The sequence below is a fragment of the Pseudonaja textilis genome, chromosome 15 (genome assembly GCF_049901715.1).
Source record: "Pseudonaja textilis isolate UNSWEBS1 chromosome 15, rPseTex1.2, whole genome shotgun sequence".
Taxonomy (NCBI): Eukaryota; Metazoa; Chordata; class Lepidosauria; order Squamata; family Elapidae; genus Pseudonaja; species Pseudonaja textilis.
This window is the reverse complement of record NC_142004.1, coordinates 6,391,413-6,461,364: the sequence shown is the minus strand read 5'-3', so window position 1 is coordinate 6,461,364 and position 69,952 is coordinate 6,391,413. Positions and strand designations below refer to the sequence as shown.

Sequence of the window (69,952 nt, the reverse complement as noted above, 5' to 3'; positions counted from 1 at the left end):
AGGATTACCTGTATGCATGTTTTATAATAAACGAAGAGGTTTTGCATTCATTTGTGTGTGTCTTGGGTGTGTACGTGTTTGCGTGTGTGAAGGAATTTTCACTAAAATGCCTAAGCCAACATGTCTCCATCTCCCACGGAGGCAGGTTGGAAAACACCCGTAGGAGTGATAATATCTCTTTTATATATACCTATTTTCACACCCACGGGGGCAAACAAGATTTGTATAACGCCCTCATTTTAAACCAAAGTACTAACCAGGAAAAAACGGTCATAAGTCACATTTTTCAGTGCTGTTGTAATTTTGAGCAGTCACTAAAGGAAACGCCATAAGGCAAGGACTCCCTGTATGTTTGAGTGATAACTGGCCTATTGGGAAAGGAATTAATTTAACCTATCTGGGTGCCCTTGCTTTAACCACGCTTTTAAGGAGGTGATAAAAGTTTATATTATTTATTTGACTGCAAAGGCATTTCTCTCCCCCAATTGGGGGTGTGGGGGGGAAGATTGCCAGCCAGAAGATGATACCATGTCCCATCTTGGTACCTTACATTCTGCTAAACCCTCATGCGTGGTCTGTTAGGTTTTTTTTTTTATCTAGGAAAAGCTGGCTAATTGTGTGTGTGGGGGTGTTGTACAAGCTATGGTTCTACAAGCCATAGTTTACAGCAAGGGTCTTCCAACTTGGCAAGTTTAAGACTTGTGGACTTCAACTCCCAGAATTCCTGAGCTAACATGTCTGGAGGAGGAATTCTGGGAGTTGAAGTCCCCAAGTCTTAAACTTGCCAAGTTGGAAGACCCTTGTTTGAAAACCAAGTTTGAAGACTGCTGACAACAGCCAACCAAACACGCCAGCTTTAAGACTTGGGGACTTTAACTCCCAGAATTCCTCCTCGAGTCACGTTAGCTCAGGAATTCTGGGAGTTGGGAGTCCACAAGTCTTAAAGCTGCCAAGTTTGAAGACCTCTGGTTGGCAGTCATATTTCAGTATGAATCCAGCTGTGGCTGGGGATAAGGCTTGTAACCCTGGAGAGACAGAAGGTGTGATGTAATGGTGTGTTTTATTATATAACTATTTATACAGGTAGACCTCGAATTATGACCGCGATGGAGCCTAAAATATCTGTTGTTGGAGTGAAGACAGTAGCAAAGTGGGTTTTGTCCCATTTTATGATACTTCTTGCCACAAGTTGTTAAGTGAATCCCTGAAGTTGACAAGTTAGGAACATGGTTTTTAAGTGAATCTGGCTTTGCTTGTCGAAAGAAGATCCCATGTCCCCAGGACGTTGCGACTGTCGTAAATATGAACCAATTGCCGAGCGTCTGAATTTTTGGGGAGGCCACAACAATTGTAAGTGTGAAAGACAGTCATAAGTCCCTGTTTTCAGGGCTGATGTAACTTTGAACCATACCTGAATGACCTGTTGTAAGTCAAAGGCTACCTGTAACTAAGTTGGGTTCTCTCCGTGTGCTTACTGGATCCAAGTCAGGTTTTCATAGTTGTATCCACACAATATGCTGGCTCAAATTTTATCTTGGGGTTGTTTTGGGTAGCCATGTGTCTTTTGCAAATCCAGGCTGTTTGATGGCAAACCTTTTGGCACAGAGTGCCCAAACCGGAATGCGCAGCATGCGCATGGATGTGTGGAGTGTGAGGGATGTGTGCTTGTGTTTATTTTCATAGTCATAAATTTTACACTGAAGATGGTATTTAATTTTGTTGGACAAGGTTCAATGACAGTAAAATAAACTAAGTATACACCTGCATGTGCGCTGGAAATCCAAAAACAAGCTGGCCGGTGCACGCATGCCTGGTTTTTTGGCTGTTTTTCAGGTCATTTTTGGCTGTTTTTTGGGCCATTTTGGGGCACTCCGATGCCCATGAAGACCAGCTGGCCGGTGCATGCCAAAAAACCAGAAGAACATCTGGCAAACGGCATGCATGCCCAGAGAGACAGCTCTGCGTATCACCTCTGACAGGCAAGCCATAAAGTTCGCCATCACGGGCTTTAATTCATTTATTTATTCTGAATTCGTGTGTTGTGCAAATACAGAAAAGAAAAAAAAAGGCAAATTCAGTTCTCGTTTCTTGTTTCCCAAAGCAGCTGTGGTCTACCGCTTGGTTATGGTTTAGGCCTGGTAATTAAGGTTCCATAAAAACTTTTTAAAAAAGCCTTTGAATATTTCGTAACTTCAGCTAATCCACAAAATGGGATTGTGCTTGGTACAGTGGGGGAAATATCATGGCTTGCGGCAAAATATTGTTTTTTTTTCTCTCTTCTTTCCCATCTTTAGTGAGGTTTGACTTCTAAAACCTTGATCTGGCCATGTTGGTCTCTCTCTCCAGAATGTTTGACTTGGTGACTCCCACTGCACAACTGTAGGCAGCGTTTGCTCGGAACAAATTTGCCATCTCTATTGAGAAGCATTCTTTGTTTCAGTCGCTCTACCGTTCAACAGAAGAGAATCCAGGTAAATCCTTGAGTAACGATTTAGGTTGCTAAGTGAGACGCTTGTTAAGCGAGTCGGCCTCATTTTACAATCTTCCTCGCCACCGTTGTTAAGCGAAGCGTTGCATGTCTGAAATTAGTAACGTGGTTGCTAAGTGGATCTTTGACTTTGCAAAAGGGGGAATTGCATGCAACCTTCATAAATAGGAACCACGTGCCAAAGCCTCTGGATTTTGATCACCTTGGGGATTCTGCAACGGTCATTAAGTGTAGAAAAACGGTCCTAAGTCGCTTTTTTCCAGTGCCGTTGTAGCTTTGAGTGGTCAGCAAATGAACTGTTGTAAGTCGAGGACTCTACCTGTCTTTGTAGCTCAAAGTTGAACTGTAAGGCCTTTGGTGCTTCTCTGAGTTTGCTTGTTTTGAACTCAGCCCTCAAAAGACCCGAGTTCTTTTATCACTTAGGGTCCCAAATCAAAAGCTGGTTATTGCTTGTAGAAGGAGTGTTTGGGGGTGTTTGTTGACTTTCTGAGGAAATGGAAAGTGACTTCTGAGTACCCTGAAGGTATATCAAAGCAGCCCAGCCTTAAGACTCCCCAGTTTTCGATCCAATGGGTCGAATCCTAAACAGATTCTAATTTGATAAAGGAGAATATTGGTTGAAATGAAGGGTCCTTGGTGCTCTCTGAGCTGGGTTGTTTTCTTGCAGATGTTTCATGACCCAACTAGGTAACATCATCAGGGCTAGAAGGGAGTGGACTTTGTGGGGAGGAGGAAAAGGAAGGAGGACAAAGAGAGAGAAAGAAAGAAAGAAAGAAAGAAAGAAAGAAAGAAAGAAAGAAAGAAAGAAAGAAAGAAAGAAAGAAAGAAAGAAAGAAAGAAAGAAAGAAAGAAAGAAAGAAAGAAAGACAGCAACAACAACAACAAGATGATGACTATGAGGTCCTTGGTGCTCTCTGAGCTTGGTTGCTTTCGTGCAGGCATTTCATGACCCAACTAGGTAACATCATCAATACTAGAAGGAACTGGGGTTTGATGGGAGGAGGAGGAGGAGAAGGAGCAGGAGAACTGTGGGGTCTTTGGTGCTCTCTGAGCTTGGAGGTTTTCTTGAAGGCATTTCATGACCCAACTATGTAACATCATCAGTGCTACAAGGGATTGGAGTTTGCGGAGTGGAGGAGAAGGAGGACTGTGGGGTCTTTGATGCTCTCTGAGCTTAGATTTCTTGAGGACATTTCACCACCCAACTAGGTAACATCATAAGTGCTATTAGCTGACAGTGATGTTACCTAGTTGAGTCATGGAAGGTCTGCAAGAAAATAACCAAGCTCAGAGAGAACCAAGGACCCCACAGTCATCATCTCTGTTGTCATCTCCTCCTCCTCCTCCTCCTCCTCCTCCTCCTCCTCCTCCTCCTCCTCCTCCTCCTCCTCCTCCTCCTCCTCCTCTCCCTTTTAGTCCTGATGATGTTACCTAGTTGGGTCATGGAACAAACAACCAAGCTCAGAGAGCACTAAGGATCCCAATATTTTGAGGGGCTGCCCCAAAGAAGAGGGGGTCAAACTATTTTCCAAAGCACCTGAAGGCAGGACAAGAAGCAACGGGTGGAAACTAATCAAGGAGAGAAGCAACTTAGAACTAAGGAGGAATTTCCTGAACAATTAATCAGTGGTACAATTTGCCTCCAGAAGTTGTGAATGCTCCAACATTGGAAGTTTTTAAGAAGAGATTGGATAACCATTTGTCTGAAGTGGTGTAGGGTTTCCTGCCTAAGCAGAAGGGTTGGACTAGAAGACTTCCAAAGTCCCTTCTGTTATTCTATTATTTTATGGCTACATGGGGGTATCCATGTGATAAGCTCAAAAACTTCAAGACAATCCCTGCAATTGTGTGATCCCCTTTTTGTGTACCACATGTGTGGTGCATGTTACAAGAAGCAGGACCTTTGATCTTTTCTGCTGCCATCTTGAATTTCTGGACTATGTGGATGTCCCTGAGAAAGTTTTTTAATATATTCCGGGCTATGCCCAGGCAGAAAACCCTCACGTTAATTTGCAGCAATGAGGATTCACTCCTGGTTATAAACCATCTTACTGATAGACTGGACTGCCATCTGTCAGAAATGGTTTAGGGTGTCCTGCTTGGGCAGGGGGAGGTTGGACTAGATGACCTACAAGGTCCCTTCCATCTCTGTTAATCTATCTAAGATAGACACTAGGGTGGTGTTTTATCCAGAGTTTTAACCATGGCTGACTGAAGAAGCCATCGTTGGCCAGATATACTAACATGCTAAGCCAGTCTCAAACTAACCATCCTGAAGCTTAGTGTGAATGCTGATTTGTTGGACTTTCTGACAGGTATATAGATAAAGCAACTACATCTTGGCTGCAAAAATGTGCACAACCACAAGGTGGCAGGACAGAGGTAACTTTGATATCTCTTTGTCTCTTGGCTATCCTCTGGTGGGCATACACATCCTTGCAGCCAAGATATGGAGATCGCATAACACTTGAATAAATACACCAGAGTTTGCACAATACACTATCCCCCAATAGCGCAGCTAACTAAGTTGTGCTTGTTGGTAAGTGTTGTTGGAACTTCCCTGCCTTGCTTAACCATACTGGGCGCGGATGAAAGCTTGAGACTTACGGCTTCAGCTAGATTCATATCGAAGTAAGTACTTTTGAGTACTATATGTGGTTAATTTGACATAAGTACTGTGTCAAATTGGGTTTTTTTGTGTGTGACAGGAATGAAGAAAACTGATTTTTTTTCAGGCAGTGAGAAGCATGTCTATCCAAAGACGTCACATCTGTTGCTGATATGACATGTCCAACATACCTGAGAAGGGTTTACCTTTGAAAGATTTTTTTTTTAAAAAAAGGAGAGGAGCAAAGGGGAAGAAAATGCTATAAAGCAGATTTAAGAGTTGACAAACAGGTCTGGGTGAGTAACAATTCCATCAAGGAAGCAGCTGAAAGGGAAGGAGAACAGAACTCTTAGAAGAACCCATAAGGACATGTTTTTCTATGGGTCACCCACCTGGTCTTATTTTGGCTCTCTTACCCCCTTCTCCACCCACTTCTGTACACAAACACAACCCCCCCCATCCCACAACGTCTTCACACAACGTCCAAGAAAGAGTTGTCAAGATTGGATAACCGCTCAAAAAAAAAAACAAAAAAAAAACAAAACCTCACACACCCTTGTCGGGTCACAGTTGAAAAGACAGCCTCATTTGGGAATGGCTTCCCTCCTTAGCTAAAAAGAAAGTCTGTTCTATTATGGGCACAAAAGACAGTAGAAGGGATATGCTTTCTTTCATCGAAGCTATGGTGAGGGGGGCGGCACCCTTTGTGGTGGCCGCTTTCATGCTACTGATGATGTTACCTTGTTGGATCATGAAATGTCCGCCAGAAAACAACCCAGCTCAGAGAGCACCTGGGAGCCCTGTTCTCTTCCTTTTCCTCATTCCCTTCTAGCACTGATGATGTTACCTAGTTGGGTAGTGAAACGTCTGCAAGCAAACAACCAAGCTCAGAGAGCACTAAGGACTCCAAAGAAGTCATTGTCTTCCTCTTCCTCCTCTTCCTCCTCTCTGCATACCCTATTTTCCCTTCTAGTACTGATGATGTTACCTAGTTGGGTAGTGAAACGTCTGCAAGCAAACAACCAAGCTCAGAGAGCACAAAGGACTCCAAAGAAGTCATTGTCTTCCTCCTCCTCCTCCTCCTCCTCCTCCTCTTCTCTGCATACCCTATTCCCTTCTAGCACTGATGATGTGGTGGGTCTCTCTCTCTCTCTCTTTCTCTGCCTAAATGATTGATCGAAAATAGCCTTTTCTGAAAAGCCGATTTGGGAGAGATGGGGTAATGGGGAAGAGTTGAAATAGTTGGGGATGGAGAAGGGGAAGAAGGAAGAACCTTCTGAGAAATAGTCGGGGGGCGGGGGGAGAAATACTGAAAAGGAATTGGAGCTGCTTTGGGGAGGGGAGGGGTTGGGGGGGGAATAGGAAGGTTTTTGAATCCCGCTAACAGATTGCACATTCCAAAGGTGCTTTACAGCTGACCCCGGACGGGTCTGAGGAATTTGAGAGAGAGAGAAAGGAAGGAAGACTTGAAACCTCTCCTGGAGCAGCCTGGTGTGTGTGTGTGTGTGTGTGTGTGTGTGTGTGTGCACGTGTGTGCGTGTGTGTGTGTGTTACAAAGGAAATTGCAGATGTGTGTGTAAAACATTCCAGTTTCTGTGTGCATTTGGGCCCCTGGAGGGAAGAAGCCGGGATTGCAGGAATGCAGAGAATCAAAATGTTGAAAGAACCGGCCTCTTTCTCTCTCTCTTGCATAAATCATAGAAGGAATTCCCTCTAATTTGGGGGGTTTATTTATTTATTTTTTCGTGGGGAACGGAAATAGAAGATTACTACTTCTTGGGTCGGCTTTGGTGGGTGTGTGGGGGAGAAAGCTTCCCTGCCTATTGGTGGAGGGGGTGGGTGGGTTGAGCTTTTAAATGGAACAGAGCCGTTCTGGGAAGAGGGGATTTTTTTTTCTGTTGATGCAGATGCCAGATTTTTCTTTTCTTTCTTTTTCTTTCTTTCTTTTTCTTCCTTCCTTCCCATCTTTCTTTCTTTCCCTTCCTTCCCCTCTATATCTCTCTCCTTCCTTCCTTCCTATCTCCCTTTCTTCCTTTCCTTCTTACCTCTTTATTTCTCCTCTTCCTTCCTTCCTTCCTTCCTTCCTTCCCATCTCTTTTTCTCTTCCTACCTTTTATCTCTCCTTTCCCTTCCTTCCATCCTTCCCATCTCCCCCTTTTCCCTTCATTCCTCTCTATATCTCTCCTCTTCGTCCTTCCTTCCTTCCTTCCTTCCTTCCTTCCTTCCTTCCTTTTTATCTCTCCTTTTCCTTCCTTCCATCCTTCCCATCTCCCCCTTTTCCCTTCCTTCCTCTCTCTATCTCTCCTCTTCCTTCCTTCCTTCCTTCCTTCCTTCCTTCCTTCCTTCCTTCCTTCCTTCCTTCCTTCCCATCTCTCTTTTTTCCCTTCCTTCCTACCTCTATATCTCTCCTTTTCCTTCCTTCCTTCCCATCTCCCTTTTTCCCTCCTCCCTCCATACCTCTCCTTTTCCTTCCTTTCTTTTTTCCTTCCTCCCTTCCCATCTCCCTCATCCATCCATCCCTCCATGCATCAGGTGTGATGACACCTGAGCTGTCTTGAGCATGGCCAGAGCAAAGGTTTAATGGTGAGTTTTTGATCTGGAGGCTTAGCGCCTTGTATTTAACTCGCGCATGTGCTTTCTTCGTGATTCAAAAGGTATCGGGGAAAGTACATTGTGTAAACCCCGGTGCAAAGTACATCCTGCAGGTAACAGTCCAGTTAGAAGGGCTACAAAGGGTGATCTCTCCTTTTGACTGATTGATTGGAAGAAATATGTACTTTTTAAAAGAAAAGAGGGGCATGTGGATCACTGAGCAATGAGGTGGATCTTTCAGGGATCTGCTCTGGAAGGTAGCTGAGGTTGGAGACTCTTTCCCCAACCCATCTCGACAGGTTGGCTCTTGCAGGTCTTTTTTTTTTTTAAAAAAGAAAAGCTTCCATTTTTAGGCAGGATCTGTACCAGCTTGCTAAATAGTTTGAAAAGCCAGAAATGGAATGTCAAGAATGCAAGGCTAGGAAAGAAAGGGAAAGAAAGAAAGAAAGAAAGAAAGAAAGAAAGAAAGAAAGAAAGAAAGAAAGAAAGAAAGAAAGAAAGAAAGAAAGAAAGAAAGAAAAAGAAAGTTGGAGGGAGGGAGGAAAGAAGGAGGGAAGAAAGAAAGGAAGGAAAGGAAAGAAAGAATGAAAGGAAAGGAGAGAAAAAGAAAGAAAAACCCAACAGAGAGAAAGAAGGGGAAAACCCAACAGAGTGAGGGGGGAGGAAAAGAAAGAAAGAAAGAAAGAGAAAGAAAGAAAGAAAGAAAGAAAGAAAGAAAGAAAGAAAGAAAGAAAGAAAGAAAGAAAGGAGGATGTAAGGGAAGAAAAGGAGGGAAGAAAGAAAGGGAGCAAGGAAAGGAATGAAGGAAAGGAAGAAAAGAAAGAAAAAGAAAGAAAGTGGGAGGGAGGAAGGAAAGAGGGAAGGAAAGAAGAAAAAGAAAAAAGGAAGGAAGGAGAGGAAAGAAAGAAAAACCCAACAGAGAGAAAGAAGGGGAAAAAAACAGAAAGAGAGAGAGAGAGAGAGACCCAACAGTGAGGGAGGGGGAGAGAAAGAAAGAAAGAAAGAAAGAAGGAGGATCTAAGGAAAAAAAGGGAGGGAAGAAAGAAAGGGAGCAAGGAAAGGAATGAAGGAAAGAGGAAGAAAAGAAAGGGAGAGGAATCAAGGAAGAGGGAGGAAAGAAGAAAGAAAGTGGAAGGAAGGAAGGAAAGAGGGAGGGGGAAAGAAAGAAAATGTTTAGAAAGAAATGAAAATGACAATGGCAGCTACAAAATTCTTGCCAATGGCGACTGTGGGGTTTGGGGTTTTTTTTGCCTTCTGGAATGCATGCACCTCTTAACCAAAAACGGATACAGGAAAGGCAGAAATATAACTTTCAACCCGGAACCCGCAGCCTTTGAAATCTCTAGTTTTTACCTCATTGTAGCCAGCAGAGTCGCAGTCTGTAACCAAATACGCACTTAGATTAGCGTTTTCTTAAAACAAACAAACAAACAAATAAGCAATCCAAAGGTGTCGCCTTTTCCAACGGATCCGATCCCCCAAATGCCGGATAGTGGGATACATTTTATTGAGGTAGTTTAGACAAGAGCCCTGGCATTTTTTAAAGGGACTGCAAAGCCATTTTTTGTTTTTTTTCTTCCTCCCTCAAGGTTTCGTTTCCTAATGATAAGGCCTTACTAAAAGCCCTGGAAATATTGTATACAGAGGCTTGGGAGAGAAGATAAAAAGTTTCTGGGGCCAAAACAAAACTTTTCAGTCTGTTTTTTTAAATTTGCAAATGAATGGAGGAGAGGAATCTCGTGCTGGGGAGTCTGAGCATCTATTCTAGTTGGCTGCAAAACCTACCGAGGTTGGCTTAGTTCACTTTCTGTAGATGGCCCATGGCTTAGTACAGCTTTTTTACTTCCGATTCCTCTTCTCCGTCCCCCGTCTTTCCACCAACGGGCTGGGTTTCCTCCATCGGAATTCTGAAATTCTGGGGCTTTGTAGTCCCAAAACATCTGAAAAATTAAGGAGTTTTTGGGGGTGTGGGTGGGTGGGACACCCAGTTGAGTGGTTAATTTTAATTTTTAAGCTTGCCTTCAGAAATTGTGGGCGCTTCGTCACTGGAAGTTTTTAAAAAGAGACTGGACAAAAAAAAACTGAAATGGGATAGGGTCTCCTGCTTCAGCTGGGGGCTGGACTAGAAGACCTCCAAGGTCCCTTCCAGCTTCAATTCTATTCCTATTCCTATTGTTTTCTACTCTGCTATTCTATTCTATTATTTATATTTCTATATTTCTATTCCATTCTATCTTTATTCTTCCCTCCTCCTTTTCCTCTCTATCCTATCCTATCCTATCCTATCCTATCCTATCCTATCCTATTCTATTCTATTCTATTCCTATGGTATTCTACTCTGTTATTCTATTCTATTATTTATATTTCTATATTTCTATTCTATTCTCCTTCTTCCCTCTTCCTCCTCCTTATCCTATCCTATCCTATCCTTGCTGTTGAATACAGTCCTATCAATTCATTTGGTGGTGGTTTTTTTTCAGCGTGTGCTTCTATCAGCCATAACTTGCTTATTACATGATCTTTTTTTTTTTGTAATGTCAGACTGATTTTTAATGTGTTAATCCAAAGAGAGAGCGGTTGTTTTGTCATTCAAAAGAATTAATAAAAAAAACCAACAGATGACAAAAACAGCCGGAAGAGGACCGTTTCTGCCAGCAGTGGCCTTTTCCTAGTGGTGTAAACACAGATAAATAAGTGTGTGTGTGTGTGTGTGTGTGCCATTGCTGTTTGAGTAACCTGATCTTCACAACCCTGTACCTGAATGTAACTTGTGCAGGCAATCCTTGACTTGTCACTTGTCTGGAATAGTATAGGGTTTCCAGGCTATGCAGGGGGTTGGACTAGAAGACCTCCAAGGTCCCTTTACAGCTCTAGCCTGATTGATATTGATTGATCCCTAAGGCAGGACTAGAACTCACTGTCTCCTGGTGATTAGTTCCAAGTCACCCAGCCGACTTTCATGGCTAAGGCAGGACTAAAACTCTTAGTTCCTCGCCAGGTGCCTTCACCACCATTTCTTCTCCCGTGAGAAAAGCTCTGGCAAGTGACAGATTGTCATGTTTCCAATCCCATCGAATATTGCTTTATCAATCTTGATGGGAAAGATTAGGTGGTAGGAAGTTTACGTTAGGCCAGAGTTTAACTTTGGATGTGTGGACTTCAACCCCCAGAATTCCCCAGCCAGCGTGGGAGTTGATGGATTCTGGGAGTTGAAGTTCACACATCTTAAAGTTGGCCAGGTTGAGAAAGTCTGTGTTAGATCATCGGACAATTGGTATTCTCTTCCCCATGTCTTCAGAATCGCCTTTGCTAAAAACCTCTGACGTCTTCCAGGAGTTCAACAAAAAAAAACCTCAGAATTAACTTCTCAAATATCCCAGAAGATCCATTTCTTAAAACTGGATTCAATGGGTCGTGTGTGTGTGTGTGTGTGTTTGTGTGTGTGTGTGTGTGTGTCAGCAAAATCCACAAGAGTTCTGTTGCCTCGTTTAGCTAACTTCCTCGGGGATCTGGTATTGTCCCAAACAGTTCCGCTAACACAGCTCAGAAAGTTTGTGGCAGAGAAAACGTGTAATTCAGGCAATTGATCATTTTGCTTGCTAATCGTTGAAAATATGCTCGTAGGGAAAGATGAGAGGGCTTGATTGGTCTAGTGGTTAGGGAGCTGGATTAGCTGCAAGGAAGACTAAATTCTGATCCTGATTGAGGCACAAATTCAGAGGGCTGGTTTTCTGGCCAGCCTTTCCCTCTCAGCCCTCAAAAGAAGATATCGGTGGATTATTTCTGGAATACGTTGTCAGGGACCTGTTTTGAGGTTGACTTGATGGACCATAAACAGGGTCCATGTCTAGAATACTCTACCTGACTCTGGGGTTTCTTCCCCAAACCCCAAAAACTTTAATCTTGGACTGTCTACTGTTGACCTCACCCCTTTCCTAAGAGGTCTGTAGGGAGCGTGCATAAGCGCACCAACGTGCCTACGTCCCTGTCCTATTGTTTCTTTTATTTTTCTTATATGTACCCATGTATTCATAACTATGTTTTTACTTATACCTATGATCTTGTAAGCAATTGATATACGTACGTACATACATACATATATACATAAATAAAAATAAATCCACTTTGGGAAGCCACAAGGAGACCACCCTATGTTGCTTAGCTGGTATTTATAGAAGAAACCGCCATTGGCTGAGTTTGCGACCCAACACAAAGCCCCCCCCCCAATTTCCAACCATTGTTTCCAAATCAGAACAGCTGGCTTCGAAAATGAAACAAACCACATTGTGGTCCAGAACCGTGTGTGTGAGCTGGGCCTGCCTTGAAAATTGGTGCATTGGCTCTGCTGGCTTGAATCGTGAAAATCATAGTTCCCGAGACATCTGGTATCTGGACAGGGTGGGGCCGTGCCATAAAGTTTGCACAAGCCAGGAATGATGGATTGATTTTAAATCGGCAAGGGGAAAAAAAATGCAGGCTTCAAATGCAGGTCTCGAACATTGTTGGCGTTGATCCGGTATTTGAGGGGCTGTCACGGAGAAGAGGGGGTGTCAACCTAGTCTACAAACGCGTGAGGGCAGGACAAGAAGTAATGGGCGGAAACCTATCAAGGAGAGATCCAATCTTGAATTAAAGAGATTTCCCGAAAGTGAGAATAATTAATCCTTGGAACGCCTTGCCACCAGAAGTTGTGGGTGCTCCATCACTAGCTATTTTCAAGAGGAGGCTGGACAGCTATTTGCCCAGAATAGTACAAGGTCTCCTGCTTGAGCAGTGGGCTGGGCTGGAAGACCTCTCAGGTCCCCTCCAACTCTTATTCTATGTTCTGTGCCTCCGATGAAACAAGCTTCTGCCTTTTCATAACTCTGTTATTCTGTAAATCCCTTGTGAATAGAATGGAATGGAATAGAAATAAGGACTAGAATAGAAATAAGGACTAGAATAGAATAAAAATAAGGACTAGACTAGACTAGACTAGACTAGAATAGAATAGAATAGAATAGAATAGAATAGAAATAAGGACTAAAATAGAATAGAGTAGAGTAGAGTAGAATAGAGTAGAGTAGAGTAGAGTAGAATAGAATAGAATAGAATAGAATAGAATAGAATAGAAATAAGGACTAAAATAGAATAGAATATAAATAAGGACTAGAATAGAGTAGAATATAATAGAATAAAATTAGAATAGAATAGAAATAAAGAATAGAATAGAATAGAAATAAGGAATAGAATAGAATAGAATAGAATAGAAATAAGGAATAGAATAGAATAGAAATAAGGAATAGAATAGAATAGAAATAAGGAATAGAATAGAAATAAGGACTAAAATAGAATAAAATATAATAGGATTTCTTTATTGGCCAATTGTGATTTGGACTCACAAGGAATCAAGTTCCCATCAGCTGTAGATTCTCTTTGTTCTCCATTGTTTATCTTCTGGTGTCAAGGGAACAGCAAGAAGGTGAAAAAATTACCATTTCACTTGGAGATAAACTAAAATAATTGCTCAACCATACATGAATTCCAAAGATTCCCCAATAACCAGTAGGACTAGATCCCAGGAGAAAATTTTTTCCTTCTTTCAGGATGTGGCTTTTGAGCCCAAACCGGAAGCTACTTTGCAGGAGAAAAGATACTAGCAAAAACTGGGAGAAATTCCGACTGCAATTTTTCTGAGTAATTCATATTACAAAAAGGCAGCCAAGGCTTAAAGCTCGTTTCACCTGAGGCATAGAACATGGAATAACAGAGTTGGAAGGGGCCTTGGAGGTCTTCTAGTCCAACCCCCTGTCTCCAGCAGGAGATCCTATACCTTTCCAGACAAATGGGCGTCCAATCTCTTTGCTTGAAAAGTGTGCGGAGCACCCAAAACTTTTGGAGACAAAGCATTCCAGGGATCGATTGTTCTCGCTGTCTATTCTATTCTCCTCTCCTTGGTTCCAGGTTGGATCTCTCTTTGATAAACTTCTTGTCCTGCCTTCGGGGGTTGTGGAGAATAGGTTGACCCCCCATTCCTCCGTGACAGCCCAAAACAAACAGAGAGACCTGTTTGTTTCCAGAAGCTCTTTGGGGTTTTGTTTTGTTTTAGCGGTAAACCCATTGAGGCAGATCTTCCTTGGAAATACCATCTGTTTCTGGATGACATGTGTTCAGTGGGAGGGGTAACAGTTGACTCAGAAGCACATGGGACTCCCGGTTCAATTTCCAAAAACTTACATAAGCAGCAAGTTCAGATAGGGTTGAAAAGAAGGATTATTGAATGAATCCCCGGTAGAAACATGGTGGGACCCAAACCTTGATTCTATGACGCGCAACAGCGGGACAATAGGAATTGAGATGGCATGGGAACACGGATAAAAGAGATTTGGATGGACCCCTTTGGTTAATGCATTTCAGCACAAAACAGACCTGCAATTCAGAGCGTTAAACTAACTTCACGCAGGCAGCCCCATCGTTGGAATATCCAACAGTCCAGCTGTTTGCCCTCTGATGCCAACTTAGTCCTCCAAGACACAAAGTTAGAAGGAAAGAGTAGTTGACCCAATAAGCCTCTCCGTTATGAGATATCCCTCTGTGTCTCATTCTCTCTCTCTCTCTCTCTCTCTTTCAATCTCATCTTTTCTTTCTTCATTTCTGTCTCTTATTCTCTCTCTTTCAATTCCATCTTTTCTTTTTTCGTTTCTGTCTCGCTCTTATTCTCTTTCTTTCAATCCCATTGTCTCTCTTTCTCTGTCTCTCCGTCTTTTTCTTTCTCTTTCAATCCCGTTTTCTCTGTTTTTCTCTGTCTCGTTCTCTTCCACTCTCTCTTTCAACCCCATTTTTTTCTCCCTCTTTGTCTCTTTCTCTCGCTCTCCCATTCTCTCTCTCTCTCGTTTTCTCTGCCCAATCGACCTCCCAGGGTTGTTGTTGCGGGGCAAATAGGAAGAGAAAGGTGTGCGGGATATTGCTGCCACCTTCAGATGCAGGTTGACCCAGGGCCACAAATTGAACCCTGAATTTCCCTAGCTGGGATGGAGCACCTATACTTTCCGGAGGCAGGCCGTTCCACTGGTTAATTGTTCTCACTGTCAGGAAATTCCTCCTTCGTTCTAAGGAGTTCCTTTCCGTCCCTCCTGGGGCCAGTGTTGAAGTAGAACTTAACAGCTAGCGAGGTTGCCCGCTAGATACAGTATATAATCCACAGGTGTATTTTTTTAAAAAAAAAAATGGCAGAAAAACAAAACCTCAGCTGAAAAGAAAAGAAAAAGTATATATCTCTCTGCTGAGAGTAAGAAAAATATTGAAATGTTATAAGCGATATATAAAAATATACAGGCACAACTTACGACTTACAACTGAGCCCAACATTTCTGTGGCCAAGCGAGACGGTTAATTTTGCCCCGTTCTACGACTTTTCTCGCCACCGTTGCTAAGCGAATCCTTGCAGTTGTTAAGTTAGTAACACCCGAGTCCTGCCGCAGCTTCCCTCTCAGAACAAAGTCCCCCGTCTCTCTCTCTCTCTCTTAAGGCATGTGGGGAGAAGATGGGAGCAGATTGTGTTAAATACCTTCTACGCTCTCTTTGTAAATCATACGGGGCTTTGGGACGGAGCCAAGTGGGTGGCCGCTGCCCAGGGTTTTCAGGAGGTCTGATGGCCGGGCTCTTCTCAGAGGCAGGAGGGGGCCCCCACCCCTCCACCCCCCGCGAGATGGAGGCCTAGCCGATTGCAAAAAAAGGAGAAAAAAAAGCAACGGAGAAAAACGGGGAGCTTCTAAGGATGGAGAGAGGGAGGGAGGGAGGGAGAGAAAGAGACACAGAGAGAGTGGGAGAGAAAGAGGGAGAGAGAGAGAGAGAAGGAAAGAAAGAGAAAGAAAAAGAGAAAGCGTGAAAGAGAAAAAGGAAGGAAGAGAAGAGAGAGGGAGGGAGGGCGGGAAAGAGAGAGAGAGAGAGAGAGATGGGCTAGGTTGGGTTGGGTTGGAAGATTTCCTTTGCTTTTTCTCTCCCCCACCTTCTTTTTCTTTCTTCCCTTTTCTCTTTCTTTCTCTCTTTCCTTCAACCTTTCCTTTTCTTCCTTGCTTCCTCCCTCCCCTTCCTTCGTGTCTTCTCTTTCATTCCTTTCTCTGTCCTTTCTCCTTTCTTCCTTCCTTCCTCGCCTCCCTCCCCTTCTCTCATGTCTTCTCTTTCATTCCTTTCTCTGTTCTTCCTTCCTTCCTTCCTTCCTTCCTTCCTTTCCTCTTTCATTCCTTTCTGTTCTTTCTCTTCCCTCCCTTCCATCCTTCTTCCCTTCCTTCCTTCTTTCCCTCCCTTCATTATCTACAATAATTCTTTATAGAAATATAAAGGCTGATGTGCACGCTCACTCATCACCGGCCCCAGCTTTGTTCACAATCAGCAAGTCAGATGTGATTGTGTGCGTGTGTGTGTGTGTGTGTGTGTGTGTGTGTGTGTGTTGGGAGTGCCAAAAAGCCTGCTCTGGGGCAGTCTGCTACTCTTTCTTTGTTGCGCTCCTGTCCAGCATCACCTCTAGCAGTGCAATAATGAAAGGGCATCAGCCACTCCACAAATCAACAGGGAAAAACGGGGGGAGGGGAGACTGGATTAATTGCTCCTTGGGATCCTGGAAGGGCAGCCTTCCCTCCTGTCGTCCCCCTCCAGCCGCACACCCCTCTTCCACTCCAACCTCAGGACCCTAGCTGAGGATTTGCTTCTGTTTTGGGGGGGGGGGGTCCCCGGTCCTTGGGATAAGGACAGGGGGGCTCCGTCTCCCCAGTGGATCAAATGGGTTGCAAGCCAATTCCTGCTTGCTTGGCTTCGATCGATCAATTGGCCTGCCAATCAAATTTAGGCACCGCCCATCTCCCTATCTGGGTGGACTCTGGGCAGTTCAGAGAGATGCAGTTAACTTGCAACGATTCATTTAGTGACCGTTCAAAGGTGCAACAGCACTGAAGAAAGTGACTTGGGACCTGGGGTTTTTTCACAATTATGACCATTGGACATTCATGTGGTCACGTGATCAAAATTCGGCAGCTTGGCAACTGGCTCATATGTATATGCCAGCTGGGTGATTTGGGGCCAATCGCTAGGAGACATTGAGTTCTAGTCCTGCCTTAACCATGAAAGCCAACTGGGTGACTTTGGGTTAATTGCCAGGAGACAGTGAGTTCTAGTCCCGCCTTGGGGCATGAAAGCCAGCTAGGTGTCTTTTGGCCAATCACCAGGAGACAGTGAGTTCTAGTCCTGCCTTAACCATGAAAGCAAAATGGGTGACTTTGAGCCAATCACCAGGAGGCGGTGAGTTCTAGTCCCACCTTAGCTATGAAAGCCAGCTGGGTGACATTGGGCCAGTCCCTCTCTCTCAGCCCAACCCACCTCACTGGATTGTTGTGGGCAAAAAAAGAGGAGCAGGAAGCGGTGTTAAAACACATTCACCCTCTAGAATGGCATGTAAAATAATAAATGTGTGACCCAATGAAATAAACACATCACAGCAGCATTGCTGCCCCATTCCCACCAGTTCCGCTCCGACCTTCGGAGGTGACCACGAGATGCCCAGGTACCCCAAAGGCTTCAGGGGGAATATTTGGTGGGTCAGATGGAGCCCCCTCCCCTCCGTCCATCGCCCTTCCCTGCTGATCAGCCAGGAACTGGCCAACGTCAGTTTGAACTGGAATAAACTGGGTGAGGAGCTGGCTAGCTAGCCGGTTGGGGCCTCCTTCTGTTTTGTATTTCTCTCGGCTGCTAACCCCCTTCCAGGGCAGGCAGCTGCGTGCAGCCGCAGGGCCTTTGAAGAAACGGGAGGTGGTGACCCCAAGGCCTCCCCTGTCCCCCCCCCTCCCCATCCCAGGAGGTCTTGAGTCAATCAAGAGGAAGGGGACTTGAAAGGAGAGGTGGGGAGGGGGACGAGCGGGGTGGGTTGCTGCACTCCAGCCATTTGTCAAGGGCTGAATGAAACAGGAAAGGACAAGAGGCGAAGGCAAGAAGTAAAAAGAAAGAAGAAAAGAAAAGAAAAGAAAAAGGAATTACTTCCAGTTTGGTGAACTGCTGAATGGCTCCCTCCCTCTGGAAAGGGAGTTGGGGGGGGGAGAGAGAACTTCACCCCCTCATGTTTAAAATACCTCCCCCCCCACCCCTCTGATCCCCTCCTCGCTTCAGATGCCCCCATCACCCTTGCTTGGATTGACAGCCCTCAAAGAGCAGCTTTTTATTTTTCTTTTAAAAAATAAAAATAAAATAAAGACCCATGTGGTAAAGCAATACCGGTAAACGGAGGAGCAAGCAATGGAGAATGGGGTGGGGAAAGAAAGAGAGAATGCAAAATGGGTAAGATATAAAGGAGGGGTAGGGGGAGAGAGAGAGAGAAAATGGGATTGAAAGAGAAAGAGAAAATGGAATTGGAAGAGAATCAGACAGATAGAAAAAGAGGGAAAAAGGGAAAAAGAGAGAAAACGAGATGAGAAAATGGGATTGAGAGAGAATGAGACAGAGAAAAAGAGTGAAAAAAAGAGAGAGAATGGGATTGGAAGAGGAATGCAACAGACGAAGAAAAAGAGGAGAGAGGACAGAAAAAGAATGAGAGAGAGAGAGAGAAAATGGGATTGAAAGAGAAAGAGAAAATGGAATTGGAAGAGAATCAGACAGACAGAGAAAAAGAGAGAAAAGGAGACAAGAGAAAATGGGATTGAGAGAGAATGAGACAGAGAAAAAGAGTGAAAAAGAGAGAAAGAGAGAGAAACCATTACATACAGTATTACTATTACATCTGACAAGGGTCCTTTCGTAAGACTTTTCAGGAGATGAATAAGCCAGAATCTTAGCCCACATTGGAAAAGCCTTAAATCCTCGCCAGGGCATAGTACAGGCTGGGGATTGTGGTTTGTTGCCTCCTGGGGATTAATTTGGAAAAATTGGGGCGGGAGGGAGAGAGCTCACTTTTGTGATGCTTTTCCAAACCTACTCCCCCCGCCCCCTTCTCTCCTGTTGCGAGTGGATCAACAAGAAACACAGGACCAAGAATTTTTGAAAATTCGGAAGGTTGTGAGATCAAGTTGCCCCTCTCTTCCTGTTTCCTTTGCTAATAGATTTGGAGAGATGGGCTCCCTGACAGACAAAAGGGGCAAATGTGGCCATCTGGACCTCGGGAGCATATGGGGTGGTGGTGATGTCACACGCCCCCTAAAGCATAAAGCAAGGTGACCAGTGGCAGTGGCAAAATTCACACCGCACCTTTCCTTAAAAACAATCTCACCACACTCATTTAGAGAAATGGTGGGGTCCCTTCCCTATGTTTGCAATGAACACACACACACACACACACACACACACACACACACACACAAAAAGTGGCATGAAACTTGGACAAACCTTTCCAAACGCCAACATCGGAATGCGCCCACGCCAGTTAAAAGTCAACTCACAACCTCGATGCAGCAAACAAGAGAATTCTTACCGATACGAAACAACTCAGCATTACAAGAAGGAAATAATCCCACTCATATGAAGAAGAGAGGATGCAAATCTCGGTCCCCACACCAGTGATAAGATACCCCCTCCACTCCTCAATGGGGTGACATGGGCTGGCCTAAAGCAGAACCCACCTCACAGGTGTGACATGCTCAGGTTACAGGAGCACACCCCTGTGCCCATGTGCAAATGAAGCCATCATGGGCTTGGCTAAGTTCCTTGCTAGATATGAGCTCATCACCCAAAGGACTTTGGAAGGTTGACGATCGGCCAGAAAGTTACAGAGCCTGGCGAACTTTCTTCCAAAATGCAATAAGGGATCTTGTGCACGGAGGAGGTGTCCAGTGTCTTATTATAGATAAACAAAGTTGGAAGGGGCCTTGTAGGTCACCTAGTCCAACCCCCTGCCCAAACAGGAGACCCTGAACCATTTCTGACAGATGGCAGTCCAGTCTCTTCTTGACAGCTTCCAGTGATGAAGCTTCCACAACTCCTGAAGGCAACTTCTGTTCCATTAGTTGATTGTTCTCACTGTCAGAAAGTTTCTCCTTATTGCCAGAATCTCTCCTTGGTCAGTTTCCATCCATTATTCCTTGTCTGGCTTTCAGATGCCTTGGAAAATAGCACGATCCCTTCCTCCTCCCTGTGGCAGCCCCTCAGATATTGGTGACTGCTATCCTGTCTCCCCTGGTCCTTCTCTTCATTAGACTAGCCAGGCCCAGTTCCTGCAACCGTTCTTCGTATGTGCTAGCCTCCAGTCCCCTAATCATCCTGGTTGCTCTTCTCTGCACACTTTCTAGTCTCAACCTCTTTTTTATAGTGTGGTAACCAAAACTGGATGCAGTATTCCAAGGCTTGATAGAGTGATATTAGTACCCCATGTGATCTTGATTGTATCCCTCTGTTAATGCAATTTGGGACTGCATTGGCTTTTTTGTCTGCCGCCACACACTGCTTGGCTCACAGCCGCTAGTCTGGAATGGTATAGGGTTTCCTGCCTAATCAGGGGGTTGGACTAGAAGACCTCCAAGGTCCCTTCCAGCTCTGTTCTGATTGATATTGATATTTAGCTGGTTGCCCACTAAGACTCCAAGATCCCTCTCCCAGTTACTTCTATTAAGCCTGGTTTCACCCGGTCTATAGCTGTACTTTTTGAGTGGTTGAATCTTTGGAAAGACTCCGCTGAGCACACCAGGAGGATCAGGAATATTAACATAAAAGGTCCAGAAACCAGTTTTAAGAAAATCTGGGATGGATTAGAGGAGGGTTGTAGCTCAGCAAAGGCAATTGAGAGTACCCCCCACCCTCCCCCCGGTTTAAGAGTCTTGAGGATTTTCCTAAAATAACCAGCAGGGGGTACCACAAACTTAGAGAATTAAGTGATTTGTTAAGTATTTTTTATCAAGGCAACCTGGTCTACCCAATTATGGGACAGAGCACACTGCTTCCACCTTTCAGCCCGCAATTCAGGAGCCTTTGCGGGCAGTTGCTTCCATGCCAAACTATTTTTGGGTGTTGAATTTATGTTTACCGGCAAAAGAAATAAAGGGAGACTACTGGTATAGGTCTATTTCAAGCGATTTAGCTCTCAGCAGCTAGCCATAACATGGGTTATGCCATAACCCAGAGCCATGCCCAGGTTCGAATCCCAGAAGGGTATGGCTAGCTGACGAGAGCTCAATAGCTTGAAATAGACCTATACCAGTAGTCGCCTTTTATTTCTTTTGTCGGTAAACATAAATTCAACAGAAGTGATTTGTTGCGAGGACTACAAACTGCCAAAGCAAGGAGTGTCCTGCCAGGCCTCTCTTGAACACTGCCAGGGGGATTAAACCCATAGTTTTGAAGGTTCCTCATGACTTACAACAGAAATGGGTTATGTACGGGTTTGAACGTAAGACGAAACTCAAGCGGCCCTTCCCACTTGTAGACTTTGTCTTAAGAGCAAGCGAAGATTATGAACTATCCCCATTGTACCTTCATACTGCCACACACCACACCTCCCTGCCCCAAACAACACAGGCTGCTGGGTGCCAGGGCATAAAACCACTTGCCCCCGTAAGCAGTGTGCCCTCTACGCAGGGAAATGCATCCTCTCCTGAAATGCAGAACCTTCTAGAAGATCACAAGATCTTCCTTGAAAGAGAATCACATCTGCTTCAGGTGCTGCTCACCCACATCACACTTTGCCAGGGATTGTAAAGTTAGCGTATCGTGCACAGAGTATGACAGCACGGACCACAACACGGTGCTACACTCTGGCTCAGCACCTTGGATCATCCAAGCCAACTGAGGACGTCAACAAGCATAGCGAGGAGCGGAGGAACGCTGGTGTACGGAAGTATATAGAACTCAGTCAGGTGGCAGGCCTTGCCCAAAATCCTGTCTAGTTAAGAGTATCTAAGCTGTAAAGGTGTGTGCAATTCTAGACAATCAAAGCAACAGGGGTCTCTAGCCTGTCTTGGACATGTTTGATAGTAAGAGAACTAGTTCCCCCTTACTCTCTCGAGACCTGTGTGGTAGAGGGGGTTTTCAGCCGGTTCTGACCAGTTCTGGAGAACCGGTAGCGGAAATTTTGAGTAGTTCGGAGAGCTGGCAAATGCCACATCTGACTGGCCCCACCAACCCCATCTCTTCTCTGCCTCCCGAGTCCCAGCTGATCGGCTGGGTCTCCTTTGGTTGCCCTGCACAGGAGAACGGAGCTGGAAAGCAGGTTAGCGAGGTGGGGAGAGAATGGGGGTTTTGCAGTATATCCTTCCCATGTCACGCCCACCAAGCCATGCCCACAGAACCAGTAGGAAAAATTTTTGAATCCCGCCACTGCTGTGTCGCCATTATTGAGAGGGTGGGGAGTAAAGCTACTGCTTTCAACGTAGACTTCATCGATGGCTGTACTTGTCTACTATAATTTGGATGCAACCAGAGTCCAGATGACTGGACGTAAATTCTCACTCCAGATCCAGCAATTCAAGAACCTCAGCTGAAACACACAGCCGATCCAGAACGGTGAGGAGCAGACTCGGATAATACTGCTCCCGGGAAGAGACATCTTAGGGGTCAACAAAGAAAGCAGATTAAGGGTCTCCACAATGCCCCTTCTGCTGAGAGACATGAGACCTTGGGTGGGCCATCATAGGGGAATATTTGTTTAGGAAAAGTGTACAAATCCACGTCCATTAATATGTTCACCAGCACGCTAGACAAAGGAGGTATTTCTCGCTTCCAGCCATGTCACAACCGCTTCTTCATAAAGGAGCTGCCAGGTAGTAGTACTCAAGTGCCCATGAGCTGCGGTGGCACAGGGTTTAGAATGCAGTATTGCAAGCTAATTCTGCCTGCACACCAGCAGTTTGAGCCTGACTGGCTCAAAGCTGCCTTCCATCCTTCCGAAGTCAGTAAAATGAGGACCCAGGATAGTTGGGGGCAAATTTGCTAAGCCACTTAAAGAATTATATACCGATTCACAACCCTCTCTAAGTGCTAGTGCTATTCCTTTTTTCCATCCAAGAATCCATGGGGCATAACGGTTAGAATGCCGTATTGCAGGCTAATTCTGCCCATTGCCAGGGGTTCGATCCTGACCAGCTCAAGGTTGACTCAGCCTTGCAATCTTCCGAGGTGGGTAAAATGAGGATCCAGATTGTTGGAGGCAACAGGCTGACTCTGTAAACTGCTTAGAGAGGGCTGTAAAGCACTATGAAGCGGTATATAAGTCTAAGGGCTATTGCTATTTCTCTGTCCCTTCATAAGCCCGGACAGTGATGAACATGCCTGAGACAGTGAAGAAGACCGTCTCAAATGTCCCATCTTCCCCAGAACAAAGGGAAACCAACAGAAAGATAAGTTGAAGTCAAACCAACTGGGTTGCACTTCCATGTAGACTCCAAAGGCAGCGCCTGCCTAACACCAAGGAGCAGGTCCTTAAACACAATCATTTCGTTAACAAAGCAGCCCAATTTCTACAGCATGCTCAGAAAGCATCTTGCACTTTTGCACAATTGCACAGTGCACAATTTGAGTTGCACCCCCCCGCCTCCCCCCCCCCAGCCTTCCGTTAACCCTCAAGGAGAGCAGTACAAGGAGGTCCATGACTTGCAACCACAATCAAATCTGGAATTTTCATTGCTAAGCAAGACGATTGGGACTCAGGCACAATTTTACAACTTTATTTTGCCATGAAGCAAATCACTGCAGTTGTTAAGTGAAACACCTGGCTGTTAAGCGAATCCAGATTCCCCATTGATCTGGCTTGTTTGGAAGCGGGCTGGGAAAGTCACAAATGGCAATTGTGTGTCACGCTGGAACACTGCAAGCATTATAAATGATCCGTTTGCCAAGTGTCCGAATTTTGCTCATGTGACTATGGGGAGGGTGCAACGGTGAAGTGTGAAAAATGGCCATAAGTCACTTATTTCAGTGCCTTCCCAATACCAGCTGCAGAAGGCCCCTCCCTCACTGGTGGCCCTGGAGTTGCTTTTGAGTAATTGATTCTGAAACGCAGCAAATCAGTAAATATTAACTACACACAAGAAATCAACGGGGGAAGCCAGATTCACTCAACAACCGTGGCAAGAAAAACTTATTTCTTATTGTAGAGCTCAGTGATTGAAATTGGCAGGTCAACTGTGTCCATACGTCAAGCACTTCCTGTAACGGCATAGAGTAATAGCAAATACGCTCGTTAAACCAACATTGAAAAGAAAGTTCAGGCTACTTACAGGCCAGGGTGTAGCAGGTCCATTCGGTCTGGTCCAGAGATCCAAGCCAGGCAGAAGAAGCAGCAAGCAGGTTTCGGAAGGATGAGTGGCCAAGTTGCAGGGCTGCAGAGAATCAGCTACACACAGGCAATTCCGTGAATGAGAGCTCAGCTGGCCCGTATCGGGAACAGTTGCAGAGCTGAATTATTGACTCCCAAGAAGACTGTTCTCCTTCCTGCAGTTTGGCAAACTCTTTCAAGGAACCGTGTTTGTGGGCTATTGACGGGTCCATATGGATGCTCTTGTGGACTTGGGAGCCATTTCCTGACCTCAAAGTTAGAGCACATCAAGGTTGGAAATCTGAACCAACGGACCTCAGTTCTGTCAAGATTGTGGAGCTTTATTTATTTGTATCCTGCCTTTATTATTTTTACAAATAACCCAAGGGTGATGAACATATACAGCACACCTTCCTTGTGTATTTCTAACAACCACCACCATCCTGTGAGGTGGGGTGAGCTGAGAGGGATTGGCTCAAAGTCACCCAGCTGGCTTTCATGGCTAAAGTGGGATTAGAACTCAAGAGTTTCTACACTTACCCAGCCACCTTTCAAAATCACCCAGCTGGTTTAATACCTGGGGTAGAACTAGATATAAGGATCATCTAATGATTGGCCCAAAATCACCCAGCCATCTTTGCCTGTCTTTCATGCCTATAATGGAACTAGAACTCACCATCTCCTGGTGACTGACCCAAAATCACCCAGCTGGCTTTCACACCTACGGTGGGATTAGAACTCATAGTCCCCTGTTTAAAGACTCCTCCTTCAAATTTGTCCAGGCTTCTTTCCACTTCAGTCTCTCTTAAGTAAAGGTAAAGATTCACCTCGCACATATGTGCTAGTCGTTTCTGGCTCTACGGGGTCAGTGCTGATCTCCGTTACAAAGCCGAAGAGCCAGCGCTGTCCGAAGACGTCTCCATGGTCATGTGGCCAGCATGACTAAACGCCGAAGGCATGCGGAATGCTGTTACCTTCCCATCAAAGTTGCCCCTAACTTTCCTACCTGCATTTTTTACATGCTTTCGAACTGTTAGGTTGGCAGAAGCTGGGATAAGGAACGGGAGTTCACTCCGTGACGCAGCGCTAGGGATTCGAACCTCCGAACTGCCGACTCTTCTGATCGACAAGCTCAGTGTTAGCCACTGAGCCACTGTGTCCCCTCAGTCTCTGTTACACGCAGGCAAGACACCTGGAATGGTAACTTTATTACATCTAAGCATTGCTTCATAAGGTGATAGAGATAGGAATAAAAGAGGCGCCGTTCCAGTCTTGCAGTTACGCCTCTGGTTGTGTTTGGTTCCCAGGTCACTCTTGCTAAGACTGGGAGACCCCAGGTTTGGGGTTAACAGCCTGGGTTACGTTGGGGGATGCCACACTGAGTGTTAGCAAACCTTGGTAAGGTTAGGGAGGGTGCAAACAATGGCTAGGATTGTGTATTTGCACAACCACGCACAATCCTTCATTACAGGAATGCTCTGGGAATACTTTGGGGTTATTTCGGGTTGCACTAAACCAAAGGTCTTGGCAACTTTAGGATCTGCGGACTTCAATTCCCAGAATTTCTGGGATTTGAAGTGCACAAGTTTTAAACCGTTGCCAATTTTGCAGACCCCTGCGCTAAGCCGTGGCATTTCCAGCCTGGAGTTATTTATACAAATAATAAAGGCGGGATTTAAAAAATAAATACATTTGCTGCGTTGAATTTACTAAGTCCTCTATGGCTCAGAGTTTGAACAAGTCACAGGCTGCATGACCAAACAGGTGCAGAATTTAAATATTGGAAAGGAGATGTCACAGGGTGCATTTAAGATGGAGGAATGATACTAAGTTTGTTTTGATTGTATACTCAAAAGAAAATTGGGACGATGTGTTTTATAGTTTATTATTTTGCTCCATGTTTGCTAAAACGGATTGAGGTTCTAAAAACTTTTTTTAAAAAACCCCCGAGAAATTTATATTTGAAGTATACAGATAAATCTGTAATTGTCCTTTTGCTTTGTATCATAATTATGATACACTATTGATTAGTTGCAAGGCTGCATCAGGGTATAAAATGCAAGACTGTAACAAGACCTAACAAATTTAGAGTAAAAGGCAAGATTAAAAGAAAAACCAGTTCATATTTCTGTTTTTCTTCTTCTTTGTGTACGTAATAATGTCTTTTAAAGTAGATGATTGTGTATCCAGAGGGGGGGGATAAAAATAAAAAAAACACCGCTGAGCCTGGATCCAGATGTTGTTATCCTTTGCACAGATCCATGGAAATCAGCGAGACTTAAATTAGCGACATGGATTAAGAGGATTAAATTAGCATATTTGCACCCAGATAAAAAACAGCAGGGGGGCGGGGGGCTTAAGTCAGGATTTTTGGAGCTTGTGCCTTCTGCAAAACAGATGGGACATCTGGCTATGGCTGCTAGAGGGGAAAAATGAAAGTGAATTCGGCTAATTTCTGTGGTTATAAAAAACTTCTAGAAGTCAATCCTGTTATAGCGGCTGGGATTATTTCGGTTGTAGAGACGTGGGATTTTCCTGGTTTGCATTTGCACAACAGAAGATAGCATGGTGGGCATGGCAGCATTTCTTAAATAGATTTCATGCCTTGTATTCATTCTTAAAATAAACAAATATTTCCTCCTTCTCCTTCCTTCCTTCCCTGTTCTTCTTCCTCCTCCCTTCTCTTCCCCTTATACATGTCGTCTTCAATTTACAGCCATTCGTTTACTGTTCAAAGTTACAACGGCACTGGAAAAAGTGACTTAGAATCGGTTTTCACACTTATGACTGCTGCCGTATCCCCACGGTCACATGGTCAAAATCCAGGCACTTGGCAACTGGCGTGTACTTGTGACGGTTGCACTGTACCGGGGTCATGTGATCACCACTTGTAACCTTCCCAGCAAGCAAAAGTCGATGTGGGGGGTGGGGTGGGGGAGGACTCAGACTCACTTAATGACTGCATGACTCCTCTAACAGCTGCAGTAATTCGCTTAACAACTGTTGGCAAAAGAGGATCATAAAACTGCTTTGTATAGCGATGGAAATTTTGGGCTCAATTGTGGTTGTAACTGGAGGGCTGCCTTTAGCAGGTCCATTCTAGGTCTCTCTTAGATGGGTGCCCCGGAGGCAGGGGAAACGTTCACAGATCTCCTGGTGGTGTTTGCAATCAATCAATCAGAATAGAGCTGGAAGGGACCTTGGAGGTCTTCTAGTCCAACCCCTTGCTTAGGCAGGAAACCCTATACCATTCCAGACAAGTGGACGTCTGTTCCCTTTTTAAAAGCCTCCTGCGATGGAGCAGCCACAACTTCTGAAGACAGCCTGGTCCACTGTACAATTGTTTTATTTGTCGGGAAATTTCTCCTTAGTTCTAGGTTGCAACTTTAGAATATGAATCCATCCTCAAGACGGGGTCTCCGGAAACTTCTGACATAGAATGACAAGAGTTGGAAGGGACCTTGGGGGTCTTCTAGTCTGAACCCCTGCTCATGTCTTCCCTGATACCAGAAATGAGAAGAAGCTGGAATGGTGGAACGCAAAGCTCTTGTGGGCCTCAGCTGGGCAGGCAAAAATGCCTGTTAAACCCTCCGTGTGAACTTTTGAAACAACAAAAAAAAATTCACCCCGGATCAGCTCTTCTGCACCTGCAATATCTTCCAGTCTCCCCCCCCCACCACTTGTCCAATTTGATTTTTCTTCTCCCCTCCCTCCCTTGGGATGAAAAAACGGGTGTGTGTGTGTGAATTCTTTGATTAATAAGTCATGCTAGCAGGAAGGTTTAGGAGCTGAGTAATAGATGGTTTCGAGGTTTTTCATCTTTAGATTCTGTTTTTTTTTTTAAATATATATATTAAAGTACCACTTCTCCTCTGATGATTGGTTTTTGTTTTAAAGATTTAACCCTTTGTCATTTTAATTGTTCTTCTGTTTCTAATAGCGTCCGTGTTTTGATTACAGTGTAAGCTGCCCAGGGTCACTTTGGACAGGGTGGTGGATTGCGGATTCAATTGAATAAATAAATGAAAATAAATTCATTTGGCTTCACTGTTAGGTCGCTGCACCGATACAAGTTTAAGCATCAAACAAGGCACGTCTAAATAAAAGTTAAGCTTATCTTTTTGTGGCTGGTTCCCAAGTATTTTCTCAAAAGCACCATCAAATTCCGGAGCTTTTTTCCAAATAATCCAGCCCAAGGGCCTATACAGCTTGGTGAAAGTCACACACAGGTAGTCCTTTAGCCTAAAATTTCCAGCGCTAACCAGAGCAGCTGTTAAGTGAATTTTGCCCCGTTCTACGACCTATTTTGCCACCACTGTTCAGTGATTCACTGCAGTTGATAAGTGAATCAAGTGATTAGAATTAACAGGGTTGGAAGGGACCTTGGAGGTCTTCTAGTCCAACCCCCCGATTAGCTTCTCCATTGACTTTGCTCGTCAGGCCGCAAAAGGTGATCACGTGGCCTCCAGGACGGTGAGACGGTCATTAAATAGGAACCAGTTGCCAGGGATCCGAGTTTTGATCGCACAGCCATGAGGATGCTGCAGTGGTTGTTAAGTGTGAAAAATGGTCATAAGTCAATTTTCCCATTGCAACTTCGGTCACTAAACAAATGGTTCTATCACCGTGGCCCTCAAAATTCACACTGGAAACAAATGACAAGGATCAACCACACATTTTATAAGGTGGATTGATTTTCTGGCAAATTTACTTGTTTGCCAGGGGAGTTTTACCACAAATATGCGAACTTGGTGAGTCAGACACCAGTAAGACACTGCGACTTTCATTAAATAGCTCCAGGCGTGGGACGTGCTCCCATCTAAGGCCTCAGAGGTGATTTCACTGCTGGAGTAATTTCTGCCAAAGGGACATGATCAGAAAGGAGAAATCATAAGCCCTTGAATGTTTATACTTGGGAATAATCTAATGAACTTTTACTTTATGCAGTCTTTACGTCTCCCCTCAAATGCATCATCCCCTTACAAGGAAGGGACATGAGAAGATTCGAGAAGGGATTTGAAGATGAACAGAAGTCCTTAAGAGGGGGTGGAAAATCTTAGAAAGAAAATTCAGAGCAATGTTGATGATGACAGAATGTCCACCGACAACTGGAATGAAAAAAAAAAAAAGCACGACAAATGAAGGCGGGGGAGACAACGTGAAGCATCACACCTAGGCTGGGCAGTGAAGCTCAAATTTATGGACCCTTAATCCTTTATTTACCACTTGGTTAGATTTGGGAGAAACTTCTCAGCTGGATGCTAATTGCAGAGCAAATAAATCAGAGACTTCAGAATTAAAACTCTTTTTAAAAAAAAAAAGTTTCTTCTTCCCAATGTTCTGAGTTCACAGGTAAGTAGCGATTCGCTAGAAGTTCCTGGAAGGTAAGAGTAGATTTTGAACGGTTTTCTGCAGCCTTGAACTGCTAGTTCTCACTGCCCTAGTCTGAATCTTTACACACACCAGGATGGAATGGAGTAACACAAAAGAAGGTGCGACATCCCACCCTCCTAACGTTTTATAGCAATTTCACTTGTCCTTCCATGGCTTGTTCTCTGGAGTTCCTTAAAGCACGTTGCGGAAAACTTTGTTCCTTTTCTTTAAGCAACTGTTTCTTATCAGCAGGGGGGGAAAACACCAGCAGGTTGTCAATTTCCCACGGAAATTGAAGATAAGACAAATGAATCCAACTAAAGGTTGTGTGAAGTATTAGAGGGATGAGAGCAGCAGAAAGTTGGGGGTGATCTAAAGAATTCACTTTTTAATATATATGTTTCTATCCGTCTTCTCCTGCCATGGGCTTTTCAAAAAGGGCAGAGCAACTGGCTGACCTAGCAAGCTTTTTACGGACAATCAGGAACGCAGCATCCATGACTGTCGATGGGAACATATTTCGGGAGTATTTAATGAGAAAGAATTACAAAAGTTAGGTTTTATTGCACCCCGGAATTAAGAATATAGACAGCAAATCATTTTTCCTTCCTTCAGGGGAAAAAAGGGGGCAGCGGGCTGCAAATGAGTGGAACAGGAAGAAGAAATGGCTAGGGAAAAGGAAGAGGAACCAGTCGGATTTAGATCCTTCGAAGTGAAGCATGAGACGCTGCCCTCCCAAAGGTGTCTCTATGACCTTTTAAGATGCTGAGCTTTGAGGGAGGGGGATTTACGGGAGGGGGGGAGGGGAGAGGAAACGCTTATCAGGACATATTCAGAGTTCATCGTGCTTCGTGGAGTCCGAGTTGGGCTTGATGAAAACCCCCTCCATGGCTTTCCAGTAGTTGTGGTGATTAGCGGAATGCATCCCGTGAACTTCCCGCTGACCCCGGATGGGGTGCCCGTATTGTTCCCCCGTCACTGAAAGGAACACATCAGTTCCCATGTGCTTGAAGCGCACGGCGTCGTCTCGTTCCCAGTAGGTGCCACTGCACTGGACTGTCCACACATCTAAATCGTCCCCTTCGCCGTCATCGCCAAAGGCACTCACTTCCTGTCAAAGGCAGAAATGGGGTGGGAGAAAAAAAAATGGTCGTGAAGATGCATCTTTGTGGTGTGTGATTTAAGCTGGGTAGACACTATAAGCTGCACCGTAAGCCACAGAGTGCAAACAAGACCAAGCCGCCACATGACGGCTTAAGATCCCGGATGGACAAAGCTGTCTCCTTAATCTTGCCAGCTTTAAGATCTGTAAGACTTCAACTCCCAGAATTCCCCAGACAGCAAGGTGCTTGGGGAATTCTAGGAATTGAAGCCCACAGATCTAAAGTTAGGAAGCCCTGAATTGTGCTGGTTTAGCCTGCAGCATAAACACAGTTGCTGTGGTTTGTGAACTGGTTTTTAGCTTGTAAAACTGAAAGGCGGCAACCCAGGTACGAAATGATAAATTGGGACCAATTAGCTTTGAAATAATGATCTGATTCAAATTACATGTGTACTGTGACTTGCTGAAGCATGAACTGCAAATGGTTTAAAATCATGAGTGCACACACTTGCTCTGCTTTAGTGCACGGTGACTTGAGTCAATATTTTCTAGAGCAACTTTATCCCTTTTTAAGGCATCAAAGGTTTGTAGCTAATGTCTGCAAAAAACAAACAGAAACTGGGAGCAAATAAAAAGGCTGCTTTAGATAAAAGTACTTTCCCTCAGCCCTGTAGCAGTTTCAGTAAGTTGAACCTGCTAGTAGAACTAATCAGATTGTTATATCAGTTCGAAATAGGTATGAAACACTTTAATAGTCTAAACTGCAATGTACACAGTGTAGGACACCATTAACAAACCACTCACACCGATGTCAAGTAGAATGCTAATTACAGAGGTAGAGTTTCCTAGAGAAGGTTGCCAAACTGGGGAGATTTCTATATTATAGGCAGAACATAATAAAGTAGCTTGAACTTTGCATGTGTGGGCCTGGATCTTTGGGCCTGACAAAAACGGTCAAATTGTACTGTAGAAAAAAAAAAGGCATTATATTCTACTTCTACAAAGTAGTCCTTTAAATAGAATTAGAGATAGCTTGCCATTTGTGTAAATATATCTGAGTACTAATCATGTTGGATATGTATTTTTTGCATAGTAAGAAATGAACAGAATACCTCGAACAAACTTTAAGGACTTTTAACATTGGAACTGTCAAAAACAGTTCATGAATGTGTTGTAAACTCATTTAAAAATTCACAAAATTGAGAGCACCCTATTATGCAAAAAAAAAATCCAGTCACAGCAAGACTTATTAAAATTGTATAGAGTTATACTGTATTATCAGGGGTCCCCAACCTCCAGTCCATGGACAAGCACCGGGCCACGGCATGCACAAACTGGATTGCACAAACAAGCGAAGCCCCGTCCGTAGGATGCAGGCAGCACACGAAACCAAGCCCCCTCTGATCCGTGGAAAAACCTCTCTCCACGGAACCGGTCCCTGGTGCCCAAAAGCTTGGGGGCTGCTGTTATATATATGTAGTGTCAAATGGTAGATAACAAATTAAAAAAGAACAATCGAACATTTCAACCAGGTAAGCATCCTTCCTAAAACTCCAACTTCAACAGTAGAATCAGTTAGCTTTACAGGTATCCACGCAGCTGAAATTACATCAAGTGTGAAAATACTCCAGTTTTACCTGGTTGTTGGAGAGCGGTGACGAGAAGTGGTGGGTGTGCAGATTCTTCCCAGTGTTGACATGAGTAAGGCGGACTGTCTGCCCGCATTTTACTGGTACTCCTCGTTGGCAGGATCCGTCATTTTTGCCCCTGATGCGCCAATAGCTGTTGGCATCATCTGATCCTTCGACTCCAGTCACAGACTGCTGACCACTACCTAACAACAAAACAGTTACCCTCTCAGTCAGTGAATTGTTGCGCTGACGTTATTTGCTCCCAAGAAGGGACAGAAAACTCAATAATTATGTTGCACTGCATTCATTTTCCCTTTTTCCTGATCCATCAACAGCAAATAAGGAAGAATGCTAAATGAAATCTCTTTGTACGGGATTTCTATTATTTACTTTTCACATTGGCAGCTCTGTGAAACTTCAATAATGTCTCCTAAATCTACATGTAGAACATCAACAATACAGAAGCCATTCTAGCTTTGAATGACAGACAGGGGACTTTCCCCTAGATATTCTGCCAATCCTTCAAAAAAGGTGACTCCGTTCAAGGAAACTCTGGTCTGACTAAACTGGTTTCTTCAAAATTGATGTTGAAAGTTCATAGCCAGAAGCAATCTACAAAGCCGAAGCTAGAGAACAAACAGAGGGCATTGATTCCCCGCTCCCTTTTTATCCAGAAATACTGCCTGGAACTAGTAGGAACAAACTGGTAGCCATAACAAATAGATCAGCTTGGTATAGCAATAAGAAGCATAATAATAATGAGGTTTATTAGCTTTCCAGAGGTTGAAGAGCAAAGCAAACACCCTCCAACCCTATATAAAGCCCGTTTTGTACACTAACCCCCCCGTTAAACACAGCACTCAGCCACGGCAGCTTCTGGGTTTTATTTCCTGATTTTATTCACGGAGAAAAGACACACAGCTTCCCTTCTTTGGTAAACCCTATATGGACAGGTTGGCAAAAGCTCAAGAGGTGATGCCAGGGGAAGGGTCCCTGCCTAGCTAGGGGAGATTAAACCCATCTCTGCAGGTAGCACCCATTTGTAGTAGCGCCTTCCTATTCAGGAGCTGTCTATCTGAAATACAAGTCAACAGCTTCCCCCACCCAAGGGGGAGTTTAGACCCTTCTTTCCTTTCAGCTGCCATCACCGAGAGACCCTCCTGGTTGAAGAGCTGTCTATCTGAAGTACGAAACCTACCCCCAGGGACTTAGGGCAACTTTTCCAGGTAGCCCACATCCGTGAGAGAGCCTCCCCATTCAGGAGCTGCCTATCTGAATGCAAGGCACCATCAACCCTACCTCCCCATCCCACCCCAAGCACTAGGGGACTTTCCTGATAGCCCCCACACCCCGTTTGTAATAAACCTTCCCCATTAAGAGCTTTTTATCTCAAGTAAGTATAAGCAATTTCACCCATTGAAGTGCGTGTGCTTAAACCCAGCTTGCCAGATAGTTCCCGGATGTGATAGAGCCTCCCCATTCAGGACCCGTCTATCTGAATGCAAGGCACCATCAACCCCCAGCCAGATCAGGGGACTTAGGCTTTCTGGGAGCTTCAACTCGTGATGGAGCCTCCCCGTTCAGAAACTGTCTATCTGAATACAAGGCAGAATTACCTTCCCCCCGAAAGCACTTAGGCCCGTCTTTCTCGACGGGCCTCATTCACGATAGAGCCTCCCCATTCAGGAGCTGTCTCTTTGAATATAAGGCACCGTCAAACCTCCGCTCCTCCCACCCCTCCATAAAGCACTTCAGGCCGTCTTTTCATAGGGAATAGATCCTCCCGGTTCAGGAGCAGTCTACCTGAAAGACGGACACACACCCACCCACACCCCCGCCCGCTCCTCCCTCCCAGGCTGGGTATTCTGGGAGTTGTAGTCTCCTCCGCTTCTCCTCACCGGATCCGTACTTGACCTCGTGCGAGTGCAGCCGCACGTTGTGCCGCGTGTTGAGCAGCTTCAGCACCGAGCCGCAAGTGACAGCGCCCGCCTCGGCCTCCTTCGCCCGGCCCGGCCCGCAGGCTAGCAACAGCAACGGCAGCAGCAGAAGCGGCAGCGACAGGAGAAACGAGCCGGGCCGGGCCGAAGAAGACGAAGAAGCGCCGCCGCGCGGTTGCCGCATCTCCGTTCCTTCCGAGGCTTCGTCCGGCTGGTCGGCCGTGGCGGCGGCAGCAGCTCGAACTTCGCCTCAGGAGCCGTTTCCGGTGCCGGCGCTCGACGGCAGCCAATCCGCGGCTGCCAACACGGAGCACGTGTTCTGGTTCCGCCCCCCGGCGTCGCGACGCTGGGGAGCTGATAGGCTCGAGGCACGCGGCCAATCAGCTGCGGCGGCGTGGCGGACAGGAAAGGGGCGGGGTTGGGCGGGAAAGCTGAGGAGGAAAGAGTGGGTAGGGCCGCGAGGTGGCAGCTGCGCACTTGAACCCGAGCCTGGTAGCAGAGGCTGGTTCGAATCCCGCCTTCCGTCCACGTGAATTTTAATTTGTTTGGTTAAATAATAAAGGTTCTTATTAAAATGCCTCCTGTTTGCGGGGATTAAATTGGTTCTGCTATGGTGCTTAGTGAAACAAACAGTCGTTCTTAGGGCGTTGAAAGATTAAAAAGGGAGCTATTTGTTGGTGTATTATGCCAACTAGCATGCCACTTTAATCTCTGGGTGAAAGAGAGAAAAAAAAGGAAGGGAAAGAAGAGGGAAAAAAGAAAGAGAAGAGAAAGAAGGGAAAAGAGAGAGGAAGGAAGGAAGAAGAAAAAAGAAGGGAAAAAGAAAGAGGAGAAAAAGGAAAGGAAGGAAGAAGAAAAAAGAAGGGAAAAAGAAAGAGGAGAAAAAGGAAAGGAAGGAAGAAGAAAAAAGGGAAGAAAGAGGAGAAAAAGGAAAGGAAGGAAGAAGAAAAAAGAAAGAAAAGGAAAAAAGGAAAGAAGGGAAGGAAGGATGAAAGAGAAAGGAAGAAGAAAAAAGAAAGAAGGGGGGAAGAGAAGAGAGGAGAAAGAAAAAGAAACAAGGTGAAGGAAGGAAGGAAGGAAGGAAGGAAGATAACAGACCAAATACATGGAGTACCATCTGGTTAAATTTAAGTTTTTGCACAGTATGCTTCTATTCTCTGAGAAGCTAATCTTTCCTTTTTGGGAGGTGGCCCACTCTGTTTATATGCAGTGACAAAGAGAGCAAACCCCACTCCCTTGTAGCATTGATAACGCTACCTAGTTGGGTCCCGAAACGCCTGCAAAGAAAACCACCCAGCTCAGAGGCTCACACCAAGGACCCCCACCCACCCCCAGTTCAGATATTCCCTTCTTAAGGAAGCTTCGTTAAATGGGTTAAAAACAAAGTATAGGATAGATGGGAAGCCAAGAGGGGGAAAAGGCTCTTTTTTAATGTTAAAAAAAAACAAAACAGGAAAAACTCAAGACATCTCTGACCTGGAGATGGAAGAGAGGATGGATTCTGAAGAATAAAACTCAACATTTCATGAATTTAAAACAAAAACAAAAACTCAATAGTGGAAAGTTCAAGAGGCTGGTCGTTTTGCAGAGGAGATACCGGTTAGATTCAGTGGTGGGAAAGGCACGGAATCGGATGTTGAAAGGGCCCGTAGACAAACGTATATCCTTTATTAATCCGAGAAGGCTTGAGTTTCAGATTTTTGGCAGCACGGTTTTGCTCCCTTCTCCAATGTAGCTCGTCTTGTGCGACAAAGATTTCCTCCCCTGGACTTCAGAGCCCTGGCTGGCGGCATCCACCTCTGGTAAGAGACCAGCTGCGGTAGGTTTTCGGTTGGTCAACGAATGCCTTGGTGTGCCAAGAGACGAAGGCGTCTTCTCCAAATCGGGAACTCCCAATTTCTTAGGATTGTCCCCCATGATGGTCGAGGCCTTTGCACTGGAAGGAGACAACTTCGAGCTTGGCAATTCAGTGCCGTTATTCTCATCGGCTGAGGCCGGCTCAGCATCGGATGGGAACTGGGGAGGGACGATCTCAAAAATCTCTGGTTCTCCCTGATCCGATGGGCCCTTTTTGGTGCTGTGCTCTCCAGCTGACTTCATACTGATCACTTTTCCTTTGGGCGTGTCTAGCGGTTTCGTGAACAAGCTCTTCTTCTCGTCGTTTTTTTTCTTCTCCCTACCTTTCTTCTCTTTCTTCTCTTCGCCTTTCTTCTTCTTCTCCTGTTTGGGCACTTTGGGCTTGGGTGGCCGTTTCTTGTAGAGCTCGTCGTAGACTTTGGTCCAGTCAATCTGAGAAGAAAGACGTATCCCGCTGCCCTTAATTTTCTTGTAGCCAAACATGATCTCCAGAAGAACCTTGGTGACCGGGACGGAGATAAAACCCAGCTTCTCGGAAAGGAGAGTTTCATAATTGTACTTGTATAAGATCAGCTTTGCGGCGTTTTCGATCAAGAAGTCGATGATGGACTGCTTCGGAACAGGTTTACCCTGTAGGCGGGCCCGTTTGATGTCCTTTGGAGTGATGGCATGCCTTGTCTGAAGAAGTGGGAGAAAAGGAGGACCACGTTTAGAGAACTGATTAAGAGAAGGTCTTAAAATAAAAACCTGCTCAGAGGCTACAGGGCTAGGATTCCTGGGGAGAGAGTCTGAACCCCTGGAATAAAGGGGTGCCAAACAGGAGAGGGGAGAAAAACAGAAATGAAAATAAACTTTGGTGGGACGACAAAGAACATGCCAGAATATTAAAAGGCCACTGGGATTGTATTTTATTTGTTTTGGCCTTCTTTAGAATATATTTTATAGTCCATGCTGATAATTAAAGATGGGCCATGTTTACAGATGCTTAATCCAATCAATCTATCCATTTGCTATCTAATCCAATCCAGTTGTAGGATAAAAGAGGGCAAAACCTGGGGGCGGAGTTAAAAGTGGCGTCAGCCTAGAATCCCTATGTAGCCACAAACAAGCTAACTCCAACCTTTCTTGAATTCCGTTGACCCTTAGTTGAAGTTAAGCCATTGAGCAGATTCTTGTGCATAGACCCGAGTGGCAATAAATTAGTTTAAAATAAATACATCAGTATAATAAAAGTGCAATAAATCAGTACAAAATCACTTGGGCCTTCAAGTGTAGACCTGATCTTTTGCTCCTGACACCAATCGAACCAACCCATCCCAGTTGAATCCAATCCAATCCATTTGCTCTCTAATCCAGAATTATCTAATCTGATTTAGTGCCATCCGTCTCCTCTCTAATCCAATCCAATTTACAACCTAACCTGATCTAAGCTAATACGATCTAGTATCTTATCTAATTTAACTTTTTTTCGGGAACAGCATGGCACCTTGTCTCCATCACTCTACTGGTGAATAGAAGTCCCACTTGTTCTGAGCCCAATTTCCTCTGCTTTCTATTATTGGCATGGGATCTCAAATGGGAGAAAGGAAATAAATATTTCCATCTTTTGCAAACCTCTGAAGATCTAAAGGAAAAAAAAAAAGGTTTGGTCATCTTCTTTGCTCTTTTTGTAGCCAAGATTAAGCAGTACTGCCCTACGGATGGTAGACAGGAAAACATGTCTTCTAAAACATATGAAGGAATCAAGATGGAGAGGTGACCAGGTCATGGACCAAAATAATCGTTCTACGAGAAGATCTTTGAATAAGTTCAACCACGGTTTACCACCAATGACATGGAGAAGATCTCTAGGCCAGCTTTCTCCACCCCCTTTCCCCTCCGAAAGGGATGAGGAGCCCATTTCCCAGGATTCCTAGCCCATACAGCTCAGCTTTCTGGGATGGGTGGCTCAAACACGCCAGAAGAACCCTGAACTTAGTGTCTTTGTGTTTCCCAACCTGTAGAGAAGAAATGATTAGGGGACTGAAGGTTTGCTTTGGTAAGGCCACACTTGGAAATACGGCGTCCAGTTTTGGTTGCCATGATGTAAAAGAGATGTTGAGACTCTAGAAAGAGTGCAGAGAAGAGCAGCAACGATTGGGGGACTGGAGACTAAAACATATGAAGAACGGTTGCTGGAACTGGGCATGTCTAGTCTGATGAAAAGAAAGACTAGGGGAGACATGATAGCAGTCTTCCAATATCTCAGGGGCTGCCTCAAAGAAGAGGGAGTCAAGCTATTCTCCAAAGCACCTGAAGGCAGGACAAGAAGCAATGGGTGGAAATTAATCAAGGAGAGAAACAACTTAGAACTAAGGAGGAATTTCCTGACAGTCAGAACAATTAATCAGTGAAACAACTTGCCACCAGAAGTTGTGGATGCTCCAACACTGGAAGTTTTAAAGAAAAAAATGGATAACCATTTGTTTGAAGTGGTGTAGGGTTTCCTGCCTAAACAGGGGGTTGGACTAGAAGACCTCCAAGGTCCCTTCCAACTCTATTCTATTCTGATCTAATCTAATATTCTATTCTATTCCTTATTCTATTCTATTCTATTCTATTCTATTCTATTCTATTCTATTCTATTCTATTCTATTCTATTCTATTCTATTCTATTCCATTCCATTCCATTCCATTCCATTCCATTCCATTCCATTTTCTATTCTATTCTATTCTATTCTATTCTATTCTATTCTATTCTATTCTATTCCATTCCATTCCATTCCATTCCATTTTCTATTCTATTCTATTCTATTCTATTCTATTCTATTCTATTCTATTCTATTCTATTCACTATTCTATTCTATTCTATTCCATTCCATTCCATTCCATTCCATTTTCTATTCTATTCTATTCTATTCTATTCTATTCTATTCTATTCTATTCTATTCTATTCTATTCTATTCTATTCACTATTCTATTCTATTCTACTCCATTCCATTCCATTCTCATTCCATTTTCTATTCTATTCTATTCTATTCTATTCTATTCTATTCTATTCTATTCTATTCTATTCTATTCTATTCTAATATTCTGTTATATTCTGTTATAATCTAATCTATTCCAATATTCTATTATTCTATTCTAATCTAATATATTCTAATATGCTATTCTACCCTACCCTACCCTACCCTACCCTATTCTATTCTATTCCCCAGAAATTACCGATTTGGTTGTCTCTGTTTCGGCCTGGCTCTGCTCTTGTTTCTTCCTTGATTTCGGGAGGGGTGGCGGGATGTATTTTGTCTTGGTTTCCTTGGTTTTGGAGAGGGGGGGCGGGACATACTTGGGCTTGTGAGCGGCCTCCTCCGGGGTCGTCGGCTTCTGTTTGGATTTGGGGAGAGGTTTCCCATCCTCCGAGAGTGGTTGCTTCTTCTTCTCCACCCTCTTCTTGCAGATCCCATCGAAGCCTTCTTCATATTCCTCGGATGTTTCTTCCTCGCTTTCGTAACTTTCCGTGACGGTGTACTCTTCTTCCTCAGAGTCCCAGGGCGTAGAGTACCTGTGCTGATCCGAAAAATCGAGGAACGGGATCCCGCCTGTCATGGTGGCCTCCAAAACTTTGAGAACCGCTTGGTTGATGACGTCCTGGAGGCCGGCCAAGACCTTGGTTTCTTCCAGGAAGGCGTGCAAGTGCTCATGACAGATGTAATGCATGGGGATGCCATGTCGAACCGGCCGTTTCAAGACGCTGGTGATTTCCTTGTGGAGCGATTCGAACGACAGCGAATCTTGAGGGAAGGCTCTCTGGATCTTGGCAAAAAACTCCCTCCGGGGATGTTCAAACGACTTAGCCCAGATGTGCAGATGCTGCTGCTGGAAGTAGCTTTCCCCTGACTGTTCGGAAAACGCCTATGAGCAAGGAAGGGAGGGCGAGAAAGGAAAAATAATCAGCAGAGAGCAAATTCATTCCAATCACCAAAGGAATGTCTTTTGGGTACAGGGGAGGAAGGAACAGGAAAGAGACAGACTGTTATGCTGCTGTCGGAGTCTGAATCTGAGGAGGAAGAGGAACAGCTGACAGGGAGTGGGAGTGTGGCTCCGTTGGCTGTGGAGGAACCTCGGTAAGGGCAAAGTCTGGCCGGGCAGAGCAGGGAAGAGGTAGAACAAGGGAGAGGGAGTTCAGAGGAAGACCCAGGCCTACCCCCCTCTTTATCCTAGGGAGGAATGGAGAAGGGAGCAACGTGGGTTGCATGGCTTATGGGGGAGAAAAAGGCCCTGATTCCCTTCAATAGCCACAGCTGGGAAGGGAGTTTTTTAAATGCATGCTGAATGCAGTGTCTGCTGGAAACAAATGTGAGTTCATCTTGTGTTTTTAGAACCAGCAGTTGAGGCAAATATTCCTCTTCTGGCGCAGGATCCCTCCCCTCAGGCAGATCTGAACTTCAAAATTTTGGGCCTCTGAAATATCCTTCCAAAGGACTTAGAAATACCGTACCTCAGCATGGATTCCTCCCGATAGTTCCTGAGCAATTTGCTTTCCAACTTTGGGGAGCCTGGAAACATATTTATCGAGGAGGCAAATTTTGCCCCCTGTCTTTGACGACTCCGGACTCATAAAGTGCTTTTCCTGGTCATCGTCTGAGCTGGACATGGTGGACATGGTGGTCGTGGTTTGGTACTTGATCTGGGAATGTGTCGAGCTGTAGGAATAAGACCACGTCTCGCTCTCCACGCTGGAGGTGGATTCCTCCTGGAAGTCAAAGATGGTTTCTCCACTTTGGGACGTCACATCACGGAGCTTCTTAACGGCATCTTCCACGATCTGCTGAAGGCTCTCCAGGACATCCTCGTCGGCTAAGAAGTCCACAAATTCTGAAAATTCGTTGGCCAGGTCGCTGGTTCTCTCGTTGCCGCCGCTGCTGCCGCTGCTGCTGCTTTGGGGGCGTTTCCGTTTCCCCTGGTCTCCCTGGGAGAAGCTGTGGAAGGACCCCGTGGAAGTGACTGATGGTTGGGTTCGGTGCTGACAGCGTGACGGAGGCCGAAGCATGGCCCTCCAGTTGCAAGGATCTCTTCTAGGACTGATGTGGGCGTTGATGTCCTACAAGGAAGGCAGAACGTAAACAAAGGCAAGCACAGGAAGTTCTTGACTTCTGACCATTCATTTAGTGACTGTTTGAAGTTACAGTGGCCCTGTCATGCCCGTCGGAGTCTGAATCCGAGGAGGAAGATGAACAGCTGACAGAGAGTGGGAGTGTGTCTCTGTTGGCTGTGGAGGAACCTGGGGAAGGGCAAAGTCCAGCTGGGCAGAGCAGGGAAGAGGTAGAACAAGGGAGAGGGAGTTCAGAGGAAGACCCAGGCCCACCCCATCTTCATCCTAGGGCATGCAGGGAGGAATGGAGAAGGGAGCAATGTGGGTTGCATGGCTTACGGGGGAGGAAAGGGCCCTGATTCCCTTCATTAGCCACACCTGGGAAGAGAATTTAAAAGAGATGCATGCTGAGTGCGGCAACTTCTGGGAGCAAACATGAGTTTATCTTGTGTTGACTTTGCTTATCTGTGTTCCTGGCATATTCCCAACTGTGTTGAGTTATTGCCATGCCTTCACATCTGGAATTCTTGTTCCTGCCCTGCCAGTCTTATTACCTCATTTTGCCTTAATTGGACTTACACAGTTTTCGTTGACCGCGTTTTGGACTTGATTCTCTGCAGCCCAAGGCTGTTCCTGGGAGAGTTTTTCTCCAGCCCAGAAGGTAACCAGGACATTGGGGGCAAAGTTGGAGCTAATAAAGGGACCAGGGGTGGGATTCAACCGGTGTTACTACCAGTTTGGTGACTACGTTTTGCGCACGTATCTGCTCCCGTAAACACCCAGTTTGGTGAGTCCTGTTTCTAGGAAGGGATGTGAAGAAAATCCCTTGGTCCTTCTTCCTTGGTCCTCACCTGAGGCCTTCTGAAGCTCTCATCATCGGCTAGATAGCCAGAAGGTCTGCGACCTTCCATAGTGCTGAAAGAACAGCTCCTTAAAATTCTTCACACCTTCTTCCTGCTTTTCCTGCCTATGGAAAAAAGAGAATTTTTTTAGTGTAACCTATTGGTGGGTAGCCCTGTTTCAGCACGTGAAAATTCCTGGGGCCTCTTGATAGGAAAGTTATTTGCTTTGCAATAAAAACAACAGAGAAATGGTCTTATCAAAAGCTCCTGACATTTTGAGCGGCTGTCATCACAAGGTTTCCATGTTCTGAGTTTTGCACATTTGAGTGCATGTTTGGATTCTTTCAGGTAGATTATTTTATTTGCTACAACTGGTGGTCAAAACAATAAACAGACTCTTTGGCCGATTAATTGATAGTGTTATGTTTTTTTTTTCCACAAATAAAAATTTCAAAAGTTGGGAGAGAGAGAGACTGTCCTGAGAAATATCAGTTCCAACTATCCCGGGATAGTTCTGCCCTCCAAAGAATGGGAGCTAATGAAGGAATAAAACCTAAATAGAAACAGAAAAATTTCTCGTCTCCTTTCCTTCCTTCCTTCCTTCCTTCCTTCCTTCCTTCCTTCCTTCCTTCCTTCCTTCCTTCCTTCCTTCCGTCCCTCCTTCCTCCCTCCCTCCCTCCTCTCCTCATTCTTCTCCTTTATTCCCTTATTGATAGAGCTAATAAAAAAAATAAAATGATTGAAAATAAACATAAATCAACTGGAAAATTGCCAGCATTCTCTTCTATTGCAATAACCTACTATCAATCAAATATAAGCAGAATTGTGGTTTGGAAACCTAGTCCTTCCTTCCCCTTTTTCCTCCCTCCCTTCCTTTTTTCCTTCCCATCTCCTTCCTTCCTTTCCCATTCCCTTCCTTTCTTCTCCCACTCCCTCCGATTATCTCCCAAACAAAATACCGAAAGATGAAAAGAATGTCAGAAAAATATTGAACTAGAAAATGAACAAAAACATTGAAAAGTTTACACCACGCCAAATATCAACAGCTGAAGTATGTTTAACTGAATGAACCACAACTGTTGGGTTGACTAAACCACAACTGGTTGTGTTCACACAACTATGCTAACTCAGAAACCCCGGTCTAATAAACCCCAACCACTGGCTCTGTATAAACACTTAAACCTCCAATGAAAGTGGCTTCCTGTATTTTTTTTCATTTCAACAAATCAGGCCACATCTGGAGATGGCAGATGGACAGTCCATTAAACATCAAGCTGGTTTAGTGTTTGACTAATGTTGCCCATTTTGGAGAAAGCCAGATGGGTTGCCGAACATCTAGTTATAGGAAGACATATAAATGAGCCCGTAAAAAAGCTGGCAAACTTTGAACTACATTAGCAATGGACAATCCTAAACACAGGGGTGGCTTTCTACTGGTTCACACCGGTTCTATAGAACCGGTTGTTATGATTCAGTGCAATTCAGAGAACGGCAAATTGCGCCCCAGGCTGGCCTGCCTCTCTCCTCCCCTCCCTCTCTCCTCCTTATCGTGCATGCGTGACATCACATTCATGCCCAACATCACTGACTGCATTCTTCCCCACCCAGTCACTCCTTAAAGTAATTTTTCCCCTCCTGACGATCAGCTGTTCAAATGATCAGCTGTTCCAGGATCTCCTTCACTGTCTTATTGCTTCATCCAGAAGGCTTCCCTGAGGCCCAAGAGGCAGAAAATGTGGGGGTGCTTCCAAAAAAGAGGAAAAAAAAACCCACGCCCACCCAGTCACATGGCCACACCCACCTAGTCACCCCCACCGAACTGGTTGTTAAAAAATTTGAATCCCACCCCTGCCTAAATAGGATTTATACCTCACACAGCATCCAGTGAGACTCTCTGTATACATTGGGGCATGGTATCCTCCCCTCAGTGTGATTGTGGGTCCTACATCAAACTGTAGATCCCATCATGACCGGCTGAGAGCATAGACAAGTCCAATATTTCATTTCTTTAATATAAAGGAGGTTGCGCTTCAATGATCAGATGGCCTAAGATATTGGTATTTGAACCCAGATCTTTTGAACATCGATACTTTATTGGGTTCTACTAACTCTGGTTGAAATGTTAATTTATATTGCTACTCCATATATGATAAGCCACAGGTTAAATCAATCCATCTCCCATTTGAAAAGCCCCGTATAACCTTAGAATGGCCTTAATGAAAGTTAATTTGGGAATTAAAGAATGGGAAGGCTTTCTAATCTCTGGAGAAATTATCCAGGTCTTTGTCTTGTTGACGAAAGGTCCAAAGGTTTCGGCTAACGCGAGAAATCAATCCAGTCTTCAAGCTTCAAGCTCCAGAGTTGAGGTAGAGAGTTACTTACGGCTTGAAAGAAGAAAAGAAGGAAGGAAGAAAAGAATCACCTTCTCCTTTGTTACATCAGCAGTTCTACTGCAGAGTCGGCAATTCCATCCATTTGCATAAAATATGTTGTTGACACTTGAACCCGTACACAAGACCTCGGAATCCAGAATCCTGACTTGTGAGTTTTCATTCCAAAGCTCAAAATTTCCTCTTCCACGTCTGAACGATTGAATGGATTTTTATTCTGTTCTTTAATGGAGCATGTGGCATCCACTGCAACAAAGCTGGTACCACAAAGAGGCCAATGGCAAATTGGGGAATTGTTTAAACTGCTTATATATTAACGCTGCAATCAAATATATATATATACAGAAGCCTGATGATGGCAGATGAGATTCTGCCGAAAGGTTGCTACAACTTTAAAAGCACAACTACAATGACGTGGAAAAATGCCTGAACAAAGTTGAATGCCATACATGTAAGTACCCGCGAAAACTTAAGAATATTTATATATATATATTTCTGAGGTTCTCGCGGGTATAAGTATGTGGATCTTTGGTTATTCAGGTTTTCTCCCGCGTAAGATTGGAAGTATCTAGGCAACGTTTCGATGAAGTCTCATTCATCATCTTCAGGCTTGTGTCTTCAGCCCGTCTTCAGCACATACAAATACCCGCGAGAACCTCAGAAAATAAATAAATTATATATATATATATATATATATATATATATATATATATATATATATATATATATATATATCTCAGACTGAGAAGCAAGAGCCGAAGACAGAAGCCTGAAGATGATGAATGAGACTTCATCGAAACGTTGCCTAGATACTTCAATCTTACGCGGGAGAAAACCCGAACAACCAAAGATCCACATACAAATACCCAGAACCTCAGAATATATATATATATATATATATATATATATATATATATATATATATATATATGTATATGTATATGTATATGTATATGTATATGTATATGTATATGTATATGTATATGTATATGTATATGTATATATATATATATATATATATATATATATGTATATATATATATATATATATGTATATATATGTATGTATGTGTGTATATATATATATATATATATATATATATATATATATATATATATATATATATATATATATATATATATATTCTGAGGTTCTCGCTATATATAGCGTGCAAGGGCTAAATTGATTAATGATATATAAAGGCAGAGATCTTTGGTAGCTTAAGTCAGTCAATCAATCAATCAATCAAGTCAACCCATAACTCCAGAGCTACAACTCTCAGCAGCTTCCACCCAGCGCGGCTCAAGGCGAGGAATGCTGGGAACTGTAGTTCAGTAACCTCTGCTTGTGGGCGAAGCGGGAGGCGCTGAATCAGAAACTCGGCGCCTCCTGCGCTTCCTTTCCGCTGCCTCCTTGCAGTTCCCTTCGAGGCCACCAGAGGGCTTCCCCCCACCCCACCCCTTGCGCCTTTTGCCAACCCGCTTTCGCATTTCCCGGGGCCGCTTCGGGCATGGGCGCCGCTGCTGCTTTGCCATGGGTGAGTGAGCGTGCAAGGGTCCCGGAGTGGGGATGATGGGTCCCTTCCCCCCTTTTTTTTCTTTTGCAGCCGGGAGAAGCCGTTGCACGGCCGGCCGGGTGCAAATCTTGAAGCAGAGCCGCCTCTCCGCTCTGTCCTTCCTCGCCGGGCCTGGGCATCGAACCTGAATTCTAGGGGCGGGGGGCGGGGGTAAAAAGCCGGGTGAGGTGTAAGAAAGGCATGAGGATCTGGAAAGCAAGCTGCGATCCTCCGAGCCTGGTTTCAGCGGCTAGCAAGGACCGGATAGATGCCCCCGGTATGCCCCCTCGCCCTGTGTGTGCCCACCGGGTGGCTGGCATGGCACCGTCTGCGCGGGGTTTGCAGACCACCCCGACCCCCGATCGAGCCTGCCCGCCCTGCTCTCCCGGCCGCCGGCTCGGATGCTCTCTCCTCCTTCCGTGCCAAAGCGGATGTCGGAACATCTGGACGCCACGCTCGGACTTCGCCTTCGGAGGCCGGCCCGGAAGGGGTGGCATCCTGGCAAAGCTGCAGATGAGGTGCGGAGCGGTTTCGGGGGAGCTGGCCCCGAAATTGGGCGAGGAATCCGGATCGGGAGAGGAGGATGCCCGCGCTGGGGGTAAGGAGGCTGATGCGGGATTTAACAGATGAATTGGAAGGGACCTTGTAGGTCATCTAGTCCAACCCCCACCCCGCCCAAGCAGGAGACCCTACACCATAGACGGACAAATGGCAGTCCAACCTCTTCTTGAAAGGATGATGAGGAAGAGTCTCGCGTTGGGCTGGGCTGGATGACCTCGAAGATCCCTTGCCTGTCTTTAATGCTAGGGAAGATGCCCGAAAGGGGGTGAGTGGGATTGGCAGAGGAAATAGAGGATCCAGTGCGAAAGGTCGAGGGCTGTTTCCCCCAGATGCTTAGCTAGATGCCATGTTCCTCCCCTCCCACCCCGCCCAAAATAAGCTTGGATGGGGCACCACAAGGAAACCTCAGGTTTGGAGAGTAGAGGAGATACAGGTATTCCTTGACTTACGACTCGAATTGAGCCCAAAATTGATGTTGCTAAGTGAGAAATTGGTTAAGGGAGTTTTTGGCCCCATTTTTACAACCTATCTCGACACGGTTGGTTAAGGGAATCACAGCCGTTGTTAATAGAATATCTTTATTGTCATTGCATTCACAAATACAATGAAATTTGAAAGCTACTCCAGCACAGTGCCCCAAACACCACATCACAATCACACTACAGAGTATTTAAAAACATCACCCTAAGCCAAAATCATTTTAGTATGCAATGTGAACTTGACCGTTCTGCTACAGGACATGAAAAGCTAAATTATTTATCTATGATTTATCTATTGATCAGACTTATCTGGCCGCCCATACTCGGCAGAGTATAACTTTCAATCAATATACAATATAAAAGCAAACATAAAAACACTTAAAAACTCAAGTTAACAAATGAACAACAAATTTAAAATACAGAAACTGTAGGGAGAGAGTAAAAGGGATCAGCCTTAATGGAGAATCTCTCTGGTACTCTCAAATTCCCAGGCCTGGTGATATAACCAGGTCTTGAGTTATTTACAAAATGATGATGATGATTTAATAATATAATAATCTCATGCCAGATATTTTGTGGGTCATAAAACAACCCATTATTGTGGCCAGCAATCCACAGCTTGAAAAGCATACAAGCAAAGAAGAATCCAAAAGGCATAGATTTATTTTTCGGAAAGACCACTGCCTTCAGCTGAACTCATTTTATTTATTTTATTTTATTTTTATCCCGCCTTTTTATTACTTTTATAAGTAACTCAAGATGGGGAACATACATAATACACCTTTGTCGTCCTACTTTCCTCACAATAACCCTGTGAGGTCGGTTGGGCTAAGAATGAGTGACTGGCTCAAAGTCACCCAATTGGCTCTCAGGGTTAAGCTGGGACTAGAATTCACCGTCTCCTTGTGATTGGATCAATGTCACCCACGCAGGTTTCACACTTTAGCTGGGACTAGAACTCACCGTCTCCTGGTTTCTAAGCCAGCGACTTTTCAACGATGGAGAATTCTTTTGGAAGCATTTGAAAATAGAAAAATAATGCAGAAATCCCCTGTAGCGCGATGCCCTTTTTCTGATTTTCTGTTGAAATCAATTCAGAATTATTTATGAGAAAACTTATATACCCAGTGACTTTTACGAATTCTTTTAAGGTGAAATGTTTCCATTTTAAGGAGCAAGAAGGAGGCGCTGAAAAGGTTTTTTTTCATCAAGCCTTCTTGAAAAAGGCGTTAAAATTTATATCCTCTTCGGTGTGGATTGCAGTGGAGTTTGTGAGGGTTTTTTTTTTTTAAAAAAAACATTGCTTTGTTGACCTCTTTTTGGCTTTACTTTATGAAAACCCAGCACCCTCAACTTGCTAGTACATGTCTCAATTGTTTTTTATACTCTTGATTTTCACTATTTGGGGCTTGGATGGCAATTAAAGATAATATAGAAAGTAATTTCTATCTAAAGATAAGATAGAAAGAAATTTCAACCTATAATCTTGTGTTGGCTTGCAACCAGCCCTGGAGTTCCTGCCACTGTCCAATGTTGCAGCATATCTGGATTTTCAGCTTGTTACTTCCTGATAGCATCCGGGTAGCTTTAAAAACCCCAAACAAAACCAGCATCTACTAGACACATTGATCTCGTCTCTAGAAGGCAAGGGGACCTGTTCGGTTTTTCCTAGGGAAAAGTCCCTGGTAAAAAATTGGGTGAGCCAATTGCATCTTTCTCAAATCGGCTTTCTGGCTTTTACTGCAGCCCAAAGACCAAACTTGAGGGGAAAAAATTGTGAGTATGCCTTGACTTCCTTCATTCATATATAGGAAAGGAGAAGCATGACGCCCAAATCAGGAAATTCACCTTTTCTTAAAAAAAATTCAAATATTAGCTCTTGAATTCGTGGCCTCTGACGGAGCCACCTGTGCAGCTTCAGAGAGTGGTTTGCTTTTGAATGAAATGTGATTGGTAGAAAGAAAACAATGGAGCTTCTGATTTTCATAAATGAAAAAGAACCCAATGTTCTTTTTTTTTTTAAAATCAGATTCTCTAATTGTGAAAAAAAAAAAAAACACAAGGGAAAGGATGGATTAAAATGTTTTGAAAGGCAGAGGAGGGGAAGTCGATAAAGGATTTTTCCACGGCTCAAAAAATCCCAACTAACTACAGAATCCTTGTTGGTAAAAACAGAGTAACAGAAAGGTCATAAAATGGGACAGATAACAGATAATCAGAGTTGGAAGGGACCTTGTAGGTCATCTAGTCCAACCCCCCGCCCGAGCAGGAGACCCTACACCATTTCCGACAGATGGCAGTCCAGTCTCTTCTTGAAAGGCTCCAGTGGTGAAGCTCCCACAACTTCCGAAGGCAACTTCTGTTCCATTGGAAAAAGAGATATTAGTAAATAACTATTAAGATCTCCTGCTTGAATGGGTGGACCAAAAGATCTCCAAGGGCCCTTCTAGCTCTGTTCTGAATTGAAATTAAAAGTCCCATTTTTGCACAAATTAGTGGCAGGCTAATGTTAGCGAGGTGATCAAATGGAGGAAGACGGTCGATGGATAATTATTTGAAATTGTTATGATGTGGTATGTTTTACTCTGGTTGTTATTTAACCCTGGACATCTTTTGTTTATTTATTTGTTGTGTGAAAAAGCAAGTATAAGTATGAACATAACATATAAACATATAAATGTAAACAGGTGTAAGTCTATACATAAGAAATGAGTAATGAATAAATGGGAACAGTAGGACAGGAACAGTAGACACGCTGGTGTGCGCATATGCGCGCCCCCTTACAGACTTCTTAGGAATGGGGTGAGGTCCACAATAGACAGTGTAGGGTTAACAGTTTTGGGAGGTTTGAGGATGTAACAACAGAGTCAGGGAGTGAGTTCTTGGCGTTCACCACTCTGTTGCTGAAATCATATTTCCCGCAATCGAGTTTGGAGAGAGTTTACTTTACTTTACTTTATTGTCATTGCACCTAGTACAACGAAATCAAACACTATCTTCAGTGCACATCATGACCATGAAAATAAACACAAACACACATCCTTCACCCTCCACACATTGAACCAAAAACCCTCGACACAGCACTATACAGCAGAATTCAAAAGAGCTCCTGCCCTGGGATAGAACCTGTTTTTCAGCCTATTTGTCCTTGTTTTCATTATTCTGTACCGTCTGCCAGATGGTAATAATTCAAAAAAAGTTTCCCAGGATGAGATGGATCTTTGAGAATGTTTTGAACTTAACTTTGAGCTTGTATCTATTGTTTGCCTGTGTGTGATTGTGGTTTAGGGCAGAAGGGTCTCCAAACCTGGCAATTTTTAAGACGTGTGGACTTCAACTCCCAGAATTCTCCCAGCCAGCAAAATTCTAGAAGCTGAAGTTCACAAGTTTTAAAGTTTAGAGTAAGCCAAATAAACATATCGATAATAAGGCTCTTCTCTTGAACTGTGCCAGGCATTTTATCGGCTCCTGGTTGATCATGGACTCCTAAAAATAATAATAATAATAATAATAAGGGAGATCAGAGCTGATTACCAGCTTAAAAGGGTGGAAAACTACCCTTTTCCAAATCCAGATTGAGCTGGGTGCGATTTTACGAGAAGTGAATCCTGGTTTCACAAGAGCAGAAGCCCGGTCTAAGAAGTTAAGAGTTAGCTTAGAAAAATGAGAGGAGTGAGAACTTTTTAAATCAGTTCTACACCTGTCCTTGTTCTATTTCTTTTCTGCCCAAATCTTGTCAGTACGCAGAGTCCATTTAAATCAGGTATTTTTATCTAATTTTTAAAATTATTTATTTATTTTATTTATTTTGTTTTTTATTCCTGCTGTTATTATTTTTATAAACAACTTGAGAACTCACTGTCTCCTTGTGATTGCCCCAAAGTCACTGTTACCTGGCTTTCGTGCCTAAGGCGGGACTAGAACTTGTCTCCTTGTGATTGGCCCAAAGTCACTTACCTGGTTTTCGTGCCTAAGGCGGGACTAGAACTCACCGTCTCCTTGTGATTGGGCCAAAGTCACCTAGCTGACTTTCATGCCTAAGGCAGGACTAGAACTTGTCTCCTTGTGATTGGCCCAAAGTCACCTAGCTGGCTTTCGTGCGTAAGGCAGGACTAGAACTTGTCTCCTTGTGATTGGCCCAAAGTCACCTAGCTGACTTTCATGCCTAAGGCAGGACTAGAACTTGTCTCCTTGTGATTGGCCCAAAGTCACCTAGCTGGCTTTCGTGCGTAAGGCAGGACTAGAACTTGTCTCTTTGTGATTGGCCCAAAGTCACTTACCTGGCTTTCATGCGTAAGGCAGGACTAGAACTTGTCTCTTTGTGATTGGCCCAAAGTCACTTACCTGGTTTTCGTGCCTAAGGTGGGACTAGAACTCACCGTCTCCTTGTGATTGGCCCAAAGTCACCTAGCTGGCTTTCGTGCCTAAGGCAAGACTAGAACTTGTCTCCTTGTGATTGGCCCAAAGTCACTTACCTGGCTTTCATGCGTAAGGCAGGACTAGAACTTGTCTCCTTGTGATTGGCCCAAAGTCACTTACCTGGTTTTCGTGCCTAAGGGGGACTAGAACTCACCGTCTCCTTGTGATTGGCCCAAAGTCACTTACCTGGCTTTCGTGCCTAAGGCAGGACTAGAACTTGTCTCCTTGTGATTGGCCCAAAGTCACTTACCTGGCTTTCATGCGTAAGGCAGGACTAGAACTTGTCTCCTTGTGATTGGCCCAAAGTCACTTACCTGGCTTTCATGCGTAAGGCAGGACTAGAACTTGTCTCCTTGTGATTGGCCCAAAGTCACTTACCTGGTTTTCGTGCCTAAGGTGGGACTAGAACTCACCGTCTCCTTGTGATCGGCCCAAAGTCACTTACCTGGCTTTCGTGCCTAAGGCAGGACTAGAACTTTTCTCCTTGTGATTGGCCCAAAGTCAGTTACCTGGTTTTCGTGCCTAAGGCGGGACTAGAACTCACCGTCTCCTTGTGATTGGCCCAAAGTCACTTACCTGGCTTTCGTGCCTAAGGCGGGACTAGAACTCACCGTCTCCTTGTGATTGGCCCAAAGTCACTTACCTGGCTTTCGTGCCTAAGGCGGGACTAGAACTTGTCTCCTTGTGATTGGCCCAAAGTCACCTAGCTGGCTTTCGTGCCTAATGCGGGACTAGAACTCACCGTCTCCTTGTGATTGGCCCAAAGTCAATCAACATCTTTTATGCCTAAGCCGAGGCTTTCCCGCTGTTTCTTCATTGGTTCTTTACAACAACCCCACTTTGTGGTAGGCTATGTTGAAAGAGTGCAAAAATCCGTGCCCAAAATCCCATTGGTTCAAAAGCCATCGATTCAGCATTTCCTCACCGTTGTGTTAATTGGCCTCTGCTAAGGAGTTAGCCAGTCATCGCTTCCTGAAGCTCCTGAATTTTTTTTTATTTTTTTACGCCTGCATCTTTTATTGCTCTCCCACCTGTGCCCCCACCTCTTGCACTTCAGAAGTTAAAAAAAGAAAAATCATGGCGCCCGAACACTACAATTCCCCACCTCTGCTCCAAATTCCTTCCCTTGATTGAAATGAGCTGAGCTGTGGCTCTGATTTAGCGCATGTTTTTCGGTGCCTTCTCTCTGCTCCAATAATTGTTCCGGATCAACCATTTCCCTGTGTCAAAGATTTAAATAAAAAAAACCAACCCCAACCAGCTCAAACTCAACCACGGTGCGTTTTTCCTCCCTCATCCAGAAAGCTGAGTTGGGCTAATCCTCTTAGTTACATCGCCTTTGGTGGGGCTTACTTTCCGCACACCCTTCCCGATGACGAGATTAGCAACTGCCCTGGCACAGAGAGGAAAAAAAGGCACAGCGTATGTTTAGGTTTCCTTGGGACACGGCGATGGTTAGCCACGGCTGTGGCTTATGGGTGCTCCAGTTTGTCCTTTCCTTCTCTGCTTCTCCTGTCTTTGCTTTTGGTGGGGAGAGGAAGAGATACGGGCTAATGCGAGGATTTTGTCTTCTGGCTAATGTTTTGCGCGCCCAGGGTTGACTCCTAAGGATGCCCAAAGCCACGGTGGTGAAGTTGATCGTAACCGGGGATGATTTTGGCTACTGCCCGAGGAGGAATCACGGCATCGTGGAGTGTTTCCTGGCCGGGGCCATCTCCAACGTTTCGCTCCTGGTTAACGGGAGCGCCGTGTCTGACGCTGTCCAGCTGGCCAAGAAGTGAGTCTCTCCTTTTTTCTTTTTCTTTGATTTCACGGGCGTCAAGCAATTCTTAAACCCGAAAGATGGGTCTACAACCAGAGGTGGTATTCAGACGGTCAAGACCAGTTCTGGAGAACCAGTAAGTGGAAATTTTGAGTAGTTCGGAGAATTGGTCAATCCCGCCTCTGACTGGCTCTGCCAACCCCATCTCTTCTCCGCCTCCCATTGAGTCCCAGCTGATCAGCCGGCTCTTCTTTTGGTTGCCCTGCACAGGAGAACAGAGCTGGAAAGCAGGTTAGTGAGGTGGGGAAGGAAAGGGGATTTTGCAGTATATCCTTCCCCTGTCATGCCCACCAAGCCGGGCCCACAGAATTAGTAGTAAAAAAAAAAATTTGAATCCCACCCCTGGTCTACAGGTTGTCCGTGACTCACAATCCTTCGTTTAGTGTCCCTTCAAAATGACGGCAGCAAAAAAAAAAAAAAGTGACTTACGGTTGGTTGGTTTTTCACACTTATGACTGTTGCGGCATTTCCCCACGGTCACGTGATCAGATGCTTGGCAACTGGCATGTACTTATGACAGTTGAGATGTCCCCGGGGGTCGTGTGATCCCCTATTGTGACCCTCTGACAAGCAAAGTCCAATTGGGGGAAAAGCCAGATTCATTTAACAACCGGGTTACGGTTGCCGTGACAAATGCCGTGACTCGCTAGACAAGTGTGGATTTCAGCTCCCAGAATTCTCAGGGATTCTGGGAGCTGAAATAAATAACTGGCACCAAGATTGCAGAAGAAGAGAAGACAGCTCTGAATTCCCAAGGCCAAAGGACTGTGCCGTCTTCTTTTTCACACAAACCCCCCAGATACAGGTCAGAAAGAAATGGTGAAGAACCACTAAAAGATACCGCAAAATGAAAATATTGTGTTTTTGAAGAGGTTAAAAACTGCGTCCGGTGACAGCATCTCTCTTTAAAAAAATAAATAAATCCCTCGGTGTTTAATTAGGCGATTATCTAACTTATCCTGGCCTGCCTCTGTTCCCGTTTTCTCAGCCAATCTAAGAGGATTTACTTTGTTGTGCTGGCTCTTACAAACCTGTGAGATTTTTCCCGATTCAGCCCGAGATTTCTCTCCTTCCCTTGTTACTCACTTCTTCCACATACACTCTTATAAGTTTCCTTGGGGAATTCATTATTACACACAAAACAGTGTGAAATCACGCAGCTGTGGGTTCTTTTCCTGGTATTAGCCTTCACAACACATAGCTTTTCCCTAGCACGTTGTAATGCATCGCTTTAGTATACAGGTAGTCCTCGACCTACAACCACAATTGAGCCCAAGATTTATGTTGCTGAGTGGGAAATGCGTTAAGTGAGTTTTGCCCCATTTTACGACGTTTTGTTAAGGGAATCCCTGCAGTTGTGAAATTAATAACACAATTGTTGAGTGAATCTGGCTTCCCCCCACATTGGCTGTGTTTGTTGGAAGGTGGCTGGGATGCTGCAATAGTCAGATTTACGCGCTGGCTACCAAGTGCCCAAAGTTTTGATCATGTGACCATGGGGATCCTGCAACAGTCATATGTGCGAGGACCGACTGCAAGTCCCTTTTTTCAGTGGCGTAATTCCACTGAACAAATGATTGTAAGCTGATGACCACCTGTAACACACACACATCCAATTCATCCACCATATACACACACATACTCTCTAATTATCCATCATGTCTATAATCTCTACCTTTTTATCTCAGCTTGTCTCTTATCTATCATTTCTACCTCTATCTCAGCTTCTATCTCTCTCTCTTTATCGAATCTATCATCATGTCTATCATCTCTCTTTATCTCAGCTTATATATCATCTATCATTTCTACCTCTCTATCTCAGCTTCTCTCTCTCTCTTTCTCTCCCTACCTACCTATTTATCTACGGTATCTATCAACATGTCTATCATTTCTATCTCTCTATCAGCTTCTGTCTGTCTGTCTGTCTATCATCTCTCTCCAATCATCTCTACTCCTTTTTCTCAGCTTCTCTCTCTATTATCTATCAATCATCTATTGCAAGGGTCTTCAAACTTGGCAAGTTTAAGACTTGTGGACTTCCACTCCCAAATTTCCTGAGCTAACATAACTGGAGGAGGAATTCTGGGAGTTGAAGTCCATAAGTCTTACAGCTGTCAAGCTTGAAGACCCCTGATCTATCATTTCTAACTCTCAGCTCTTTCTCTCTGTCTCTCTCTCTCTCTCCATCCATCCATCCATCATCTATCTATCTAGAGTTAATATACGTAATACTCCTGCTTCCTATTTATATATGAGGTCTTCTCCAATTCCATCCTCATCACACCACCACCTCTGTTGGACTGAAAGACCATGATTAAGTCCAACCAGCTTCATGAGCCAATGGAAACACGTACCGGGGTCTCTCCTTGGCCACTATATTATGTTCATCTTCCTGTTATCCTCTTCTTTGTCCAAATTCTGGAAACCTCATCTATCCGAGATGGCCCTTCACGTCTACATATCCTTTTTAATAGGGAGACAATAGATGTTGGTCACACTTAAATCGCCTCCTGGAAATACACAAGGATAATTACAGTTCCTGCTGCTAAATGCTTGATTCCCACAAATTACGTCACGGAAGAGGAATCTGATGAGTCACCCTCTTGAACTAGGAATGGGATCCAAATCAACAAATCCTGCAAGTTTTTCTCCTTGGCGGACGTTCAAAGTTGTGTTTGGTTTTTTCAATTTTTTCCCCCCTCTTTCTGTAGACATTCCATTCCGATAGGACTCCACGCCAACCTTTCTGAAGGCACCCCGGTTTGCCCAGCACTGAAGAAAAAGTCCACGCTACTCAACCCAGAAGGGTTCTTCCATGGGAAGATGGGAATTCGGAGGTGTTTGAACGAAGGACTCCTTAATATGGTTGAGGTGAGGGGGAAGCCAGGCAAACACACCTCAGTCAACTCTTTCAAAGGTGGTTGAGATACTGCCAGCCTTGGAAGGCATATTTCACTTAGAAGCTTCGAGTCTGCCTGGGAATTTGGGAGGGGGGTATTTCATAAGAGAGGTGGAAGGTTAGACTCAACAACATTCCTTTCTCAGAGAGTCAAGGACATGTTGCCCTGCACCTGGAGGGGAGTGACTGGAAGGATGTCTCCAGTTGGGACGATGGTGGATTGGGCCATGTGATGGGCTGGTGGGTGCAGGGGGATGGGCTTTTGATTTCTCTTCTGGGAAGGGGAAACCCAGAACTCCCAGATTTGGGTTTTCCTCGATGTGCCAATATAACTTCTTTAATAAATTCTTTACCCGGACAAACTTTGTTTCTGAGAGCTGAATGAAATGGGGAGTTTCACTGAAACGCTGACAGGTACGTTGTGAAGGATGTCAATGTTGAGCCAGGCAACTCAAATTGGTTGGGTTGGGTCTTCTTTTCGATGTAGGCCAAATTCATCAAGGGAGAAGTTTCTGATTTCTTTTTTCTTAAATGGTACCAAGCCTGTTTTGGAGCCCACAGAACATTTTGTGCATTTTCTGCTAAGAAGGGCAGGAAATCACATTGCTCTTTTGGGTTAGTGTTGTTCGGAGAAGATTTCAGGGTTGAAATGAGTTCTCGTTTCATTGGTGCTCTCTTGAGCTGGTGGTTTTCTTGCCGACATTTCATTACCTCACTAGGTAACATCATCAATGCTAGAAGGGAGTGGGGTTTGTGGAGAGGAGGAGGAGGACTGTAGCGTCCTTGGTTCTCTCTGAGCTTGGTTGTTTTCTTGCAGATGTTTCATTACCGAACTAAGTAACATCATCAGTGTTAGAAGAGAGTTGGGTGAGAGGAATAGGAAGAGGAAGACTACTATAGGGCCTTTGGTGTTTTCTGAGCTTGGTTGTATTCTTGCAGATGTTTCATTACTCAGACAAGGTTAACAGCACCGATGATGCTACCTAGTTGGGTAATTAAACGTCTGCAAGAAACCAACCCAACTCAGAAACCACCAAGGAAAACACCCTTCATTTTGGAGCTTGCCAAGATGTCCCTTGGAAGGTTTAGTTGTGTCCGATCGGTTTTTTTAGCCTTCATCTGACAATTTCATTTTTATAAATGAGAATGTTCAAGCGACGAATTTACACCTCCTGCTTTTCTACGCTTAGGTGAAGCAGGAATTAATAGCACAAGTGGAGTTGTTTTGCGAACTGACAGGCCGTTTACCACACCACATGGATGGTCACCAACACGTCCACGTTCTCCCAGGTAAGTAGGATCGGTCCACCGTCTCCCTTCTGCTCCTCCAAAGACATTTCGGCGTTTGCATTTCCCTGGCATTGAGATCCTCTTACCACGTTCTTCCTCTTCGGTTACTCTTCCAGAGATCAGGCACGTATTTGCAGAGGTCTTGGAAGCCTACGGGATCACTTACACGCGGGTTCCCATTGAACCAGATCTCCCGCGCTGTGGTTGGATAGAGTCAACTCTGATGGATTTCTATTCGGGAGTGGAGAAGGATTCGCTGGACACCATAGAGGTCTTTCAAAAGCACGGGATAAGGTGGGGCATCCATAAGAATAGAACGAATGAGCTGGAAGGTACCTGGGAGGTCTTTTAGTCCAGCCCCCTGCTCAAGCAGGAGAACTTATACCATCTCAGACAAGTGACTGTCCAGTCTCTTCTTAAAAACCACCAGTGATGGAACAGCCACTATTTCTGGTGGCAAGCTGTTCCACTGGTTAATTGTCCTCACTGTCAGAAAGTTTCTCCTTAATTCCTGGTTGCTTCTCTCCTTGATTAGTTTCCATCCATTGTTTCTTGTCCTGCCCTCTGGGGCTTTGGAGAATAATTTGTGACCCCCTCTTCTTTGTGGCAGCCCGTCAAATACTGGAACACTGCTATCACATCACCCCTAATTCTTCTTTTATTTAGATTAGCCAGACCCAAATCCTGCAGCTGTTCTTTGTATCTTTTAGTCTCCGGGCCTTTGATAAGTCTTAGTTGCTCTTCTCTGAACTTTTTCCAAAATCTCCGTATCTTTTTTGGTGACTAAAAATGGTTGCAGTATTCCAGGTGTGGTTCTTACTAGGGTTTTATAGAGAGCAGGTTGTTTTCTAAGACTAGAGAAATACCGTGAACCTAATTAGCAGTCAGGAACAGTGTACTTTTTGAACTTAGTTTTGAAAAGTTCTGCTGTAGATAGCCCTTACTTACAACCATTTTTTTTAGCCACTCTTTGGACTCCCAAAGTCCAAGACACCCCCTTTTTTTTTTCAAAAGGGGACCCTTCTTGGTTTCCTGCCTTGCAAACGTTTCACTTCTCATCCAAGAAGCTTCTTCTGTTCGCCTCTAGATTCTTGAATGAGAAGCGAAAACATTTTGAAGGAAAATAAAAACAAGAAAAGTCCAGGTGCTTTTTGGAAAAAGCATCTTTGGGGACAACCCTAACCTGGATGATTGAGAATCTCCATCGATGAATGCTTGAAATTGCAATGGCACTGAAGGGAGGGACTTACGACCAATTCTCGCTCTTAACAACTGTCGCGGTATCACCATGGCTATATGATGAGAGCCCTTGTAACTTCAAACAGTCGCTAAACGAATTGTTGTATGACAAGGGCTACCTATAAGGGACATATTATTAAGAAAGGATGCCTTATACCCATGATGGTGAACCTATTGCACGCGTGCCACAGGTGGCACATAGAGCCATTTGTGCTGGCAGGTGAGCTGCAGGCAAACTTACCTCACTGCGCATGCACGCACCTCACAGCTAATTTTCGGCAGGTTTGAGGCCTTTTTCGGACTCCCAGAGGTTTGAGGAAGGCTTCTGCAGGCTTTTCAGGTCAAAAACTAGGCCCGTTTCGTCACTTCCTGTTTTTCCGAAAATACTGGAAGTGACTAAATGGGCCTAGTTTTTGGCCTGAAAAGCCTGCAGAAGCCTTCCTCAAACCTCTGGGAAGCCAAAAAAGGCCTCAAACTGGCTGAAAATCAGCTGTAAGGCGCAGTGCAGGTAAAGGGGTGGCGGGGGGTGGGTGGAGATTACCTTCTGGGTGCTGGCACACGAGCGCTAGAGTACAAGCGCACACAATTTTTGGCACAGGACACCCCAAAAGGTTAGCCATTACTGCCTTATATAGTCCTCAACTTATGAGCACAACCGAGCCCAACATTTCTGTTGCTAAGTGAGGCCTTTGCTGAGTTTTGCCTCATTTTACGATCTTTCTTGCAAGTTGTTAAGTGAGTCGCCACAGTTGCTAAGTTAGGAACATGGTTGTTAAGGTGAATGTGGTTTTTTTCCCCATGGACTTTGCTTGTCAGGTCACAAAATGGGTTTAGCTGATTGTGGGACAGCACAATGGTCATACATAGGAGTCAAGCACCTCAATTTTGACCACACCTGACCATGAAGATGCCACAGTGGTCATTAAGTGTGCACAACGGTCATAAGCCACTTTTTTCCAATGCTGTTGTAACTTTGAACAGTCACTAAACGAACATTTTGTAAGTTGAGGACTGTCTTTCTGAAACGTAAGTAACTTTTTGTCTTCCAGGTGGCCAGATATCTATATCGGCCTCAGCACCATGGGGAAAAATATGTCCACCCAAAACATCTTGGATGCTATTGATAACGCCACCACAGCGCATCTGGCCAAAGACGACTCCGCAACTCCTCCGCCCTCTTCATTCTTGTGTCCTGGTCAAGGGCTCCGGACAGTGACGCTTGAACTCATGACCCACCCAGGCTACCCCAGCATCCCGCCTACTGGAGGTTGTGGAGAAGGCCCGGATGACTTTTCTCAGTCCTGGGAGCGCCTGCACGAACTCGAGACCTTGAAGAACCCAGAGCTCCAGAAACAGTACCAAATCAGGAATATTCGGCTCTGTGCTTTCCAAGATCTCACTGTCTGATTCTCTGTGAAGGACGCTTCCCGTTTTTACACTGGTTAGATCAGGAGTCGGCAACCCACAGCTCTGGAGCCACATGCGGCTCTTTCGGTCCTCTGCTGCGGCTGTCGGCTGATCCCACCACTAACTGGCCGCACCCCTCCCAGTCATTCCTTACCTGACCTGTTTTCTATAGGAAGCGGGTCCAAATGGCTCTTTGAGTGTTTAAGGTTGCAGACCCCTAACCTAGATGAAGATGGCTAGTTCAGGGATGGCTCCCAGGGAGAGCAGAAGACACCCGGGAAATTTTTGCACCCTCTGCAGGCAGATATGGCTCCTCCTCCCCTTTTTAAATTTTATTTTTTCTTTCTTTTTTGCAACTGGGGGGGTGGGGGGAAATCTCACAGAAGATATTTTTGTGCAATTGTCTTCATGCAAAGAGCCAAGTGGAATTTCCAGAGTTGATGGTTGTGGGAGAGGATTGAGGCAGTCCAGTGGGGAGCCATCACTTGGCGTTGACTTGATAGAAATGCCAGCATAGACCTGAAATTTTAGGGTATACCAAGAGGGGAGAGAATATTGGTAACTCAGGGTTGAAAGGCCCTTGTTGCTCTTTGAGCTTGTGGTTTCCTTGCAGACGTTTCGTAACCAAACTAGGTCACATCATCAATGCATCACTGGGTGTTCATCTAATATAGAGGTCCCCAAACTTGGCAAATTTAAGACTTGTGGACTTCAACTCCCAGAATTCCTCAGCCAACTATGTTGTAAGTCTGGGAGTTGGAAGTCCACAAGCCAAGGCTTGGCACGCTGCAAGAACCCAGCCATACAGTAACCTAAGTCTCTCTTTCTGCCTTATATTCTGAGATAGAAAGGCATTTGGAAGAATCCAATGTTATTTTAGGTTGTTTTTGTTTAGTAACTCAGTGATTTGTTTTAAGGATTAGTAAAAAAAAAAAAACCACCATCCCATCTGTTTGAATAGTAAGTAGAACAGGATGAATCAAGAATATCTCGATCTGCGAGGCTTAAATCAAAATGTTATGAAAACTTCGTTAGAAGGAAGAGACAGTTTGGAGCCTTCCAATTTTTTCTTTTTTACCCTTGGGTTGAAGGTAGTTTAATATCAAAAGCGAACAGTTGTTTTAAGCACTCTCAGGCTTTGAAAAATAAACTTTGCATTAGGCAATCAAATGATCCCCCCTTTTTTAACAGGCTCAGTTGCTTTATGCAAAACCACTTGCACAAATGATCCAAAGTTTCTTTCCCCATCTCTGAATTTCCCTTTTTTTTTAAAGATAAAACGTTCCCTGGATTTCCACAGGATCCTATCTCTGATCCAGTAGATATATATTTAAAAAGCTGCTGTTAAATGTTATCTTTCTTATTTCACATTTTACAGGGAGGCTTTGACTTACAAACGTCTGTTTAGGGACCAATCAGTTACAACAGCATTGACAAAAGTGACTTGCAACCAGTCCTCGTACTTACGGCCATTGCAGCATCCCTGGGGCCAGGTGATCGGAACCAGGTACCAGCATATAAGAATTATAGTGCCCTGGGGCCACTTCATCCTGATTTGTGACCTTTCCAGCTGCAAAGCCAAATGGGGAATCCGGATTCGCTTAACGACCATGTGAACGACCATGGCCAAAAAAAAAGGTCGTAAAATTAGGCGCGATTCACTTTAAGAACCGCCTTGCTAAGCAATGGAAATTCTGGTTGTAAGTTGAAAATTATCTGTATTAGGTCTCCAATATAATGTTTACTTTTTAAAAGAAATTACATTCCTTTGGTTGATTGTTTAAACATTCGAATCAATACTGTGACTCTTGTAATTCCCACAAATTTCTTGAGTTCTCTGTTGACACTGAATTATTATTTATTCTTGTATTACTCTGGGACTAATGATGAATTAAACTAGATTTTTTTTAAAAAAAATCACCCTCTTTTCTATGGATAAATAATTGCCTACTAATTAGCTCTGCGTTTGGTTAGGAACAGTTTGATAAATTGAAAATTGAGTTTTTTCCAGTCTCTCCCTGGCCTGCACTGGTCAAAACTAAAATATCTGAAAGGAGCATTAACAGAATGATGGCAAGAATGTGCCAACATTTAGCCATCTTTTAGATGGAAATATTTACCCTTCCTTTCTAATTATCTTATGTACTATATCAATTTATTTTGGCTAGTTTGTTCTTATGTAGTAGAAATGCAGAGAGAATTGGCTGGGCATTTTAACTAGTTCTGCTTAAATTACTTCGACAAAATACAAAGAAACACAGGCCAGGATAGATGCCAAGAAAGTTGATTTGATTAGGAGGTGGAAAGGAAAGAAAGAAAGAAAGAAAGAAAGAAAGAAAGAAAGAAAGAAAGAAAGAAAGAAAGAAAGAAAGAAAGAAAGAAAGAAAGAAAGAAAGAAAGAAAGAAAGAAAAACAGAAAGAAAAACAGAGAGAGCAAGAGAAAAAGAAAGAGGAAAGAAGGAAAGGAAAAGAGAGAGAGAGAGAAAGGAGGGATTCAGCTTAGCACATAGAAGTGCAATAGTGTTATTTAAAGTTAATCCATTCATCAAAAAGTCATTATTTTAAAAAAACTGCAGTCTTCTCAATTTACGATTCATTTAGCAACCAAAATTAAAACAGACCTTTAAAAAAGTGACTTACGCTGATCCTTGCACTTACAACAACATCCCCACGGTCAAAATTTGGTCATTTGGAACGGAAGCAAGCCTTTAAACCATTATTCGGGCTTCAAAATCTAATCTAACAAAGCTAATTTGTTTGTACATACAGTGCATAACAGCCAAAAAAGACAGCAAGACCTGTTAACACCCCAACAGTCACAAGAATCCCCAAGCAGCTGAAAAAAATTGGTTTGGGCGAAGGGGCCATCAGCTCACATCTCTTGCAGAAATGAAAACGGGAGGTTTTCAAAAATAAGACCGGGCCACCTTTGGCTTGGATGTATAAGGTCTCTTGCCTTGAATCAACGGGGTTGGACTGGAAAACTCCCCAAGGTCCTAGATTTCTATGTTCTAAAATCACCTCTCGGGTACATCGAAAGAGGCTCTCCGCTATCCATCTCTTCTTCAAAATTATTCACCACTCCCCTGGTTTCACGCGAGGCTCGTGCCCATTTTGCACCTTGTTGGAAATCCGTCTTTTGAATTTTGCAGCCCCCATTGGGGGGGGGGTAGGGAGATCTTCCCACGGGAAAACAAAAGGGAAAAATTGGGAATCTCACAGAAAGAAGGCCCGGGGTGGGGGTGGGAGGTGGGGAAGAGAGAAGGGCTGGGATATTTTAAGATGTTGTTGGACAGAAGCAAGCCTATTTTAGCTGTAGATATAGCCCGGGAAAATTACATTTTGGTAGCCAGAAAAGGGAAAGAGAATAAGGACGCTCACAAGGTGAGTTTGTAGATGGGTAGTTGGTTATAGGTAAAGACTGAGGGACAGGTGTTGTGTTATTTGCACAAATGCAGCTGACAATTACTGGGCTTGAGTGCAGGAATCTGACCCACAGGGGAGAAGTTAAGATTTTTGCGGTTCAAAGTAACCAAGATAAGATGGGGATTCTGAATGTCGGCGCCTTAAATTATCCAGATTTTTTATGTTCTCTGCTCCGAAAGCACCCATGGACATATTTGCAATTCGACTTAAGAGATGTTTGCAATTTAAAAAGAGAGACTGATTCCCCCCCCGCCGCCCATTCCCCAATATCGAAGTAAAAAGAGTTAAAGAGCTGCATATGGAACAACAACTAAAAGAAAAAGGACAATTTTTTTTTTTTTGCAATGTCTTGCAAGGCAGGGTTTTATATACACTTCAGTTTGACAGGTAAAATTTGGCATTTTTTTTGTTTATTTTGAATCGGAGTGAGCGTGAATGAAACAAAGTCAGTTCCAACTTTCTGCAAACGAAGACACAAAAGTTGTGGAGATTTTGGTAATAGACAAGTGCTGGTCACCAAGCCTACACACACATATTAAGGAAAATGCAAGTGTCCATTAAGGTTTTTTTTTTTTTTAAACTTTAATCGCCTACCAAAGAATGTGTCTAAGAACACTTAAAACAGATGTTTCATACCCCAACTGATAAGGAAAAAAAACTGCCTTTTTTCTTTCTTTCTTTCTACTTTTCAAACAGAGGTACTTGGCTGTCAATCTTGTACAGTTTAAAATCAAAAGCTGGAGTGGAGGAGATGGAAGGGTGTATGCAAAATAATAATAATAATTAAAACTTGAAATGCTATTTCTACAGCTCCCCAACCATACATTCATTCCCTAAAGACTGAACAAGGATTCCAGATTCCTGAAAAAATTAAAACCCACCGGAATGCCGAGAGATCTATGAAAGCGAAGACATGCAAAACAGAAATGTTTATTTACGCACTGGGGTTTGGTTCTTCACTGCAGTTTTCACAGAAATGGGTTTGAAACGCTCACTTAAAAGCCAGGCATTTTAAAGCATTTTAGAGCAGCCTGGGGAAAAATTCACTGTGTCACGTAAACTAAGTTGCATTTTTGCCCATCCTAAAACGCGACACATCCTAAAACGGGGTGGTTCGGTTCTCCGTGGGAAAGAACGTCACACGCCCGATCGAGAGCAGGGATAGCTGGGGTTGAATCGACGCTGTTGAATCAATATTACTCCTAGAATGCCACATGTCATGTACAGGTTATTATTTTGCGGAGAAAGGCAACTGCTCGATTTCACGATGGGCACGGGTTATTGCTTAATGGAAATTGCTTACGTTTGGGACGACAATCAATCAAACCAATCCATTATTAGAAGAAAAATTAAAGTTTAGTCGTTTGCACAGGGAAAAGAGGTCAACTGAAGAATTTTTTGTGACTAGGTTTTTGTTCTTCAGAACTAAGTTTTCCAGAAGGATCTCCCCCAGTTAAGTCTCTCAGCTAGGAAGTATACAGGATAAGGAGGTGGGTTTAGTTGGTTAGTTGGTAATTTAATTCTGTTTTGGTACCTCTTGGTCCCATATTTGAAATTTTCGCAAATGGACTCGAGTCCTTCTTTATTCTAGGTAGCCTGCATAGACACTAAAGAATAAAAGTGGAGAGTAATTTTTTTTAAAAAAAAGGGAAGGTGGGGGGGAAGAGGGAAGGGAAAGAAAATTACACTCCGCTTTGCTAAAGGATATTTTGTGCCAAAATGTCCTCCCCCTGAACAGAATACAAGCCATTCAATTCCTTCCTGCAAGCAAAGCTTGGAGTTCCCCATTTAATAAACATTATTGTAACCACATCAGCCAGATTTACAACAGATCTGGGGTTGATTCTGGTGGGGTTTGGGGTTTTTTTTTTTTTTTTTTGGAGTACATACGGCAGATTCGTTTATGTGACAAACCAAAGTCGGAAAAAAACTTGGACCCATGTCCACAAAACACAGTGCAACGTTTTAAGACAGGGAAAACAAACAGCTCTTATTTTTCCCCCAAAAAATGTCTTTCTGTTTTCTTTTTGCTAAGAAATTAAGTAGCTGTGGTTTTGTTTTCTTCTGTCTGAGGGAGGGAGGAGGGAAGGATAAGGGGCAACCAAAAAAATGGGGAATAAAAAAAAAAAGAGAGAGATTTGCAAAGGAAAATAAGAAACAACAGCCATGACCTTCTGAATTTAAAGGGCAAGTTATAAGCCTAAGACTTTTTTTCTGATAAATTGTGACCAGGAGAAAACAAAAAAGAGAAAGGAAAAGGAAACAGCATTTTTTAAAGTACATTAAAGCAGTGATTTTAAACAAAGAAAGCAGAACTAGAACATCTTAAATTTTTAATCCTTTCTTTACAGATTACCTAGACCACTTTTGATTAAGAAACGGTAGAAAGTTAGTTTAACAGCCACAAGTTAACACCAAGAGGTGACACTTGTCAATTTCCATAGAGAGTCCTGCTTTTTGGGTGTGTCTGAAATGCTCTTCTTCAGCTCTTCTATCACACATTGCTGACATCAACTCGGTCAGGTGTATTTTTTGTTGTTGTTGTTTTTGTTTTGTTGTGTTTTGTTTTTGTTGTTGTCGTTGTTGTTGTTTTTAGTCCACTGGTCGTTTTTCACCATATTTCTTTGTAAACTCTTCAGCATTCTTACAGAATTTTTTACGGTCCTTAGAGTATTCTTCGGCTAAGTCGGCTCGAAGGGGGTGCTCTGGTTGGGGGTCGTTCACCAGTGCTATGAGGGACTGGATTACTGTCGAGAGAAAGGAAGGTGGGGGCGAAGAGGGGAGGGAGGGAGGGAGGAAAGAAGAAAGAAAGAGGGGGAAAAGAAGGAAGGAAGAAGAAAAGAGAGATCAGCGTGGCTGGGAAAGAGAGGCAGAACCATCGATTTGCAGATCCCCGAGATTTATTGATTAGTAATAGATTGATTATCCAATTTATTTGCCACCCATCTTGCAGTTCAGGGGACTCTGAGCAGGTGGCACTCGAATCCTTGGGAATGGCACTTAAGTCCTCCACAAATGTTTTCCAAATTCTATTTTTTAATGGAAGAGAACTGGGAAAGTTTGAAATGCATGTATGGAATGAACGACCAAAAAAGTTGTCATGTAAGCCATCGGGTTTAAATCTGAACTGAATGCAAACAGAAATGAAAATGTTCGCCCTACAATTGCTGCTTTTTTAAGGCTCTGGTTCCTCAACTTTGTCCTTCAAAGGTTGAGTGCAGCCTTCAAGCCCAGCTTTGGCCATGGTTGGCTAAATAAACCACGACTGACTGGAACGTGCTAAAGCAAACTGGGACAAATTACATTACATCTGGAGCCATTACGTACGACAATCTTCACTGGTATATTTCATATTGGATCAGCCGCCATAATGGCGGTATATTCAGATTTATGAATGGAGGAGCTACTCTGTGTGTGCAAAATAATGCGTGTGTAAAGCTTTTTCTGGCAGAAACAAAGAGAGAAACTCGGTTCTGAATCCACACTCTAGCACACGAGCAAACAAAGAATGCTGGATGAGGAATATCAAAGCTCATCTTGGACTATTAGAATAATCCATTTAAGAATTGGTTGAAAGCGTACTATAACTACCTTACGGCTACCTAAATGGGGTTTTATTCAGGAGATATGATGAACAAGGTCGATCGTACACGCCCTGAATACTGGACATATCGTTTTTCAGATGTAGCTAGCTGCCTGGAAATTTCACGTCTTTTTATCCTTTGCGATAAATTCAGATTTTTAAACTAAGCTAGGGAGGGAAGAATGAGAAAAATGAGAATTCGTTCTCCCTCAAAAGTGATTTTCATCACAAGATTTAAAGAGCCCGGCACGCTTAGGCTCCGAGATCCCTTCCCAAAAATTAAGACCTAGTACAGAAATCGATAGCCCAAACGGCTGGAGATCTCTTACCTTGATCAGTTTTGGTGGCTGGTTTCCAGTTTTCAGCACTAATTACTGGCAGACAAACCTGCCCCTTTTCATCGATGTTAGGGTGATAGATTTTCGTTTTAAATGTGATCTTGGGAGGTTTGAATGGATACTCTGCAGGAAAGTTGATTTCGATTCTGAACGCCCCCTTGTCGTATGGAGGGTTGTCCTACGAGAGGTAACACAGGTGGTTATGAAAAGCAGCCCAAGACAACCAGAAAAGGAATTCAGAGGAAAGCTGGAGAGTGGGGAGAGGAATCAGATAGACAGGCAGTCCTCGACTTAACTGTTTGTTTATAGCGACCGTTCTAAGTTACGGCGGCACTGAAAAAAGCGACTTGTGACCATTTATCACACGACCATTGCAGCAACCCCATGGTCATGTGATCAAGCTTGGCAACTGGCATGTACTTATGAGAGCTGTAATATCCCGGGTCATGTGATCCTGTTTTGTAGAGTTGTACGGTGGACTAGAGGTGGAGCTCTCGCCTCACAATCAGGAGGCTGTGAGTTTGATCCCAAAAAAGAGGCAGATATTTCTCTCTCTGGGCACAATGAGAATATATCTGCAGAACAAAACTCCGCCCGGGTGACAGGAAGGGCATCCGGCCATCAAACACCCTGCTATTATTATTTTAAATCTGATTTTTTTTTTTAAAGAACTCACATATTGCAATCTTTATCAGCAGGATTCAGTTTATTTTATGCAATCTCCTGAAAAAAAAAAGGGAACTGAATATCTACTCTGGGTTTCTTATACTATTTCTCTTGTTTTTATTGTTGTACATATTCTTTTGTTTCTCGGGTTGTCAGCGGCCCAGAGTTTGGCTGGATGCCTGTGCAACTACGTGAAATCAAATAAAAGTTTGCCTGTGTTAACTTTTTTCCACAAAGGAGTGTTCACACACAGACAGATTCAATGCAAATTACAGTATTGTTTACAGAAGACAGAATGATTAGGAATTTACCAATAAAAGCCTGCCAGAAGGATTATCTTGTAAAACTAGTATCTGGATAAAACAGTTGAACAACTATTATTCTCAAAGCAGCGACGTGTTAAAAATTAAATAAAAAGACGCCCACGATTCTGCAAGAGAATTGCAAGATACAACTTGACAATTATTTTCCTTTAAAGTACCTCTATTCAAATATATATTTTGTGTGTGAATGCAGAATACACATTCCTTCATTCTGGGGAAGTAACACAGTCAAGATTTGTTTGGCGTGGGTGGGTGGGAATCCTGGGGAAATGGAGATAAATAAAAGAGGCAGGGAATATTCAATCCTTCAGAATAAATTATTCACTCATGGGCACAACATTTTATACAGGTAGTCCTCGACTTACAATTGGGCCCAACATTTCTGCTGCAAAGTAAGGCATTTCTGCAGTGACTTTTGCTACGACTTTCTTTTGAGATGGTTATTAAGTGAATCGTCTCAGCTTATTAAGTTCTACGGTTGGGAAGCAACTCTTGGCTTCCTCTTCGATTTTGCTTGTCAGAAGATCACAAAAAGAGACTTCAACCATCATAAATATGAGTCAGCTGCCAAACATCCGAATTTTGATCAAATGAGATGCTGCAATGGTTGTTAAGTGTGAGAAAAGGTCATACCGTGTTTTCCCCCAAAATAAGATCGGATCTTATATTTATTTTTTGCTGCATCAGGCCTTATTTTCCAGTTAGATCTTATTTTGAGGGAAATACGGTTAGGGTTAGGTTACGGTGTCCATCTGGCTGACAATCTTAACTAGGGCTTATTTTGGGGGTAGAGCTTATCTTATGAGCATCCTGAAAAATCATGCTAAGCCTTATTTTCCAGTTGGGTCTTATTTTGGGGGAAATACAGTCCTGAATGTGTCCATCTGGTGGACAATCTTAACTAGGGCTTATTTTGAGGGCTAGCACTTATCTTATGAGCCTCCTGAAAAATCACACTAAGCCTTATCTTCCAGTTGGAACTTATTTTCGGGGAAGTAATTTTTTTTTCCAGTGCCATTTGAACAGTCACTAAATGAACCATTGTAAATCCAGGACTATCTTTCTTTAGGAGTTAAGAGGGACCAGGTTTGGTGCATTAAAAATGTTCCTTAGACACCGAGACGGTAGGGCGAGCATGTCCCAACTTTGAGTGTCCTGAGGTGGCTTTGAGTTCCAACGTTTTAACTGCTGACGGGCTGTCTCTTGGCCCAGCACAAGAAAGGGGAGTACCACACTTCTGTATGCTGCAATGTGTGACGTACATTGTGAGCTTTACTTTATCTTCCTTTGTTCTAGGTGTCTCCCGGTAAGTATCCTGTTTTCCCTCCGGCCTCACAGCCTTCATCTATGCTTTGACGAAACTATTCTTGCCTTTATCAGAAGGAAATCAAAGCCTTTATCAAATGAAAATGCCAACTCTCAGGGAGCGAAATGAGCCAGAGTTGAGGTTCTATTTTTCCTGTTAGGTAACAGCTTGAAACCTTCCTCCGTCCTTTGAATTGTTCTTCGTTTGTTTTAATAACCCTGTTATTTGACCGGCTTGCCTGCAAGGAGGCAAGGAAAGAAGAAACCCCATGACAACTGGGGTTGTTGCGTCTCCAAAGGGACACAAAGCTTCAAATAACTAAGAATGGGTTTCAAATTTACGTGGGGCAGATCTTTAGACCTGGAATTTAACTGTCTGGCCATGCAGCTAGTCCTCAAATTCAAGGAGACTTTAACATTTACAAAAGTGGCCCTTAAGGCCATAAAAGAAATCACTTTTGAATCCAAGAATGACAAGTTGGTGGTAGTCCTCAACGTGCGATCACAACTGAATCCAACATTTCTGTTGCTAAACGAAGTGGATGTTAAG

The 69,952-nt window shown here is 44.0% G+C and overlaps 4 protein-coding genes across 8 annotated transcripts in view; 1 reads left to right on the top strand and 3 right to left on the bottom strand.

Annotated features, from left to right (window-relative positions):
• Positions 1-29,761: 29,761 nt before the first annotated feature.
• Positions 29,762-34,181, bottom strand: SDF2L1 (stromal cell derived factor 2 like 1). The gene is made up of 3 exons (XM_026716221.2): positions 33,891-34,181; positions 31,999-32,195; positions 29,762-30,370 (listed from the first exon to the last, which is right to left on the bottom strand). Exons 1-3 carry the CDS (start codon positions 34,111-34,113, stop codon positions 30,092-30,094), a joined length of 699 nt encoding a protein of 232 aa, XP_026572006.1. The 5' UTR covers positions 34,114-34,181; the 3' UTR covers positions 29,762-30,091.
• Positions 34,182-35,339: 1,158 nt separating this feature from the next.
• CCDC116 (coiled-coil domain containing 116) lies at positions 35,340-41,820 on the bottom strand. Its single transcript, XM_026716250.2, has 4 exons — positions 41,709-41,820; positions 40,264-40,866; positions 38,991-39,677; positions 35,340-36,464 (listed from the first exon to the last, which is right to left on the bottom strand). Exons 1-4 carry the CDS (start codon positions 41,766-41,768, stop codon positions 35,622-35,624), a joined length of 2,193 nt encoding a protein of 730 aa, XP_026572035.1. The 5' UTR covers positions 41,769-41,820; the 3' UTR covers positions 35,340-35,621.
• A 3,701-nt stretch (positions 41,821-45,521) lies between these two features.
• On the top strand, positions 45,522-61,678 carry YDJC (YdjC chitooligosaccharide deacetylase homolog). 5 transcript variants are annotated; one of them, XM_087913274.1, is made up of 6 exons: positions 45,522-45,627; positions 52,700-52,881; positions 55,638-55,797; positions 57,016-57,115; positions 57,232-57,409; positions 59,404-61,678. In XM_087913274.1, the coding sequence occupies exons 2-6, from the start codon at positions 52,715-52,717 to the stop codon at positions 59,759-59,761; spliced, it is 963 nt and encodes a 320-aa protein (XP_087769400.1). In that variant the 5' UTR covers positions 45,522-45,627; positions 52,700-52,714; the 3' UTR covers positions 59,762-61,678. The 5 variants fall into 5 exon arrangements, with proteins under 5 accessions (XP_087769400.1, XP_026572036.1, XP_087769398.1 ...); XM_026716251.2 differs by having other exon boundaries at positions 45,584-46,243; XM_087913273.1 differs by lacking the exon at positions 45,522-45,627 and adding an exon at positions 48,304-48,382.
• Positions 61,679-65,503: 3,825 nt separating this feature from the next.
• The window catches only part of UBE2L3 (ubiquitin conjugating enzyme E2 L3), a 13,482-nt gene continuing 9,033 nt past the window's right edge, over positions 65,504-69,952 (bottom strand). The window contains exons 3-4 of the mRNA XM_026716255.2: positions 67,100-67,286; positions 65,504-65,934 (exon numbers count right to left, since the gene is read on the bottom strand). Of these exons, the coding sequence (XP_026572040.1) occupies positions 65,780-65,934; positions 67,100-67,286 (342 nt within the window). The 3' untranslated portion in view covers positions 65,504-65,779. The remainder of the gene's footprint in view (positions 65,935-67,099; positions 67,287-69,952) is intronic.

Coding starts and splice junctions, on each gene's coding strand:
- CCDC116 (XM_026716250.2), bottom strand. CDS start 41,768: ATGGAAGGTCGCAGACCTTCTGGCTATCTAGCCGATGATGAGAGCTTC. Junction 40,867..41,708: donor AGAGCTTCAGAAGGCCTCAG/GTGAGGACCAAG, acceptor CCTTCCTTGTAG/GACATCAACGCCCACATCAG. Junction 39,678..40,263: donor CGGGAGGAATCCATGCTGAG/GTACGGTATTTC, acceptor CCTTGCTCATAG/GCGTTTTCCGAACAGTCAGG.
- YDJC (XM_087913274.1), top strand. CDS start 52,715: ATGCCCAAAGCCACGGTGGTGAAGTTGATCGTAACCGGGGATGATTTT. Junction 55,798..57,015: donor GACTCCTTAATATGGTTGAG/GTGAGGGGGAAG, acceptor TTCTACGCTTAG/GTGAAGCAGGAATTAATAGC. Junction 57,410..59,403: donor TTTCAAAAGCACGGGATAAG/GTGGGGCATCCA, acceptor TTTGTCTTCCAG/GTGGCCAGATATCTATATCG.
- SDF2L1 (XM_026716221.2), bottom strand. CDS start 34,113: ATGCGGCAACCGCGCGGCGGCGCTTCTTCGTCTTCTTCGGCCCGGCCC. Junction 32,196..33,890: donor CGAGGTCAAGTACGGATCCG/GTGAGGAGAAGC, acceptor TTTTGTTGTTAG/GTAGTGGTCAGCAGTCTGTG. Junction 30,371..31,998: donor CACCGCTCTCCAACAACCAG/GTAAAACTGGAG, acceptor TGCCTTTGACAG/GAAGTGAGTGCCTTTGGCGA.